Source organism: Archocentrus centrarchus, chromosome 13 (genome assembly GCF_007364275.1).
Source record: "Archocentrus centrarchus isolate MPI-CPG fArcCen1 chromosome 13, fArcCen1, whole genome shotgun sequence".
Taxonomy (NCBI): domain Eukaryota; kingdom Metazoa; phylum Chordata; class Actinopteri; order Cichliformes; family Cichlidae; genus Archocentrus; species Archocentrus centrarchus.
In genome coordinates, this window is record NC_044358.1 from 8,618,676 (window position 1) to 8,682,446 (window position 63,771).

Consider the following 63,771-nt stretch of genomic DNA (forward strand, 5'->3'; position numbering starts at 1 on the left):
GTTTTTCCTTTTTTGTTTTTTTTTTTTTTTAGGACCAGAAGTTTTCAGCAGTCAGCACTCACCCCTGCTGCATTAGGAAGAGTGTGGGTTTAAGGCACTTAATGAAAAGATTTTGGTGCATGTTTGAGACCGGGGTGTCCTACCTGTGGGTCTTCATATGGGTGCTGTAGTAATTATACCGAACTTAAAATCTCCTACATCAACTTTAAACCTAATCCACCAATTCATAAAAACAAAACACTTTTCAACAGTGGAACCTGAGATTACCAAAGTGAAGCATGAGCAAACATTTAAACATAAAACCATCAACATACGAAACTGTAACACCTCTAGTAACTGCTGCAGCTGCTGTGGCACCTATCCAAATATTAGTATTAGTATTAGTAACATATTAGTAAAACTTTTTTCAGTAGAGATGTGATATCTTACATTTTTTTATTAGGGGTGGAACTCGATTTAAAAAAAAAAAAAAAAAAAAAATCTTATTAATTAGGAGCTTTGTAATTAATTAATCAAAATTAATCGCATTTTAATCACATTTCAATATTTAACATGATAAATATTAATTTAAGTTTAGTTGATGAATGAATCAATATACATAAGCTTAAACTTCAAAATTTTGTTTTCCCACCAGTCTACTACACAGACCAACGAAGGGCAGAAGTGCTCCTGTGATAAGCAAACTCCTGAAATTAAAGTTAAGCTTCATAACTGGATAGTTTTATTCAACATTAATGTCTCACTTAATATAGTTGGAAATTAATCATTCTCTCAGCTGTATTCCTTGATGTTGAAATGTGTCATGCTTGTTTTAACAGCTTATTTTGAATTAAAGACTTAAAATTAAACCACAAAAAGGAGAAAAAGTTCGTTCTCCGTTTAACAGCTGCTTTTACACAGCTGTGCTTTGCACTCACAGTTGCTAGGCGACATGAGCTACAGGTGAGGACAGGTGATGCTGATATGAAGGCTAGCCGCTCACTTCCGGCCTTTGCGGTCTTCGTGGGCCGGGTCCTTCAAACGATGCGGCTCCTGAATTTTTGACATTGTGCGTCGATTTAATCTGTATGCCTGGAACTTCTGCACTGAGAAACGTTCCACGGTGCAAAGTGCGATTAAAATTTTTAATTCGTTATTTTCCCCGTAATTAATTAATCGGAATTAACGCGTTAAAGTCCCACCCCTAGTTTTTATACAGTGAATATAAATTTTCAGATGTAAATACACTGGAAAGTATATGAAAAGTTGGTTTGCAGGATGAAGTTACCTGCAGGCAAAATATCATACTGAGACTAAAGCAAAGGAATGTCAACACAAAGTGACTCCTTCCAGCTTTTTAGATAAAGACCATTTTTGTGTCATGGCTGCAACCCTGAGTCGGTATTTTCCACCTTAACAAATGCAGCACAGAGCACTTTTCCATCAGCACGCGCACACACACGGACTGAGTTAAACTAACAAATGGATCCTTATCTGTTTAGGTGAAGGTACCACCAAATAGCAGAACACTGATCAGTCCTTTCTTCAACTCTCTGCAGGTGAAGTTCATGAAGAGTAAGCCCGGGGCAGCCATGGTGGAGATGGGAGACTGTTACGCAGTGGATCGTGCAATCACTCACCTCAACAACAACTTCTTGTTTGGACAGAAACTGAATGTGTGGTGAGTTAAACCCGAACAGTTGAGACTATGAGCAACCTGATTCACGACATCCTCGTGCTGAGCTCCACAGACATGTCTGGGTCTGTACGACAAAGCGAATTCTGTGTACACATGATGTACAATTTCGGACTATAAGGAGCACTTAAAATCCTTAAATTTTCTCAAAAATCAGCAGTGCCCCTTATGTATGAAAATAGACCTGTTCATTGATAGTGCGCCTTATAATGCGGTGCGCCTTATGGTCCGCAAAATACGGTAGATAATGGATTAAAATGCACCAAAAGCACAAAAGCAGTGCGGAATGACTGGCTCCACCTGCCTGTGCTGGGACACCACAGTCTACCAAAGCAGCCTCATTCAATTATTCATGTGGAGTTACCAAAAAAATAAATAAAATCAGTTATGGAGAAAACTGTCCAAAGACATAAAGCAGGCTGTACAAGTACCTGTAAAGTGGAACTTTTAACATGGGATTGACTCCCTTTTGTATCTAGACATTAGAAGACCTGCAGTTGTTGCCACTTCTGCTTTGGTGTCCTGTTTAAGGGGTATATTCCTGTTTGCAGCCAACAGAGAAAAAATATCTATATTTAAAGTTACTCCTAAAACTACACATTCTCCTATAGTCTGTCCATTTTAATCCATGGGATCTTCCAGGACTGGTAATCAGTTTCCAGAAAATTACCTGAGAACTGATTGGTCAGTAGGCAGTGGGTACTGCATGTGTTGATCTCTTATAAATTCTGAGCTGCTCCAAAGTGGGTTGTATTTGTGAACCATCTCCATAACACTGAAAATGCAGGATTAAACCTGAAGCAACACCAAACTTCAAGTCCTCCTCTGTAGGTCTCACAGGTCTCCGATGTCTCACCTAACTTTAAAATGGTGACTTTTAAAATCTTTTCTTTGCTGCAGCGTGTCCAAGCAGCAGGCTATTGTCCCCGGTCAGTGCTATGAGCTAGAAGATGGCACGAGCAGCTTTAAGGAATTCCACGGCTCCAGGAACAACCGGTTCACCTCCCCAGAACAAGCAGCTAAAAACCGCATCCAGCACCCAAGCAATGTGTTGCACTTCTTCAATGCCCAGCCAGAAGCCTCACCGGAGATCTTCTCTCAGGTCTCTCTTGATTTAATCAGTCAATTTAATTTAATTCAATTTACTCATTTCAATCAAAAGTGTTGTGCGTGCAGTCTCTAATGAGTGTTCATCTCCACAGATTTGTGACGAGATTGGTGTCAAGCCCCCTGTTAATGTCAAAATGTTCACAGGAAAAAGTAAGCTGCTTTTAAATCTGCTTCCTCACGACATGTATTTGATTTATGCCAGTGAACATGAAGAAAATGGTGCTACATGGCTTGGATTGGCTTGGATGTTTAAACGGAAATAAAATCAACTTCTTTTTTTTAACATTAAACTACAGTATTATCAGCTTGTGATTTTAAAACTTGGAAAACTGAACATTTAAAACAATAACTAAACCCAAACTAATATCTCATCATATTTCTGCATCTCTTGACTGTTGTTTCTTGTGACCACCAGGTGGCGCTGCTCCCAGTGACCGTAGTGCTTCAGGTCTGTTAGAGTGGGAGTCCATTAATGATGCTATGGAAGCTCTGGCCATGATAAACCACTACCAAATGAAAAATCCAGGTAAGTGCTAGATGAAGCATCTCTGGGTCGCGCTCAGACCAAAATTTTGAACTGCATGGACTTTCCACACAGCAAGCAGCTGTGTATACACAAACCTGTCAGCAAACAGCGAAGGTTAGGTTCAGAGTTTGTTACTCTGGTAACTCAGAGTTTAAAGTGGACATAAAGCACTACATGTATAAAGGCTCATTTACACCGTTTTTAGAGCATGTGTAACGCCATTTTGTGCCCGTACAGAACTTAATGTCACTGTGTTGGTTGGTTGCCGTTAACAGCCTTGCATTAGTTTGTTAGCTAACTAGTGACAGAACCAATAACTCACTGGAAAACAAGGAAGCTAAAGTTAAAAAGCACTACTACATGTGTAAATTAGCCTTTACACGTGTCCACTTTTAGCTCACCCTCTTTATGCCGCAGAAACCCAGAGTTTCCTCAATAAACCAGCTTTCTGGAGCAGGTTCCTGGATTTTAGTTGTAACTAAAGAGATGAGAAGTTTGAATTCTGATTTAAAGTTGACAGTGTTCTTGCAGCATTTTTTTCCTTGTTCTCTGTTTTGGGTGAGCTAATGTGAGTTCTCTCTTCTCTCTGTAGCTGGTCCCTACCCTTACACCCTCAAATTGTGCTTCTCCACTGTTCAGCACGCCAACTGAGCATCCTTTTGTATCCAGGAAGCAGCAGAGTGGTCCTCCATTCCCATGTTCACGTGTGCTTAGACCATGACTGTTTGTGACACACTGAGGACGGGGGGGGGGGCAGATTTAAAAAAAAAAAAAAAAAAAATTCATGTATTGTAACCTCTCACAATGCAGTTGTGATTCCTTGTATTTGATATGTTAAACTTAACAAATGCTAACAAGCATTTAAGCTTTTGGTATACATCCCCCAGATATGGTGTGTCAACACGTTTTCACCCCAGCGCCTCTCCTCACTCCCCTGTCGTTGGGCACTTTGCTTCGGACATCTGTATATGTGCCCTGAGAGTGAGAACGGGTTGGCATTAGAGTATCAGTTCTTGTGTGTCTTCAGTCTTATGTTGTCTATTTTACTTTTTGTATTATACAGGAACCTGTCATAGAACATTTGAAAGATCCTGTTTTATGCGCAGGTGCTTCAGTGGCTGTGGACAACATGGTTTTGTAAAAGCTCTTTTTTGCCACTTTTATCACTTTTTTTTTTTTTTTTTTTTTAATTTTAATTTCTGCCTGTTCAATTCTGCGCGTTCATGTCTGGTGCGCAGAGAGAATTTTGTTCTTAGAAAATTAAAAAGAAAAAAACTTCAAACTTTATTGTTCCATTATTCTGACTTTACTGTTCACTCTCTTTTAATGTGCGTCATTGTATTTGCATTCATAATGCTGAACTAAACACTACCCTCAGGGTTTAAATAATACAGCCCACAGGGGTGTACTGTACTGTGAAGTAGGATTGGCTTTAAGCTTGCTATACTCTAACCCTCTTACAGGTTTTCAGTGTTAAGTGACTCTTTAACCAGTTTAGATCACCTTTATATGAATGTACCCTGGGCTCTGTACTACAAAAACTGTGATATTTTTATCAGGCTGAGTGGTTATCAACTTTAGGTTTATTAATCTAGCTAAGACACTTCACAAACCCGAAATATGAATTCAGTACTGGCAGCAGAGAGACTGATTTACCAAGAACAATTAGACTAAATGCATAATGCAGGCTGAAAGCAACACATCTGGCCCAGACTAATCAGCAGTACGAGTCAACAGGGAAAAAAAACTCACTTTTGTCATCACGACTGGAAACGTTTGGCCTACTTGAGGCCAGGAAAGAAAATGAGCTAAAATGCTGATTTTAGTAGATTGTCTCACAGCCCTAACCTTAAGATACAGGAGGATTAGATGGATAATTATTCCCATAAATTGTTTGTGAAAGACCGTTTCAGTTCTTTGTGCTGCAGCCCCCATGGTGTTTAAGGGTCTGATGATAAAGAATAAATGCACCATATTGCCAAAAGTATTCGCTTTTCTGCCTTCACACACACATGAAGTTGAGTGGCATCCCATTCTTAATCCATAAGGTTTAATATGATGTAAGCCCACCCTTTGCGTCTATAACAGCTTCAACTCTTCTGCTTTCCACAAGGTTCAGGAGTGTTTATGGGAATTTTTGACCGTTCTTCCAGAAGTGCATTTATGGGGTCAGACACTGATGTTGGAGAGAAGGCCTGGCTCAGTCTCTGCTCTAATTCATCCCAAAGTTGTTCTATCAGGTTGAGTTCAGGACTCGGGATGACCCAAAGCTGCTTTCCCACTGTCACTCTATAACAATGTTGTTTGTAGAGTACAAGTTACTCAGTGAGATCATCTCTAACTACCTAGCCTTGGTTGTACCTTTCACAGTATCAAACAACAACTTCCTAGTGAGAATATTGCACCATTTTGGCTTAAGGACAAATTTTCTGAAATTGATTGTTGTCAATTTTGTAATATTGTCTGGTAAGGTGTAGCTGTTTATGTTGTAGTGTCACTTGGGCACCGGGTGCACATGCTTTAGATTAGTTGTTTACCCTATTTAAGGAAGCTCTTAGGGGTACAGGTTAGAGCCAGGAGGAAGCCACAGTGTTCCAACCATGTGTAGTTGTTGTTCCCCCCCCCCCCCCTTTTTTTTTTTTTAAACTTCTTCCCCCACTGTCTTTTGGAGCTCATTTTTATCTCTTAATTGTGCACTCAGTTTTTGTAGATGTTTTTAGGTTTTAGATGATAAATAAAGAGTTAAAAAATATTGGCAGACCTCAGGTTTTTTTCACCACAACACATTGGAAACGGCTTCATATTCCCTGAAGTGGCCTTTTGGTGGTTGGATCACCACTACATAAGTTGGAAAACTATGTTTTAATGGATGGATATTGAGGCACTGCTGCTTGTTCCATACGTGAACATCAAGGTGAAATCAAAGACCAGCCAAACTTACAGTTAAAGCACTGGAAGCAAAAATAATATCCCATCAAAAGGAAAGAAACTTTACAAATTAAAAGAGGAAAGTCAGCAACTACTGAGTGCAGAAACAAGAATTGCACAAGTCATTGAAATGATTAATAGCAGAGGATGAAATGTTGAAACAAAATGAATGGTTTGAAACTCAAATGCACAGTAATAAAGAAATTATAGAGAAAATTGAAAAGTGGCTGTCAAAGACCAGTGTAAAGACAATGGTAATGATGACAATGATGTTGATAACAATGAATGTGGTGATAAAGATGATGCTGTGGTCAGTGATGTGGTCAGTGATGTGTTGGTATTGATGATATTGGACCAGATGACAGCATTTCCAATGTTGGTGGTGAAACAGCTTTGACAGCTGGTCACTGCAGTCATGGGTCTTTGAAATCGTCAACCTCATCAGCATGCCTCAAAGCAGAGACTGAAAGGGCTGCTCTTGTTACGATGGCAGCTGCTCTTAAGGAAAAACATGAACTGTAGGCTCAGGAGGAGCAAAAAAATCCAAAACCTTCTCCTGCCACTTGTGCTGTTAATCACAGGACCTGACTGGAGTCCATGTTTAAACAGACTCGATGTCAGCACACTGAACACACCCCTGAACTTCTTCCTCCTCCTGTAATTAAAGGGAAAGAAGCGAAACACAGACTTTAGCCTACACGCTGTAACAGCCAGTCTAATGAGTTACACTCGCACTCTGAGGACTCTGCTCTGGGTGTACATGTGTACATACTGGACAGGCTGCCAGTATCAAATATGTCATGAGCCCTTCTTCTGAAGCAGCACATACACTAAAAACTCAGTAAAGTTACTGTATTGATTTCTATTGATGTCTTACGTTCCCAAACCGTTTCAATATTCCTCACCGAGGATGATTCCTGTCCAGATGATACCTTAAATGAGAAAGTGGCAGACATATTCCAGACATCCCAGGAAAGCTGGACACACTGCTTCACAGTAATTTATGCTCTTCATTGGCTCACAGATATACGCACAAATGTTTTGAAGAGGACAGCGTCGTGTTTGTGGGACTGTCATTTTGCTGCCTTTAGAAAACACTTTTCTCATGTTTTAATTCAGTGAACGGCTCAGCTGAGACTTTTAGGTGGATTAAAGCTGAAAATACAAAAAAGCTGCTGGGATGGAAAACCAGATTTGTACTTAACCCCCAAAATAGCATAGACTTGGTACCTTTTATTTATTTGTAGGGATTTCATTATTATTGATCATTACTTCAGAAAGATATCAGACTTATTTAGTACACAGTAAACAAAGAAAGTTACACTTACAAGAATAAGTCAATCTCACCAACACACTTTCACTCAATGCAAATCATCATCATTTGTAAAAACGAAATAAAGACAGGAGATGTTCTTTGAGAGCAGGGATCCTCAAATCCAGGCCTCGAGGGCCGCTGTCCTGCAGGTTTTAGATGCGTCTCTGCTTCAACACACCTGAGTCAAATATAGAAGTCATTAGCAGGACTCTGGAGAACTTGACTGCATACTGAGGAGGTCATTCAGTCATTTGATTCAGGTGTGGTGGATCAGGGACACATCTAAAACCTGCAGGACACCGAACCTCGAGGCCTGGACTTGAGGATCCCTGCTCTAAATGATCCAGTTCTGTCAGCTTAATATTTGTCGCTGTGTGTCTGCTGAGTCAGCTACATGACAGCGTGAAGTTCTGTTTGCCCGACACTTTTTAATGAGGCTGAGTAAACTGAGAAGCTGAGCAGTCTGTTAACGTTTTACACTGGAACTGCCTCATTTTTTAACAACATAATTAATATAATGTTTGTTGTGGAGATTTTCTTTTATACACGTTTAGAGGGGGTGCACCGTTCCTGGAAATACTGCAATACCAGGTCGATGCGTGGAGTGGACGGAGCAAGCCCCTATTCCATCTCCCTGTTCCAAAAATCAATTTAATATATGGTCCCCGGGTAGGGGACGTATCAGATATTAAACTGATAAGAACAGATACTACACTTGATCTTAGCCAAAAGGCCGAGAAGCGATACCGACAAACTGTCGGACGAGACCGAGTCACTCCCCGCACAGCCTCTCTCACTCACGGTCCGGATCTAAACTGCTGTTTCTTTCAGGCCGTTGCATAAAGCAGCACTCATGAGAAAAGGAGCTTATGAATATCCGGCGTTATTGTCCCGCCAGGTTTTTAATTCTACGAGCGTTAGTAAATAGACCTTCTCCTGCCTTCCTTAAACACGTGGTATGCTTTAGTCCAATAGGAAGCAGAAAAGCATAAACAACAAATAAACTTAATTCGTAATTACATTCATGCTCAAACTTACACCCGTTACGTTAAATATGAGCTATTTTAACGTAACGAAGCGGTATAAGCTCGTGTGCTCGAGTAAATGAATGTTTTTACAGTTCTAGTTAAGAAAAACGGACCTTCACAGCGTTCTCTGGTGGCGCGGAGGGCTTGCTGCACTCTACACGCTCCAAATTAAACACCCACAGATAAACTCCGCCCCCTCATTTGAATATAAGAACATGAAATAAAAAGAGCTTCAAATGAAAAACGGGGTTAAAAAATAAAAGTCACTGAAATACGTAAAATAGCTTTACAAAATAAAAGTGTCACAAAATAAAACTCCATTATGAAATAAATAAATGAATAAATAAATAAATAGATAAATAAATAAATTTTGAAATAAATTAAAATAAAATAAGAAAAATATTTATTTTACAAATATTCTATTTCATGGGGATATTTATTTATTTCATGGAATATTTATTAATAATTTATGAATAGCAGTATTTATTTATTTATTTATTCATTTATTTATTTATTTCATTTTGAATGAAACGGGTCTCCATAGGACAGGGGTCTGATTACATATTAAAGCCAAATCCGGGTTAAGATTCCTGTTTAAACAGTTTATGAGAGCCACAGAGCTTCCATGTAAGTAACCACAGAGTTAACCGAAACATGTCTTACAGTTAAAGTAGCATTATAACAGTCCGTTGAAGAAACCTGTTTCCACTCTTAAACAGCTGAGTCACATTAGCTGAGCTAATATAACTCCTAAAAGGCGCCATGCACCACGTTAGTACAGTCACCTGTTAATGGGAAGTTCGGCTCTCTTCAGAGAGCCGGCTCTTTAGGCTCAGCTCCCAAAGAAGAGCCGGCTCTTTCAGCTCCCAAACGGCTACTCAGATTCTATTTTAAAAAATATATGTAAAATGAATTACTTTAATTACTAATGACTTTGCACAGTCTACACTTTGCCTATCACATTAAAATTTGTCCGAACTTTACTATATTTTCTGTCAATCATTTTCCTCACCGTTCCCACATGTAGCCTCTATGTAAAGCGCAACTTCCTCTTCTTCTTTCCAGTCTTTGCAAGAACCTCTCCCTCTGTATTTGATCTGTGTGGTGTGTGCACCCACCCTGTTGCTCTGTGCAGACACACAGATTCTGCCACACATTTTAACCAATTATGTGCAGCTTTCACATAAAAAAAAAAAAAGCTCATAATCAGGAGCCGGCTTTCATTCAGTTGGAGTCGGCTCTTCTGATTCACTACCAAGCACTGACTCTTAGAGCCGGCTCCTTTGCTAGTGACACATCACTACGGTCACCCACTCCAAACATTGAGGTGATATGAAGAAGTTGCTCTGAGAGTGGGGGGGCATTTATTATGTCTGTTTCACCTTTAGAGCTGTCTCAGGTGTAGGCACATATTAATTCACCAAAAATACCAAAGGTAAAAGTTGCATTAGAAACTCGGGAGGGCTCAGTTTAGGCTAGACAACTAATTTAGCTAACCCGATATTTGCGCTGCCTCACATTTTAGTCGCACACCTGAAATACGTGACAGAAATGTACTCCTCATTCATCACAACACCGTCGCACAGCCGAACTACACAAAACACATGTCCTGAGTCTGTAAAACCAGAAGCCACCTTCAGCAACCTCCTGACAAATGGCCTCGAGCACGTGATCCAATCACGCGCAGTGGTAATGAGTATGAACGTCAGCAACTTTTATTTATTTATTTTTTTAATCAATCACTAAATTTACCAATTTACCAAAGCTACCAAAAAAAAACCCTTAGAAAATTACATAAACAGAAAATACTAAGAATAAATAAAACAAAAGTAAAGGATCCATATCCATGGTCCATGTCACAGGAAGGGCAAAGGTCATGTCTCACATTTAAACTGAGGAAAGACACTGAAGCTCTTCCTCTCAACTGTAACTTTCAGCTTCAGACATCAGTTTACACATGGTTTAATTTCAGAACATCTCAATTTATGTAAAAAAAAAAAGATCTCATAATGATAAAGCATTAAAAAGAAAGTCCAGAGTTCGATTTTAAACACGTTCTAAATATTTTCAGTAGTAGTAGCTGGAATATTAATATTATTATTAACAAAATATCTCTTACCTCATCTTAACTCAAACCTTTTGTATTATAGTCAGTTCAAAATAATGTTCCAGACAGACTGCACTGATTCACAATGAAAAAACAAATGCTGCAGCCTATCCCAGCTGGTATAGGGCGAGAGGCACCTGGACAGGTGGCCAGTCTGTCACATCCAAGTCAAACTTAGTCAATTTCATTTTGGTTTTTGAAGTTCACCTCTTTCACCTTAGGAAGGAGAGGAAGTGAAATGAGTTTCTCTTCATACCTTAAACTCCTTAACCTAAACCTTAAATTGGATCTGGATATTTTTTTTTTTTTGATAACTCTGTACATTTATTATCACAAAATGGTAGCGCTTTCTCAGTCCAGGAAACATCAGAATACAATCCGTCAATCTACCAACGAGGTTCTGGCTTTTATTCTTCTTCTTAATGGTACATTTAAGTTGGAATTTCTCAGAGCACCTCATGCTGTGACAGAGGTCATCTGTTATAGGAGCTACAGGAGCTACCAAATGCCTTTGATCTCCATTCAACTTTGTACATTTTTCTTAACCTTATTTCTTTCTTATAAAACAAGAAAAGCTGCCAACACTCTTGAGTGTTTTTGTTTGTTTGTTTCTGTGATGTATCATGTTTTTTTGTTTGAACAGTCAAATGTACAAATATGCACAATTGTGGTATTTGTGTAAAATATTTGTATATGGCATACAGATGTTGGCACTCACAGCGCCCTGGGCAATGTTTATGCAAAGTTTGATCCACTCATCTAGGAGGAGATAGGGAACATACAAACATACATACATACATACGCTACAACCATTATAGTATGATTTTATTCTTAGGTTATTTTAATTCATTCTTAACTATGGAATGGCACTGTATTTTATTTTGATGTTGCAATTCAGTCCTGCATGGCCTATTTTAATTTGGTATACAATTCATTTCTATAAATCAAATATTTTGATTTTAATATATCCTTGAATTTTATTGTGTTGTTTGGTGAAGCACCATCTAACACTGGTCTTGATAAGTGCCATACAAATGAAAAACATGACAATTTAAAATTATTTTAAACTAAACTTTAAGAAACAGTCAACATCAAGACCCAGTCCATTAACAGTCCAGCCAGTCAGCTTTAACATGCCTCCTAAAGGGACGTCTCATTTCACTATAACTGTGTGTCTGTTTTTAGGTGCATACGTGTGAATACGTACTTCCTGTTTGACATGTTTTACCAGGTGTGTCGCTGCATGAATACAGGCTGATTCCACCTGTCCTGTTTTCATTTTGCGGCAGGGTGTCTGCAGATAGACAGGTAAGTGTTTGTTGAGCTGGGGTAGTGGGTAAATTAGACGATACTGCTTGGCGGCTTTCTGCCTTCAGGTGTGTGTGTGTGTGTGTGTGTGTGTGTGAGAGAGAGAGAGAAAGAGATCACATAAAGACTGCATATATTTGCTCAGTAATCTCTGGCTCAACCTGTCTGATAGGTGTGGGCTGGCTGGCAGTGACTTGCGCAGGTATGAAGTGAAATCCAACACAGTCTTGAGAGAAAGGAGAGAAGCTTCCGCACTGCTGTGACAGGTACTCTTATTTCTCATTAAAAAAAAACATTAAATAAAAGTAGAAGGACAATTCTCATAACCTCCAGGAAGACAGACAGAAGAAGAGTAAACTGGGAGGAAAAAGTGAAAGCTGAGGAGAATGGTTCAGTATGTAAAATAAACTGAGGAAGTTTCTTCTGCTGCAGTTCGACAGATGGGTCTGGGATCCTCATGTTGCATTTCAGGCTCTGGGATGCACAAGATGTTGCTGTTTTTCTCAGCATCATGTTATACATGTGCCACCTAGGTAAGCTCAACTCTTTCCTAATGCTGCTGCTTTATCTTTGTCTTACAACATACCTATGTTTGCTTAGCACTTGATGGGTTGGGTGAAGTTTCGGTCTTGTCAGTAGCATGTTAAATATAGGAGAAGGTACAAATGGCAATATTCCCTAATATTACCTAAGCTACATCTGATCTCTTTCTGTTGGAGAGGTCCCTAGAGGATTAAGCTTCTGCTCTATCACACGATGAGCCCATTCTCAAAGTCTTTCTCTAGCATCTGTTTATATCATGTTTATTTGTGTCTGCAGTCATGTGACAGTCAGAAAACTGAAGATCACAAAGTACCTTATCTGAACCATAAAAAAAAGCAGCCAGTAGAGGCCTCAGAACCTATAAAGATGCGTTGTACCAAGATAATAACCCTAAAAGTATTACCTGAGTGTCCAGAAGTGTTGTTTCTACAAAATCAGAATCCAAACCAAACCTTCCTGAACATAAAACAAAAGTGCCAAAATCAGAAGTGCGCCTAGCTGCACAGGACATTTACAAAAAAGAAACACTGGAACTAGATTAAAGAGTATTTATGTGATTCTGTAACAGAAAAACATGGTAAGAATCAAAGTTTTGTTAGGTGAAGAAAAGCTCCCACAGTGCCTTGCTTCTCAGTCAGCACTAGTATTTTCATTTGAAATTCTTTACCTGTGCTTCATTAAACAAACACACCACCAGTAGAACCAGATCCCTCGCTGCGAAAATATGTCGCAAGGTCTGATTTTCATGCCAAAGTTTGGACACATTCACCCAAATTTCTGACTGGTACTGTATGAATCAGCGTGCTGACTCATACGTTACTGAAATAAGAATCAGTCCCTGCGACTTGTGACTCATTTTGCCAGGTTGGCTTTTTATAGTGCTTTATTGTCACACACCAGCAAGTTTCTACTCTAACTACTATAATACCTGGGTCAGTCACTCCCACCTGACCCCTCAGAATCAACTGACTTTTCTTCACAATAACTTTAGTATATCTAATGAAGCCAGTCAAACTTGTATCCTCATATTTTGAATATTTTTGGAGTTTCAGTCTGTTGAACTACAAAGGTTGAAATGTCCCAATCTAAAGCCAAGATCTTGTTTTTGTTCAGCAGTTTCTGTCTATGTCTGTTAATCTGTGTTGTCTGTTGGTACCTGTTCCCCTGTTTCCGTCACCATGTGTAGTCTGAGTACTGTTGTATTTGTGTTTATTTAATGTTTTACTTTGATAGATGCTCTTGTCGCCTATTTTGCTTCAGTTCTTATTTACTGTCCATGCATTTCTAATCCCCAGTTATTCCCCAAAATAGTCGTGTCTCAGCCAAGTCAAGGCTCATTATTGTGAGAATCTTACTATATATATATATATATATATATATATATATATATATATATATATATATATATATATATATATATATATATATATATATACATATATATATATATACATATACATATATATATATATATATATATATATATATATATATATATATATATATATATATATATATATATATATAGTTGATTTTAGAATAATCCACTGCATAAAGAAAACGTATGAAAAGTGTTTTCCCACCTATGACCATCTATGTATTTAACTGTGTTTGTTTAGCTGGAACCATCTCCATCCACTCTCCTCAGCGGAGCCTGATCCGCTCAGTGCAGGATAATGTGTTCTTCTCAGTGAATTTCACTTGCAGTGGGATTCCGGACATACAATGGACTTTTATGTCAGGACTGGTAAGCCGGATGATAGGATCTTGGCAACCAGGGGTGTACACCAACATAACGGAGGATTACAGCAGCCGAGTGCAGGCCTATGACAATGGTTCTATGGGCCTGTTGGACCTGCGGCTGCAGGATGGTGGATTCTATGTGTTTACCATCACAGATTCAACTGGGAGCAGCAAGGATTTTAGTTTTGTCCTCAAAGTGAATGGTGAGAGTCTTTATATTTTTTTTGGGGGGGGGGGGGGTCTAATTTGGGAAAAATCTGACACACAATGAAGGAGAGGAAAAAGCAAGCAAGGAGTACAAAGAAAGTAGCAGCAAAAAAACAAAAAAACACTGGTCTTCATTTTGATATAGACTGACTCAGCTGTTGAGTTTTAAGGTCAACAGACACCCTGCCCAAATTCCCCAAACATGTCTGTGGTTAAGAGAAGAGAGCTCAGTAAAAGTGATAAAAGTGTGCAAGAGAACAGTTTTCTACAGAGCCAGTAAAAAGTGTAAAGGAGTTAAACCCCTCTGTGGAGTAACTGTAAAGCAAATAAACTCTGAAAATGTAAATGTTGTCTTTGAAGAATGACTTTCTATGAAGACACTGCACATTTGCAGAGATCTTGATATTTTTTTTAAAATCAATAAACATGATGAGAAATTATCTTTAATTTCTCATGTCAGCCTTATATGTGAGTTGATGTTAAAAATATGTGAAGTCCAGTTTGCAGTAAATATGATGTGGCTCCTGTGTTTCTGTCCTGCAGAAGTGCTGTATGAGGACCTTCAGTACCTGTCTGTCTCCTTTTTGGTCCTGGCCTGCTTGGCTGGCCTTTTCATGCTAATCATGTGGCTACTGAACAAGACCTACAAGAAGATAAAGGCATCCAAATGCATAAGAGAGATGCCAGGTAAAGCCATATATGAAAATGAAAATCTTTTAATGGTGTGAATCATTTTGCATTCGTGTACTGTCAGGAAAAACAAGTTTATAACTTCATATTTAAAACTTAAATTCCCATTCAAGCTGGAAAGTAGGAGAAAATTTTGGATTGCTGGCCTCATACTCAAACACACGGTGAAGGAAGGTGTAGAGGCTAAGCCAATGCTTTAAGCCACTGAGGTGCTACACACGGGCCAACCTAACTGACGCGCTGGTTACGGTGTCTGATGAATCAAAGTCTGAGTCATACTTGCCAGCTGAACACTTCGTCCATTTATTTTTATCCACAATCATCAGTGTCCATTAAACTTGCACAGGTTTCCAAAAACACTTGAAACATCAACACCTGTAAGTCTCAAAGGTCCTTGGAGCTTCAGCGATCAAAAACAGTTTTTCCTTCCGGGTGGAACACCTGACCAAACAAAGAAAGCCCCCATATATAGTCAGGCCCACCAATTACCCTGTGATACCCTGGATTTGCAACTCAGTTAACAAGATATTTACCATAAACAGCTGTCAGTGCAGTGTTCAACCTTTGAGTGACTCAGACAAATTTGATTTATGCGCCATTATGATATTTTTAATTGTATAAATGTTTCTCTTCCTGAACTTGTCAGTCTGCTTCTCCTATAAACATTCACAGACGTGGCAGTGATAATGGAAATACTACAAGTCACATTCATTCATTCATACACATGCATTCATAGAATGCTTTATTCTATGCACTTAAATTGTTTTCATTTATCACACACATGCACTCTGATGGCACTGTGTAATACAAGGTTAGAGTATTTTGCAGAAAGTCACTTGAACATTTAGACTCGAGGAACGAAGTCTGAACCAGCAACATTTAGTTCTAACTCCTGATCCAAGTCTGCCCTGGTAATGTTTTCCAGTGAACCACAGCTTTTAAACCTAGAACAACATTCAGAGATATTGTTAATGTGTTCAATTAACTGTGAAGGAAGACACCTGAAACACTTGAATTAAAAAAGTAAGACATTTAATATATTAAAGAATCAGGAGATTTCACACATGCATGTGGGGGACCCAGGGGAAGAGACAGGCCTGCGTGTTGCTCTCTAACATAACAATTTTATACTGCCACACACATAAACATGAGTCGGCCTCCGTCATTCGGTCTTGTCCAAGCGATAGAGCCATAAAGCACATCTTCTTCCTGATGTTTCAATTTGTCATAGAGCAATCTTGTCCAGATTAATAACAGAACATGGTGACATTGGTGATGTTTTAATGGTACGTACTGTGGCCAAGATAAGATGCACTGAGACAGAGAAGTTAGTCAGCACTTTCTATCTGTTGCTCTCTGTCTAATGTATAATTTGTTTATTATTTGGTTGATCCACTGTTTATTAATTAACTTACTGGAGTCTACTTTTAAACATTTGTCATTTTATTCATAGTAAAAAATAATCCCTAACAATATCCTGAATTACATTACATGCAGTTTAATAAACAAGCAAACAGGCTTGCTGCTTTCAGGAATATTTGCAGCCCGGTTGCCCAAAAACTCCCTGGTAGTGATTTCTGAATTTTTTTTTTTTTGCTGGAACTGTTGTGTCAGAACCAGAACTTATTTTTAAATTATACTGCAGGGTGAAGGGTGTGAATATGGTTTGATATTATCTATTATTATATCAAAGTAAGGGTGTGTTTGAGTACAAAGGTCTGTGTAGGTCTATTATAGCTTTGCTCTCTTAATGCTGTATTGACAGTTTAATCCTTTTTTCTTTTTTTTTTTTTTGCAGAAATTGATGAGACTGAGCTGTAGCCTTTTTGGTAGACATCTGATGGACATGAAGACTCACCTGAACTAGCCAATCAAAACTGTCAGTGATGCAACATGAGGACATATTTTTGAAGTTGGAGTGTTGTGTACATTAAATAATTATTTTGATAAATTCCAGTTACAGCCCAAAGCATGGCCAGGCAGTTATGAATACCTGCACTGTGTTCATATTTTGTACTAAACATATTTACAGTGTCACTGACACTGGAATGAATGTAAATATACCACCAAGGACAGCAGAATACAAATCATCCTGTATTTATTCTCTAAGCAAAGAAACTATTTAACTTTCTTTCTTCCAGGTGTTAAACTGGCATCATCTTTTATTTAATAAGTGATTAAATCAGACAGTTTAATTCATAATAACATGAAAACAGTTAAGTTTTTGTTTGCTGCAACCTGGTGTTACTTTCCCCCTTCAGGTGGCTACACAGGAACTTAGGGGTTCCCACCTGACTGATGATCCTGAGCCCAGACAGGAAGTTAGTTTATCTAAAATGTTTTCACATCAGACAAATGGACTGGTACTCAAACAACACTTTTCTGCTCTCAGCACTCAAAGCCACATTCACCCATTTTGCATTTTCTAACCATCCCACACACTGAGGTTCAGTATTTTGCCCACACAAGGACACTTCAACATACAGACTGCAGAAACCTGTAACTGAGCCTCTGACCTTCCTATAGGTGGATTACCCACTCTACCTCCTAAGCCACAGCCATCCCAAGCATAACAAGAAGGAATAAACTTGTTCCTCCCAGTAAAATGACCGATTCCAGAAAATAGGTTAAGTTCACTAAACCTGTGTTCTGATAATGAAATATGTTCATGTTGAAATAGCCCTTAAAGTATGCTGAGCAACATTTTAAAATACATAATAGATCTCTACAAATTTAAAGTTTGTACCACCAAGTCTCTAAACTCAGTTTTATATCACTGATTTATAAACTCTTTTTGATCTATATTTAATCTATAGCTTTATGCTCATGAAAAAGGACAAATACATACACAGAGATGCTGATTTTATTTTGTATCAAACTGTTTGAGGTATACACAGTCCTCACCTTAGATTATCAACAGACAGGGGACACTTGTGCGGAAAGAGTTTATGGCAGTCCATGAGTTGATTAAAAAAAACAAAAAAATGACAGTGTTGTCTCTTTCAAATGTGAAGTTGAGAATCTATAAAAGAAAATTGTCCTTTTCACGTAAATAAACCATGACTTTATGCCTGGGTGGAGTCTGCAGAGTCATCATCTAAGGACAGGGAGTCAACGCTGCCATGAGGAGCTCCATTTTGTAGACAAAGTTTCGGCCCTCCATCTTGCTCCAGTGGACCTCTTTGTACGGCCCTCTGAGGTGGCTCCACTTGGTGTCTTGGATGACGTCGCTTTTTGGAAGCTCTTTGATCTGGTTGCGAGGGAACTGCACCAAAACTTTGCACCCACTCTCTGGGCCATTACGTACTGAAGAGAAAAGAAACATTCATGAATGATGGTTATTTACTTATTCATATTCATATCTGCTGGATATTGCAAAAAGGCTGCTGAATGGACTTTTGTTTTAACAGTGACAATGAAATACTTATCTTACTAAATCAAAACATAATTCTTCAGTATCACTGTCACATGGCCTGAAGAAAATGGTTCATGAATTTGATTACATTCATTCTTTCTTTAAGCGGTTAAGTTTCTCAAAGATTCCTCGGCATGTATCAACCTGTCTGTGTAATCTTGAGTAATGTGCTATTAACTGACAGACCGGGTGTGGTCTTGATATATTCAAGTTCTTTCTATCATTCCAAAAAAAAAAAAAAAAAAAAATTATATATATATATATATATATATATATATATATATATATATATATATATATATAAGATAAGATAGTGTTTATTTGTCACATGCACAGTTATACACAGTACAATGCACAGTGAAATGTATTTTGTACCTGCAACCATATATACACACACATATAAATAAGAAGAATAAAAATTAAAAAAAAGTAATTCACACTATACACTATACTCTATATACTATACACTATACACACTTTTTAAATTATAATATTTACATTGTGCAATAATGGTCCAGTTAGGGCTCAGAGTTGAGCAGACGGATGGCTTGTGGGTAAAAACTCTTCTTCAACCTTTCAGTCTTAGCCCTCAGGCAGCGGTAACGCCGGCCTGATGGGAGCAGGGAGAAGAGAGAGTGTCCGGGGTGGCTGGGCTGTTTTAGGATCTTCATGGCCCTCAGCCTGCACTGCTTGGTGTAAATGTCCTGCAGGACATATATATATATATATATATATATGTGGCATTTTAGCCTCTATTCAAGAAGAAAGCAGGGACAGACTGGTGTGTATATATATAGATAGGGGGGGAACCCACACATGAGTAGTGCCTGAGCTGCTGTGACTACATTGAAGTGTAATGAGTATTTTAACCTGAGAACCATCAATCTCACCTGAGATAGCATACTCTCCGTTGGGAGAGGCAACAGTGACCGCCGAGGCATTTCCGATGCTCTCTACTGGGCCCAGACCTACATGGTTACTAAAGCTCAGGACGTGCCAGCCCATCACCTTGGCCAGCTGCTGAACTGCATGCACCTGATGCTGCGACATCTGCAAAAAGAAGGCGGGGATACACAGAACTTAACATTAAAGCACTTATACTGCATGTGCTGTTTTAGGGTCAATACAGAACCGTGTGTAGCCACACTTTCAGGAAATTTAGCCTCCTCTATAAATTGTGAGTTAATGATGATACCTGTGAGAGGAGAAAGTCCTGCAACTCCTGTTCCTGGTGTGACAGTGTGACGACACGTCCATCTCTGTGTACCACCCTGATCTGTTCCACACCGATGTTCAGCTGCAGCTGGATGGACCTAAATGCACCAAATAAACACAGTGAGCCTCATCTGAGAGGTCCAGTGTGATGGGAACAACCGGATGTGACGACTGAAAAGCCTCATTTTTCAATCTATGGATATAGTCCACAATGACAAAAATATAATGATAAATGTTAGTTAAAAACAAAAGTGTAAAAACCAAAACAAACAAAAAATTACTATAAAATCATAAATAGGAATCTGAAATAATAAAATATTTAAAATTTGAAAATATTATAAATTAAAAGCAAACCATAAAATACATGTCAAAAAAAATTCAATATTTTGAAAATACTCATCTTATCCATAATTGGAATTTACAGTTTTCCAGCCAACGCTCATTAAAAAGGCGACTCTCTGTCTTCGGGGGACGAGGGGGTCACAAACAGACTGACAGGCCACATGTAGACATGCAGGCCAGGCAGAGAAACTTTCTGACTCATTTTCTTTCTCATCTCATAAGAGAATGATTCAATCAGATAGTTTTTTTTTAATTAAAAAATTTTTTTTAAAAAGTTACAATTTTCGAGCAGTTTCAAGCACTATATCTAAAATTCAAGCACTTTTCAAACCTTGAAAACACAACATTAAAAGTCAAGCATTTTCAAAGGTTTCCAGCACCTGTATGAACCCTGCATATAATACATTTTAGGTAAACAAAAAAATTTTAAAAAGCCCAAAACATAAAATCATAAGTAACAAAATTTAAAATAATAGAACCAATTTAAGAAAAAACAAACAAACATATTAATAAAATAATAAAAGAGTTATCTAAATATATCTTAAAAATAATATTTAAAATAATAAACATCTGTAACTGCAGAAACTATTTCAAAATAAAAGAAAGAAAAGAAAATTATAAATATGAATATTTAAAATAATATCAGTAACTAACTAAATAAAAACCTAAGTGTAACTGAAATAATTAAAAACAGAAAGAAAACAAACAAAAAAACATTACAGAGAGTAAAAAAACTCCTCCACAGTCCTTCACTTACTTGCAGATCTGCTCGTAGCCCTGCGAGGTGATGAGCACCTTGACACTGGACTCGTACACATCATTGATGTTGGACCAATGAGCCTGGATCTGTGGGTCTTCAATTCGACTGGCCAGGCTGTCGATGGTCCGTGCTGTCCTATTGACCACAAACACCATGACACCCATTGACAAGGGTTGCTAAGCATTATACAGCCAACAAAAAGCAGCTAACAATGATTCTTCTCTTTAGAGATTAAATATCCTGAGATAAAACAGCAAAGACAAAGGACGTCTAAGCCACCTGCTGGCCAAATGTGGGACTGAAAAGAGCACTCTTAAAAAAAGGTGCCAGTTTGCTCGAATGTTTCTGGAATGTATTGAATTGCAGTACAATACTGCTGCTGGTAACGGTTTCTGTATTTATAAAATTATGGCTGGCTATTTTACCTGCTACGTAGGAAGATGTGTTTGGCCTGTTTGATGATCTTCTCCAGAAGCCCCTCACTCTGCTGCAAACTGGCAATTTCTGCCTTGTCATAGGCCAGTGGCCCTGCCAGGCGCAGACGTTTGTGGCCAAAGGGGGCGCTAGAAGGGCGTGGCATCACCACGGAGCTCAGCTGCTGCTTGTGAAACTATAAAAGAAACATAAGTCTTTCAATGAAAAGTGCACAGATATAAGGAAATTCGAATTGATAGTAGCTTTAAAAGCTTTATTCTCCAAACAATACAGGGTATTTGAGGATATATAGTTTTAGAACTTAAAAGTTATCCTGCAACCCTGTGTGCAGGACACTGAAAAACAAGGTTAAAACTCCCTGTTAAACAAACTAAAAATGTTTCAACTCACAATGTCGGCACTTCTACACATGAACATTTTGCGAGTGGTGATATCATCAAAAGATGATAACAATATAATGCATTTCAGTTCATATCTGCTAGGTTCTCCATGGGTGGTTCATGGGTTAGGCTCTATAGGACTCTCACTTCTCACCTCTCTCATCATCTGATGCAGATTGTGTTCTAGTACATAAAGATGGTCATCTGGTTTGGGTTTCTCTGGAGATGCCCGGTTGTTCTTCTTCTCTCCTGTAGAGTGGCACAGTGAGATTGACAGCTGCAGACCTGTGAAGAGAAAATCGCAGAGACAAACCAGGTGTGTCTGGATGGCAGAATGACGAAGGCAGGAGTGTTCATTAAAAGTGAAAGTGCTTGAGAGAATTACTGTAATTCTCTCAAGGTAGGGTTTGCGCTTCCTTGCACAGCCACAGGCATGCAAATACATGCACATATAAATGGGCAAAACACTGAGCCAGAACCCCATTTGTCTCATAAGCCGCATTTCCATAACTACTCAGCGCAGGTCGACTCGACTTGGCACGATCGTGTTGTGTTTCCATTGCAATTGAGGACCACCTCGGCGTGGGTGGAGTCAATATAGCAGCACTGGCAGTAGTCTTTTGACGTAATTTGTATGTGACTCAAAACACAACAATGGATGAGATAGAGGCAAGCTAACATAGCTAATGCCAGTTTAATATCATCATCATGCATAAGTCCCCGTACAATGTTTTAATGGATGATGGTTATCATTGTTAAGTATAACCCTATACCTCCGAACATGTCATAATCAGCTCAGTGTACTTCAAAAGTGCCGCTGTTCGCGGACTTCAATTACCGTAATAAAACTACAGTAATACCCTATGTTGGTTGTGAAGTGCAGTTTCTCAGCTGAATTTTTCCGATATGACAAGCGATCACATTATTACGGTAATTCAAAGTTCCTTTGATCAGCAGCTGTTCACAGCTAGTAGGGGCAGGTAACGGTGCTTCAGCGGCGATCATATAGGGTTATAAAATGTATGCTGTGTGTGTGTTTCAAATGGCTCTCACGTTACAAAACTACCACTGCAAACTGTCGGTCTGGGCATTCAACCTGTGCTTTGCGCCTCCATTTTCTTGCTGTCGAGTTTTAAAAATGGCACGCTTAATTCTGGTGAAGGAGTCGCTCTCATGACTCAACTAGTGACGATACTCCCCGCTGTTCTTCCAAGTTACATTTTCGGATCGCTTGGAACCCCAGCTGAGTACTAAAAAAGTACCCGGTACCAGGTACTAATGGAAACACCTTCAAACCGCGCCAAGTTGAGTTGAGCCGCACACTGAGTAGATACTAACAGAAACGCTGCTATATTCTCACCTGGGAATGGCTGTGAGATGATCTGGTTCTTCACAACAATGTGAGGTATCTGGGATTTAATCTGAACTGCCTCCCTGGACAGCTGGGCGAAGATCTCCTTACAGAGCAACACATTCTGAGCCGCCTCCAGCTTCACATGCCATGGCTGCATACCTGAGCAGAGACCAAAGAAAAGACCAAGAGTTTTCTTTCTGGGATATACTGTCTGGGATATACTGTCTGGGGTACAATTTAAAGCAGGCTCAATTGGCTTTTGCCAAAGCCTCCAGCCTAAATAGTGCTTTCTCACACAGAACATACACTTTTATTAGTTTCATGGTGTAGGGAGGAGAAAAAAAAAAAAAAAAATCAATCAGTGCCTCCCATCTGACGTCCCAGAATCAGCCAATATTTGCACATTAACTTTCACCTTCATACTATGAATACTTTCTGAGTTACAGGCCCTTGAATTCCATAGGGACAGGTTGAAATTTTGGCATTTTTTAATCTGCATTTTAAGCCCTCATAACTTTATAAGTACAGAATATAGAAACATGAACTGTTCAGGGTTAAAAATAACATTTAAGCCTGGTTAAAACCTGCTACCAAATCCATTTTATACCCACTCCACGTTGCTTTGTGCAGCAAAGATTTTATTCTATGACCAACTTTGAGCATCCATATCATAGGATATAATCATAGTTTCCATAGCAAAACTGCACCAGTTTAAGGTCTATGATGCAGAAGAACAGAAACAAGAATTGGTATCCTGGATGTTTGATCTGTTTTCCTATTAATTTCCTTGAGGAAACTTCAGAAAGTGCATTTTGGTTAAAGTTTAAAGAGTCATATCACTATGTGAGATAGGTGGCTGGTCAACACAAATACAGCATATGGTAGGTCTCCTTTTTACCTATATTTTGATACCAGGCTGATCTTCTTGTTGTGATTTCTTCTGTCTCAGAATGACTTTCTAATACAGTCATATTTTAACACTTGCTAATGTAGCTTTTTGCTGTGAAATAGAGAAACATCATCGTGTTCACATGTTCAGTATAACAGGTATGGACATATCACACTGTTTAAACTTTAGATCCTGAACACGTTTTTCAAAATCCTTGAGATTTGTGCCTAAATAACAGAGGGCCCCTTTTAAACAGAGCTTAAATGTGTTTTTTTTTTTCAGCCCCACAAATTTTTATTTTCTGTATGTAAGAAGTTATAAGGGCTCAAAAAATAATGAATACATAAAACTTTCAAATTCTAAATAAAATATCCATAGTAAGCAGGTAACCAAAACAAAGCAAACAAAAATAAATAAATCAGCTTATTCTGAGGGGGGTCAGGTGGGATCTTTTGTAAGATCTGATTGATTTTATATGGAATGGCACATCTTATTTTTATTTATTTTTCCTATCAGACTCTTAAAAAGCAGAGATTTAACTCATGTGCTCAAATGTTCTCACACTGGGTTATGGATTTTAAAATCAAAGAGAATCAAGAGATGAAAAAGGACTGAAAATATGCAATATGGAAGTGACGAATCTCTATTTACTAAATGAGTTTTAATGTGTTTGCATGCTGAACTGTACCAGCTTTGCTCTTCTGTCTTCTGAAGAGGCTGACAGTTCCCAGATCCCCGATGTCGGGAGCTTGTTTCTGAATGGACACCTGAAGATACAAACAGTCTTGGACTATTACACATATATGATAATTGTTTAACATAATGATCAAGGAATAAAAAAATGCATATAATTTAAAAAAAAGGATCTCTCCCAGCCAAAATAAAATAACTCCAAACACATTTTTTTAACCATGTTGTGCATGTTACTTCCCTCTGACCTTGATATAAGCAGACCCCTCCAGGTCACTGGGAATCTGGACGTCCAATGGGCAGTAGTCCTCTGGGATTTTTTTGTCCAGATCAATGTCAGTGTTTTTGATCACTTCAAATGTGCCATGGTGGGGGAACAGGGAGCCTGCATGAGCAAATACATTAACTTCAAGTTAGAAAACAAGTTCTGTTAATCTGTGGGGCACAGCAGCGCTGACTTCATGATGGGTTTTCTTATCACCTGCACTGCGGTAGCTGAGGTCTCCCAGGATCTTGTCTCCAACTTTGCGTAGTTTCCACTGTGAGCGCAGTCGCAGCAGCTCAGAGTTGAAGTCCCTCTGCCTCCTGTTCTCCTGGTTCTCTGCGACTGACTTACTGAGCTTCTCTGCTCCCTTCTGAAGGATCTGTGCTGCTGTGGCCAATGATTTTTTTTTACTGATCAGCTGGAAAACCTGAGGTGTCTGCAGAAAGACAAGAAGGTGTAAAAGATCTTTTTGATGATAAACTCAACAGCATGTTGTGCTCACATTTAAAGATTAATTGTATAAAATTTATGCTGCCCCACTTGAAGAGTCAGTAAAAGTGACATTGCTTAGTTTACCTTTCCAGCTGTTGGATCCTGAGACACTGGGTCTAAGGCCATGTACTTCTTCTCCTTCACCACACTGAGCACATCATAGAGTACACACATCTCTGTGAGGGCACTGCGGAGGTTGTTACGCACCGAATCCCAGGGCCAAAGAGATGGCTGAAACTTCACTGTGCCTGTGCAAGAAAACAGATAATCAGACTTGATTTCAACAGGCTCTGCAAAAGAAGAAAAAACAAAAAAACAAAACAAAAAAACTATAATTATCTCCTAAAAATTAATTTCTCTAATTTTAAGTAAAGTCCAGAAATGTACTGACCTGTTTAACCGTTGATGAAGTGAATTTAGCTCTAGGTTTCATGTTGGTCTAAGCTGTACGCAGCTGATTACTGGAATGAATGAGTGATGGATCACGTAGCTCTGACTCCTTGAGTTCAAATAAGCACAACTTACCTTCTTCTTCCTCTGCGTCCTGCTTGCCCCACTCTCGGTCTTTGGGTTCCCCCTCGACATCCTCCTCCGAGTCAGAACCCTGGCTGAAGTCAATTCTTTGTGCCAACTTTGCCAAGTTCTGGGACATGGACAGAGGAGGGACATAAGTCTCGGTCCCATCCAGGGCCACTTCCTGCACCTGCTTCTCACAGGAAGACTCGATGCTGATCCTCACCGCTGGACCACCAGACATGATGATAGAGCTGGCTGAGAGGTGGAGGAGGCCAGGCAGAAACGCTTCATCAGCAAACACAGATACACGGGAGACCAGAATATCTCTGAAATCCTTCTGCAGCTAACATTCGTTACACAAAATAGTTCACTTCAAAAGCGTTAAAATGAAAAAAGAAACCAGGAAACGTTCCCTCATCTACTTTGGATGATAGCAATCCAGCCATTTTGGCCAATTTATTACATTTTGCCTAAATAACTGATGGCTGTACTCCCTGCATTTGATTGTTTATCGTTGTGTCTGGTTAGCAGCGCTAGCTAGCCTTAGCTCTGTGCTTATTTCACGCAGGGTAAAAGGAGACTGAAGCTCGAGAGAACAACTTAAAACCCAAAATACTCTGTTGCTCGTGTAAATCTTACCTCTGGTGTTCACTAGTGTTACAAATATAGAAGTTTATTCGTGGGAATTGTACTAAATGCTGCAGCAGAAGAGAATGGCTCATCAACACAAGTGTAACTCCTGTAACGATCCCCCCCTCCCACGGCGCGATTCTGACGGACAGCTGCGCGCTGTTTCAATGCTTCTATAGCTTTAGCATTATTTACTTATTTAATGTGTGTGTGTTTGTATCTATAATTATATATTTCTTAGTTTATTATGCTTGGTTTACGTACCAAATGCTTTTATATGCAAATATAGTGAGTAGGAACTAAAGTTTCATGTGGACGGGACGGATACGGCGGGCAGTTTAAACCGCCGGATGTGACGTTCAGGACAAAGACCGTCCGTTTTTTGGGGTTGGCATGGATTTCGCATGATAAACCGAACTTCGTGCGCCCTGTTTGAACTTTTCTTGTATAATAACCCTTTATCCTAAGTGTAAGTCGTCCCACTGAGCCGTTATGGCGGTGAACATAATCAAGCTTGCAAATATTAGCCGTGGCTGCTAAACGAGCTTCTACGTACTGCTCGTCTTTTGGGGAAATGTCCGCCAGGAAAGGGGAAGAAAATGAAGAGAAAAGTGTCCAGATTAAGACCCAGTCCGAACGAAGAGGCTCGGATAATCCGAGAGGAGCAAGAAAGGAGAAGAAAGCTGCGGATACAGCAGGTACTAAGGACGTGTCACGGTTTCTGCTTCGCTTCAGGTCCCTGATTTCAGCACCTGTGGAGATGTTTTGTTTAAAAAAAAATGCCAGCACTAAATCAGCTTTTTGTCTGATAAAGACTTAAAAAGACTCATACGTTAAATTTTATTTACACTTGCAAAACTGTGCTCTGTCTTTTTGAATACGTAGTGCAATGATTTTGGAAGTTTAATAATAAAATAAATAATCAAAATGGCAGCATCAGCTATTGGCCAAATGAACTGGTGTTGTTTCAGCATCAAAATGAAGTGGACCATCATTGCAACTGATCAGTCACTTTGCCAGGTTGCTTTAAATCTTGTCTGTATATGAAGACTGACTGCATGTTTTGTGTTGACACCCAGGTGCGGGAGCAGCAGCGGTACATTGCATTGCAGATCCGCCGAGAGGTTGAGCAGAGGAGGCAGTACGAGCTGCAACGACTGGAGCAGGAACTGAGGAAGGAGTGGGAGGATGAGCAGAGGGAGAAGCTCCATAAGCTGCAGAGGTTATACCAAGAGAGCCTCCAGCTACTTGGCCAGGGGCACAGGAGTGCAAAAGAAAATGTAAGATGAAACTGGTGTGCAGTGAAAAAGAGAGCGGCTTAATCGCTCACAGAATAGACACATCTGTGTATGAAACTGTCACAGTCTTTAGATGTTAGTCACTGATGTAGTAATTTCTCAGTACACAATACAGTTAAAATTAGAGACACTAAAACTGGGATTATGAAAGGATAAGAATAATTTTTAACACTGAGTGGATCATCGCTGACACATTTTTCCACACCTCCACCGCTCTCTGCCGTGTTTGTGTGTTGTGCTGGCTGTGCTGAGAATTTTAGCTGTTACTTTTTTCTCTACTTCAGCTCCCAGAACGCATCGCTATAACCATAGACATATTGCTAGCGAGCGCCGCTATTAGCACTAGCGATCGTTCAGTACCGGAAGGACCCCTTCCCAGTCAAAATATTTTTTATACTTTAATCCCAGGTTAGTGTCTAAAAATAGACCTGCAGTAGAAACGTATTTAGGAGAATACTTGTGAATACAAAGCATTAAAACCAGTGGCGGATCTAGGATTTTTCTGAGTAAGGGGCCATCAAGGGGCCACAGTGTTCATAGAGGGGCCAAGTATTTTTGGTAGATGTGATATATGGACCAATAAAAATTAAAGCCATTACATTAAAGTTATGGTAAATCTTATCACCATGAGGTGTAAGAATTCTGTGAACTTATGTGCCATTTCACTAACTAACAATATCAGACATTTCATACATTACAGCATTAACTGTTGTTGCTCTCCCTAAATGATTTCTGATCTGATGAAAAGGGACTGGAGGTGCCCTGCTCCTGACCAGCCTCTGGTCTACTGTGTTCTGCTGCTCTCTCCCTCCTCTCACCCTGCTCATTTTCAGCTGGCAGACCCACTCTTTTGCTCAAAAACTGCTGAATTCCCACCTGAGACTGACCCTTTCTTTTCATATTCTTCTCTATCACTGCCAAACATTATAGTTATTGTTAACCCACAAATGCAAATTACAAAGAAGTACATGAATTACTGAAATGCTAACATTCATGTCCAAACACAAGTAGGACCTCAGTTAACATTACTCTTAACTAACTTTGCTTCTTTATTTAATGTTTATCAGACTTACGCTATGTGACAACTGTGAGTAAAAAGGGATTTATGACTTATTATTACCAACAAACTCCTCAAAATGTAGACTGGCATCAGTTGTTGGTTAAAAAAACTTTCTCCGCAAGATTGTTCAAATCTTCTTTTTCTTCTGTAAGCTTTATTCACGCTGGACATTCCTATTTTGCTCATTAGCGCTACTGGTGTTTCGGCATGGAATTGCGTCCACCTATAATTTGATCCTCGCTCTCGGACAAAGGACAGATGAGTGACAGGACCGGGGCACTTCAGGGGGCCAATCAGATTTCAGATGGGGCCAATGCCCCTTTGGCCCTGCCCCTAGAACCGCCCCTGATTAAAACATTACGCTCTTGCAGCCCCCAGTTTTTCAACAAAAACACTGATAACACAACAACAGCAGTCAGCTGTTTTACGTGCAGTCTTTCCGCGCAAGTGCAAAGAGGCGGAGCCGTTATAGAGATGGTGAGCTCAGGTGGAGCGAAAGGAAATGTTTTCTGACATCCAAAAGAAGCCTTTTTTCCCCTGTAACCACCATTAAACCTTTACTGGGAAACAGCTGAAGGTCCTTCATCAACCACATGATTAGCAAGTGAAGAAAAGAGAACTTTGTAGCTGCTCCACACAGGGAAAAACTGCTGTACGGAAGTTAAACTATGCAAATTTACTGTTAATATGAAAAAAGTATTTCTTATCCGATTACTTGAGTAATCGATGGAATAATCGATAGAATATACAATTACTAAAATAATCGATAGTTGCAACCCTAGTGTGTGCATGTATGTATGTATCTGTGTGTCTGTGTGTGTGTATATATACATACACACACATATGATTATATTCATGTAAATAATTTTTTAAAAAGCTGTTGTTTCATTTAACTTTTTGTTCTTTATAATTTGAACTCATTCATGCTCTTTTTATATACAGTAATCCCTCACTTATCGCGGGTGTTATGTTCCAGGACCACCTGCGATCAGTGAAAATCCGCGAAGTAGGGATGCTATATTTATTTTAATACTTATACATTATTTTAGTATACACTATTTATACACTATATACACTATTACACTATTTTAAGTTTTAATAAACCTTCCCCACACACTTATACACCAAATATATACATTACTGTACAACATGTACTACGCATGTGAAGAACAAGTACCGCAAAAAACCCGCGAAACAGCGAAAATACCGCAATAAATATTTTACATTGATATTGATTGAAAACCCGCGAAACAGCGAGTCCGCGAAAAGCGAACCGCGAAGTAGCGAGGGATTACTGTACAGGTAAAAGCAGTTAAGGGCAACAGCAAACTAACAAGATACATTAAAGTAGGTTATAAAAAAAAGGTCTAGGTTATAAATTTTTTTAAAAACGCACAATATCTCAATATGTTCCAAAATACTGACACAAACTAGGACAGTAAATACTGAAATCCACAGATCAAAGTGATATCTTTAAATTATTTTTTGTTTGACCACCAGTCCAAAGTCATGTTGCAAAAAACCCCAACATAGTAGTAGCAACATAGTAGTAACATAAAGTGAAATAGATGTCTACTGTTAGCTGCATCATTTGTGAATGTTGAGGGCAAGGTCTGGGCATGACACAACTGGTAACCTTTTTAAAATTCATAATAAAGTCCAGGCTGGAAACTTGGAGTGAGTGATGTCATCCTACTGTGGACGCAAAGTGAAGGAGAAAACTCCTAATTTTCATAAAAGTCAAATTCCAGCTGTGAGAATAAGAAAAAAAAATGTTTTCCAAGCACTGATTGTTATGAAAAGTCCAACACTTTGTGGCCACTTTAAACTCTGATTTTCGTGCAATAAAGTATGTCTGAGAACCTTTCTAATTTTAATGTTTGCTGTAACTTAAATGAGGGATCTCTCAAAACTGGGAAACAAGTTGTGCTCAGAAAAGCTTGTGGAAGAAGGAGAAGCAGCCTGAGGAATAGTATATAGCACACTTCAGTATTTCGCACTGGCACATTTCAATAGTATTTGAAAATTGTTCAGAAAAGGCAGAATACACGGCATCATGGTGACACCATTTATTTTTTTTTTTTTTTTGAGAGGTGCAGGAACCCTTGGCCATATGAATTAATTTGTGCCTGAATTTCTTGTTCAAGGAACCTGACCTGGCAGCCATAGCTCAGAGGGAGGAGGAGAATCACACCAAAGCAGAGGAACGTTATCGAGAAGCCCTGAAGGAGCTCAAATCACAGAGAATTAAAGACCAAGAGAAGCAAAACCAGTGAGAATCATCACAAACATTTTCAGATGTTTGTGTGTTTGAATTTCATCAGAATTAATTGATCATTAAGTCTGTGGCTTCACTGTTCTGTAGATTCATCAATACCAGGAAGAAGGCACTACAGGCAGAAAAGGAAAGATCAGCAAAAGTGGCCAGTCTCCCTTTGCCTCCTCCAAATCCCATTCAGGTGATTTGCCCAAACAGTGATATTAATTTCCTGAACTTTCTTCAAGTTTCAAAATCCTGAAAACCAAATCAGATTATCCTCCAGTGGTGTGATTATGGTGTGAGCCTTTGTCTTTTCTTTTTTTGAACTGATGCTTAAGGAAGGAAGATAAACAGGGCTGCACTTTAGAGGATTGTAGTTAGCCATATTGATCCCTGTTTACACAGGTTTTTACTGCTCCATGAAGCCAAGGTTACATTGTCCTCTCTTGTTCAAGCAGAACGTCAGTCCCAAAAAGCCACATATTGTAAGGAGATCTGATGTGAGCGCCTTTGCTACCACACATTACCACATGTACAAGAGCACAGTGGACAGAGAGGTGGACATAAACCAGGTAACAACACCCATTCTTGTTTGTACTTAACAGTATGGTTTGTCAGTCTGTCTTCTGTTAGAATTCCCTAATTTATCTGTCTAATCAGCCTAATGCCCATGAGGAAGCTGAGCTACATGTAAGAAGACAGCAGGACTTGGAGAAGGAGGAAAGGAGGAAGAGAGAAGAGCAGCTGGAGAAGGCTCGTCTCAGAGGGAGGCAGGCTCTGAGGAAGGAACAGCTCATGCAGGTACAACTTACTTTGTTACCTGGTGACTAATTTACTGTTCAATTAAATGGCAGGAAAAAAAATCTAGAAAGAAACCACGTGTTGGCTCTGTTGCTTTGCAGCATGAGTGTTAAAGCCTCCACTTCTCTGTGAAGGTTGTATGTTTCTTTTACATGTTTAAAAGATGTATTACCTAAATATGTTTGGTAGTCTTGTGTCAGAAAATTAACATGATATTTTTTACAAAGAGACAGGAAATGTTTAATTTTTGGTCATATTAAGTGCTTGGTCTGTGTGTAATGGTGTCCTCTAGGATCGTGAGCGTTTGTTGGTTGAACTGGAGCACATGCAGCAGTCAGACCTGCTGAGGAGAAGACAACAGGTGTCACAAATGCCTCCTCAGATCTTCCAGCCTCTGTACAAGAGACAGGAGATGCGGGAGGACTTCCAGAGGGAGATGGAGTTTGCCTTTGAGGACATGTACACTGGAGAGAGGAGTAAGGACTGTTCATTTTGTATTTTATAGAAGATATAGGTTTTCAGTACTTATAAATTTGCTTATAACCAGTCAAAATATTTTAAGGTAGCCAGAAGACAAAACTCTACCAATATAACTTCTTAGATACAATTACATGGTACAACTTTTGTAGTTGTACTGAAGCCTCTTTAAACTTTGACTGTGACTGATTCCAGGGGTTAAAGGTGACCTGGTGGTCCAGCTGGCACCCGAGCCTCTTCCAGCCCACTCCACAAGCAGCCAGGACCAAGAGCTGGATGTCACACTGGATGAAATCGCCACACCTGAAACAAAAAACACACAATATGACAGAGAGCAAGAACCTGGAGGCACTGAGCAGGAAACAGCTGCTGAAGGTGAAGACAAGCACCTGACTTTAAAAAAAAAAAAAAAAATTCTTACAGTTTATTGAAAATATATCAAATCAAGGGGGGTGGTGGTGGTGGTTAGCACTGTTGCCTCATAGCAAGAAGGTCCTGGGTTCAAATCCACCTTTGTTTGCATGTTCTCCCTGGTTTGCATGGGTTTTCTTCTGGTACTCTGGTTTCCTCCCACAGTCCAAAGGCATGCACTTAGTGCCTCTGTCTTTATAAACTGGATAAGTGGATGGATGATATAAAATAAATAATTCAGATATTAGTTTACTGAACTGTGCTTTTGTGTATTATATAAGGTCCAGAGTATAGTGTGAATGTTGAATGTTAAAATCTTGACATCATTTGAGTTTTTCTCTGGTTGCAGTGGAACCCCCGAAACTTGCTCCTAGACGAGCATTAAAGAAACTCCTGGATCGTATCAGGATCCAAAGGAACCAGTGGACTGACCACAGCAGTTGCAGCTCTGCTGCTGATTCACCAGCCCTGATCAGAGATCAGATCCCAGAGCGTGACACAACTATTGAAACAGGTTCTCTGATCAGTGGGGAAAGAGACAAATGGACTCCAATCGCGCTCCGGGAGGCTGCCTGCTCTCCACCAGGTAACTCTCTGACTGTCATCAGCTGTAAGAGTAATCTACATAAATCTGTTCTTTACATTTAGATTTTCTTTACCCCAGTTTGTTAAATCATCTGTCTTTTATTAATAGTAACATAACTATTAATATTTTAGTTTTTAAAACATGTACTGCATCTTAAAAGTTATAATAGTGAGTGTTACTACTGCTCACCTGTTTTTATAAGAGCTTCTCTTGTTTTCCCACGTTCATAGTAAAAAAAACTTTATTAGAGAATAATAATCTTGTGTTTTTGTTTTGTTTTTTTTTAACTTGAGCAACATCGGAGAAAATGCTAGTGCCATCGTCAGCTTCAGATACTCAGCTTCCGGATGTTCTGGCCAAGAGAATCCAAGAGTTTGAAGAAGAACAAAAGAAACGGGTACAAGAAAATGCCTGCATGCAATTCATATCCTGTGATAGTTGTGATTTCAAATTGTAACATTCCCTCCACACCATGCATGAATTAACTCCCTGCATCCAGAATGTTATCTGGATATGCATTACAGGGGCCAGCGGTTGATCGGCCAGCGCTGCACCACGCCGAGGCCGTTTTCACTGGTTTGCTCTTCACTATCACTGCAATTAGAAAGTGGGCGCGCACACTCCACCCCGTCACTGATGCCAGACTGATTTGTTTTCTCTCACTAGATTGCTGCACTACAGTATTATTTCACTGCAACTTGCAATCTACCACCAGGGACAGCCAGTTTTGTTCACAATGTGCGTGCATGATCTCGCGACAGCCCTATTCACGTTTGATTTCGCATGGCTACAGAAAGCAAAATGGCGACCAGCATTAAAGTGAGGGGGAAGAACTGTTAAAGGGGAGCACAAATGACAATTTCCTATTAAACATGAATTCCCAGGAGCTCAGTGTTGCCAACTTAGATTTAGTGACTTTTGTTTCTCAAGAAGCAAAATATTTAGCGACTTTATCCAGTGAATTTTGGCAACTTTTGGAGATAGCCCAGAAGGCTTAAATCCTCCACCTCTGTGTATACACAGTGCTCCAACCGCATCCCTTCATATGTTTCAGCTAAAAATGTAGCTTCTAAACTAAAAGAAGACTGAGTTTGCAGCTTGGTAGCTGTTACTGTTTTTAAACCTTTTTTTTCTGTCCAGGAAGAGGAGCTTGAGATGGAGAAACAGCAGCAGATGTCTCTGCTGCAAGACCTGGAAGAGCAGAAGGCCAAGTTGGAGCAGATGTTGCTTGAAGCTCAGCAGGAGAGAGAATGTCTGAAGGCTGCTGTGACCCAAGAAGAACCAATTATCCAACCAGAAGTCCCTGTTCATGTCCATGATGTCATCTCTGACACCCCTAATTTAGCCACTGACGTAAGTGTGTTTTTCGTGTTTAGTAGATAAGCCTTGACTGATTCTTGGTGCAGTCCCTGATGTCATCTTCTGACTGAAACAGCTTCTCTTTAGCTTCTCTCTTCCCTTTAAGCAAACTTTCTTCTGATTGGCTGCCTCACAAAAACAAATTTTTTTTCAGCATGTGGGTGGCGTTTCTCTGCTCTAAGCCTGAGAGTAAATGGTCTGGTTCTGATATAGCGCTTTTCTACTCTACTTTGAGCACTCAAAGTGCTTTATACAACATGCTTAGAGGGGATGTTTAGCTAAGAAGAGAAACTGAAGCTGAGAAAGAGAATCGACAGACTTAACACACGCCTGGGAGGGCCTTGGCAAAAACTACTATTATGAGCTGAACTAATTCCAGGTTTTGTCTTCTGCCATCGTCTTGTGTGAGGGGTTTTCAAAGTTATATGAATAATTGCTCCTTTTGTGTTTGAATTTCACAGGTAGTGCATCCTGCAGGTAAAGATGACCACAGCCGAAGGATCAGAGAATACCAGCAGCGATTGATAGAACAAAACAGGTGTGATAAAGAAATCAGACAAACTTTTGGTTACTGTTTGTCGCAGTTTGTCCCTTTTTAGGTAAATTTGTGATACCGTATTAAAAAAATACAACTGAATTTACATAACTTCTTGGACCACGTTTTATTTATTTATTTTAGAATGCACCAAAGAGTAGAAGTGGCTCGCCAGTGCCTGGAGGAATACCAGCGAGCTCTACAAATTCGTTACAACATGACCGCCACTTCGTTGCTGCCTGCTGTCGTGCCTCCAGGCCTCAATCACCCACCCCTGCACAACACACAGTGTCTTCATCTTCCAGGTCATGTACAGGTTCCGCCAGCTCCTGCAGGGCCTGTGAACAATCATGTTATACCGCAAATGTCTGTGGAAGTTTCCACAGGAGAGTCTGACACATTAACTTCACTTCCCATCCTACCTGATTTCAGTCTGGCTTCCAAGCCGCTGCCAGATGAAGATGAATCTGTCTCAGATGGTCTGAGATACCAGAGACTAAATGTCACTTCCTGGCTGACTGACAGCATAATGGAGAAAGTAACAGAGCACCTTCCAGAGAGAGTGAGACCCCTGTCAGTCACCAAAGAGCCGCTACCTTACAAACTATATACAAAACCTCACTCAAGTGAAGGCCCACTGCAGCCATCTTGTGAACCCATCCAAGCCATGAGATCAAATGTCAAAGAGGTTACACCTCTGGTTCCAGGCCATGAGCTGGCTGAGCCACTTGCTTCTCTGTACACTGAGTCTCTAAGCATTAGAGAGGATGACATGCAGAGGCAGAGACGAGAGCTGCAGGAAGCCCAGAGACGAGTACTGGAGCAGAGGGAGGCAATGATGCTGCAACAGAGGCAACAGGAAGAGGCAAGGTGGAGACAGGAAGTGGAGATGGCACAGATGAGGAGACAAAAGGAGACATTGCAGGCTCTGATTAATGCTGATGCAAAAGTAAGTGAGACGACTGTTAAAGGTATTAATTTGCAATAAACAATTAATGGTTTGTGTAAAAACGAGCATTAAACAGCAGAGTGCCAAAAGACACACTCGGCTCAAATGTTTCAGCCTGATTGGTTAACCCCTTCGGTCATCACGTATACAGTTGTGTACATCATTTTTTATAGTTAGATATTGTAATAGCAATATCCATTCTGACATCTACTACCTAACAAGATTGTGTAGAAGATTGCAGAAGATGAATTTTTTTCAACCAAATTCTTGTATCGTGACCGAAGGGGTCAAAGAGGACGTGAGGTATTAAACATCCAAATGACTTTTTCTCACCCACAGCCAGTTTCTCAGCCTGATGGTGAAACGGTGGTTTCAGAGAACACTAATCAGAAACGCCTCCAGTTACTTGCATCCCTGCTGAAGGCCATAGAGGAGTCTAATGGAGGAACGTTATCACACCTAGAAGACTCTAAGGAGAAAGACACTTTCTCTGAACAGCAGCTGTCTAACAGCAGTCAAACAGGTAGCTGATGTGTTGAGCGAGCAGATATTTTTTAAATCTTTTCTGCACAATTTTCAATTAATTTCAGGATGAAAAAATTTCCAAAACAATGTATGGTTTGAAAAGACACTATACCTTAATTTTTAAAGTCAGGTTTTATGTTTTAAAATGTTTTTATAGTTCTTTTCTCCTGATTGCCACATGTGTATAAAATCAAGCACCTAATCATCCAGTCTGCCTTTACAAACATTTGTAAAAGAATAGGTCTTCCAGAGCTTACTGAATTTGAGTTTAGTATTGTAATAGGATACCACTATTGCAATTTGTGAAATTTCCTCCCTCTTAGACATTTAACAATCAACTATAAGTTGTATTATTGCAAAGAGGAAGTGTTTAGGAACAACAACAACTCAGTCATAAGGTGGGAGACTATGTGAAGTTACAGAGTGGGGTTGCTGAGTGTTGTGGCACACAGTGTGTCACCAGTGTCCTACTGACTTAATAACTGCAGAGTTTCAAACCTTCTCTGGCATTGACGTCAGCACAGACACTGTGTTGGTCTGGGTTTCCTTGGCAGAGCAGTTCTTATAGGTGTAATGTGTTGGTCGTCAAGTGTGTATTTTGTTTTCATGCCCTTGTTGCATTTAAATAAACTATACAGTAATGCACTTATATTAAAAAAAAAGGTACACATTAATTTTTTTTAATCCTGACTGACTGACTGTTTAATTGTCCTTTAAAGTTCAGAGTGATGTTGCTGCTGGACCTACCCTGCCATCAGTCCTCCACTCAGGAATCCTCCACCCTCCACGAGCAGCAAAGCCCCCCGTGACACGTGTCAGGCTGGGTTTCTTGGAGATGATGACTGAACAGCATGAGCTCAGTGCTATTCAGGAGGTGGAGACTTCAGTTGACACCAGCCAACACACAGGTCTGCTGAGCTGCAGTAACATGTGAATAACGTGATCTCGTTCAAATGTAACACTGACTGGTTTACTTGTTTTAACTCTAGGCCCAGATGATGGTGCGACAGTTCCTTCTCACGCTGCACACTCGGATCAGCAGGAGGAGTTGGAATCATCTGTGGTTTCTGACAGGACTCTGCAGACACCCTCAGCATCCAGCAGTGGACAGAAGACATCTGAAAGATCAGCCAGCTTGGGCACAAGCTCAGGGAGATCCAGCCTCTGGAGAGAGAGACTGCTGCTGTCAGGGGCGGCGGCGTCTCCAGAATCCTCCATCTCTGGTGAGTAGAGAAGAACACATATAGGAAATAAATGATAGTATTATATTTAGGGGAAACAAAAGGGGGCAATAAAAGATTTCCTCTTGGTGGGAACACTGTTTTCCAGATTTGGTCCCAAGAAGAAAGTCCCCAATTTCCTCTGACTCTGGGAGAGGAGCAGACTTCTTTGGTCCTCCAGTAACGAGCTACAGATCCCCCACAGAGGTAATCAGTCCAATGATGATGACCACACTGTATCACTGCTATTTCCTTCCCCTGGAACACTTCATCTATCCCTTAAGCAGGTTGGAAAGCTACAAGGGAAGGAACAGTTTTAATATGTAGTGAAAGGCATCATGTTGGAACTTGGCAGCTTCAAGAACTGTATCCTCCTGTGCAGTTGTAAACTACAGACACAAGTGATAATGTTATATTTTAAAACAGAAAAGAAGTGAATTTCACTGCATAATAGCATAGTGTTCTCTATATTTCAAGACCCTCTGAGGTCCACACGACGTTGTGGATCAGTGATGAAAAATAGCCAAATCTGAGTGCTTAGGCAGAATCTGCCTCAGCCTGTGATTATGTTTGAGAAGCTTGTGTGTGTGTGTGTGTGTGTGTGTGTGTGTGTGTGTGTGTGTGTGTGTGTGTGTGTGTGTGTGTGTGTGTGTGTGTGTGTGTGTGTGTGTGTGTGCATTCGTTCGTTCGTGCTCTCTTTCTTTTTGTTCACTGAGCAATGATGTAAACCTGCTGAACCAGAAGTGTATTAAATTAAAATACATTTCATGATGGTTTCTACACTTGAGCTGAGCTCGGTGAGTCTGTGGGCACTTACACGTTATAATACTACGTTATAATACTAACACGTCAGTGTTAGTATTTTGGCTGGGTTTCCTGTTGATGTAAGACACAAGGTTTATGTACGTGAAGCTTCAGGGCTTTGGCTTTTCAGTTAGTTTGAGTACTTTGCTACTGGTCAGGATTCATACATACCAAGCCATGAAATCTTTTAAACCTAAGCGTGAGTGTGTGTGTGTCTGTGTCGTCATATATCCAGAATACCTCTGTGTGCTTAACTGTGTGTATGTGTATCTTGAGTGTGTTTATCTCCATACGATAACATAACTCAATATATTTTGTGTTAGTCTCCAAACAGGCCTCGAGGGTCTGACAGCCTCTCCTCTACCAGCATCTCCACCGGCAGCTACATCACCACTGACTCAGAGCAGAACGTAAACACCGGTGAGAGACAGCCTGCACTGTGTTGGTGACACTTTCAAATCTTTATTTGGTGATAGAAACATCAAAAACATATTTAGTATTTAGCTTTAAGTCAGAAAATCTACCAGAAATTAGATCCTAGGTTAATTCTTCATGATTAAACAATAAATCAGAATATGTAGTTGAACATTCTAAGAATCATAGCTATAAATTAAAATATAGAATGCCTTTACTGTCATTATACAGAATGTACAATGAGATTGGACCACTCCTATTCAGTGGTTCAGTGCCATGCAGAAGGAAGTCACACTTCCTAAAATATAAAATATAACTTCTAAAAATATACATAAAATAAAACAATGTATAAAAATATATACACTGTAAAAATAAAACTAAAACATATAATAAAGAAGATGGTGAGTATTGCACTTGGTGAATGAATATTGGATATTACACAATATAGGAGTGATAGATATTGTTCAGTATGAATGATATAATATTGCACAGAGATGTGGGTGTTGCACAGTTACAGTGGGTGAGTGTGTGAGTTCAGGGTGGTGATTGCTCTGGTGAAGAAACTGTTCTTGAGTCTGTCTGTTCTGGCTTTGATGCACCTGTAGTGCCTGCCAGAGGGCAGCAGGTCAAACAGGTCAAAGCCAGGGTGCGAGCTGTCCTTGATGATGTCTGTGTCTCTGCTGATGCAGCGGGAGTTGTAGATGTCCATCAGGGAGGGGAGAGGGCAGCCAACGATTCTTTGTGCTGTCTTTGTGCTCTCAATGGACGAGCGGTAGAAGGTCAGCAGCAGGTTTGAGTCCAAGTTGTTCTTCCTGAGGACCCTCAGGAAGTGAAGTCACTGCTGAGTCTTCTTGATAACAGCTGTGATGCTATCTGACCAAGAGAGATCAGCAGAGATGAGGACACCGAGAAACCTGAAGGTGTGGACCCTCTCCACACGCTCGCCGTTGATGTAGAGGGGGGCTGGGTCAGTCCTGTGTTTCCTGAAGTCAATGATGATCTCTTTGGTTTTCATGGTGTTCAGTGCAGGTTGTTCTCTGAACACCAGGCTGTCAACTTCAGGACCTCCTCTCTGCAGGCTGCCTCATCTTCCCTCGAGATGAGTCCGACCACTGGGGTGTCGTCAGCAAATTTGACGATGAGGTCGTTATTGTGGGCTGGACTGCAGTCATGGGTGTAGAGGCAGTACAGGAGGGGGCTCAGCACACAGCCCTGTGGGGAGCCAGTGCTCAGTGTGCGGGTGGAGGAGAGGTGGGGAGCCAAGTCTCACAGTCTGGGGCCGGGTTAGTTAAGAAGTCCTTGATCCAGGAACATGTGAGGGAGGGGAGGCCCAGGGTGTGCAGTTTAGTGGTTAACCTGTCAAACCTGTTCTGGTCATTTCCAGCTCCATACTTGAATTTTTTAACTTCAGAGTAGCTTTGTATGGTTCACAGTTCATCAAATACTGGGCCTTGGTGCAGCTGCTCAGTTCATCTGCTCTCTGAAACAAGCTGTTTTAAACTCCTCCCTCTTTAAAAGTACCATGCCTCATAAGACAACTTCCTTATGATTGATCGACAGTCTCACAGCAGTTAATACTATAGTTGCAGCTTTTAATCTACCAATTCATGTTCATGTACACAAATTAGTATTTTCCACATTTAAGGGGTGGAAAAGCCTAGAGAGCTTGGGAATGAATTGAATCATTTCATTTTTGCTGCTTACATCAGCAACTGAAACTACGCCTTGAGTGGTAGTTCTTTTGCATTATTTTGGGGGCATTTTTGGCCTTTATTGATAGGAAAGTAGAGCGTAGACAGGGAGAGAGCAAGGGGTATTGACATGCAGGAAATGGTCATTTTAATTTGCATTATCAATCATGAGGTCGGCTGTATGCAATTAGACTACTTGGTTAGGATTAGTAATTTAATAAGTACTTGGTTAGGTTTACTTTGCATTGTGTTTCTGACTTTGTTGTACCCGAAATGTCCTGACCTTTTTTTTTTTTTTTTTTCCTTCTGTCTCATTTTCCTCCTCTAGATAAATCTCTTCCCCATAAACACACTGAAGGACAAGAAAGTGGAGATTTACGAGGCATCTCTTCTCTGTCTGGTCAGAGCTTATGTTTGAAGGAAAGCTCACCAGCTGGCCCTCCTGGTCTGTCGGTAGACTCTGTGTTCAATGACAGCAGTATTCAGTGCATTATAGACAAATATACAAGGGAACTTGACCTTTCCCTCAACATGGCTGGAAAAACAGGTACATAATACACACATTTATTAGAAGAAAATGCTTTCTTCAACTTGATAATTTAGGTAGGAGGGTCTAGGCTTGATGTGATAAGATGAGCTCTTGTAGTAAATGTCCAGAGATGCTCAGATGTCACAAAGGCTGATAGCCTTGTCTTATTCCTTTGTTGACCTTCAGACAGTGAAGGCTCACGTTTGGCGGAAACCAGTGCTTTGGTCTCTCAGCAGTCTTTGGTTCGAGTCTTGGAGAGGAGAGGGGAGGACAAAAGCTCCAGACGACATCAATCTCTTCTCTCAGGCGCAGCAGGAACACAGAGGAGGGCCCTGGTCAGTGATCCGGTTTTTAGTTATAATACTGAAGTTCTTCAAAGCCTCTTTGGAAAAATATTTTAACTTGCAAACACGCCTAAACTTCAGTTGAAGGTGGAATCCTGTGAGCAAGCTTTTAACAATTAACCAGAACACAGTCCTGGTTTGTTATTCAACCAGTACATATTATAGAGTGATTCAGAATCATATTATAGATATTATAGAGTGTATAATATATTATATTATACATATTATAGAGTGAGTCAGAATCTCTGACCATTTGCAAATTTACCTTTCAGTGAATTAAAAAAAAAAAAACAAAACTCAAATTCTGAACATATGTTAGTCTTAAGTCTCCAGGTCTTGTGGAATATAAATCCTCCATTCCTCAGAGCAGACATGCTGTACTTACTGTCAGCTAGCAGTGAAATGGGGAGATTTTAAGAAAACTGGCTGTTTAACTGAGTACAGCATCTGAGCCGCAGAGTGTTAAATTTGATTGCTGTTTGATTTGAACCTTTAACAAACCAAAAAACTTTTAACCCTGAGGAACTGATGCAGCCTTTATTGATACATCTGGTCACTTCTTGATCTATTAAATCACATTTTAAACTCAAGGCCCACCGAACCTTATAGCACTTTCAAAATTTTCAGGTGCATCATTCTGAGTCTTGGCTAAATTTCTTTAAAGCGATGTGAACATAAATTTCGTCACGGCAAAGGAAATCCCAATCAGAGGTCATTTAGACAGTAAATTTTATTTACAATTTTTATATTTTTATGTCAGACTATATGGCACGTGTAAATTTTCAATTTTTTAATGTAAAATTTCCCACACTGACATTTAGTTGTCTTGTTTAGGCCTGTAAAATGAGCAGTGTAAGACTTTGTAAAACTCTTTGCTGCAAAATATCCAGAATTTGATTAAAGCTTTTGTTTTATTTAGTTTTTCTGTTGTTGTTGCAGGAAGTGCACAATAGAGTCAATCCCAATGTGGAGGAGTTCTCTGGTGAGGTCTTATCACCAGCTGAGGACCACAAGCAGGCTTCTTTCCGGCCTCTGATTGGCCAGTTAGCAGACCAGTCATCCTGCCTTGCTGCTGACCGGCCTCTGATTGACCAGTTAGCAGACCAGTCATCCTGCCTTGCTGCTGACCAGCCTCTGATTGGCCAGTTAGCAGACCAGTCATCCTGCCTTGCTGCTGACCAGAGAAACACGGCCCTGGAGCAGCTGGTTGGTCATCCATCGGCTCACTCATCAATGATTGGTCACTCTCCGGGTCAGTTGTTCTCCCTGAGCATGGGTCAAGGTGGATGGGATTCTACTCTGAGTCGGATGATTGGTCGGTTCTCCCATCAGTCCAGCTCTCACTGGCTGAGCAGTGTGCAAGACTTTTATGCAGGTCACCTGATAGGTCAGATGGTGTCACATCAGTTGACCTCATGGTTGGATGAAGCTCCGGACGAGAGCCAGATGAGACCCTTGGTAGGAGAGCTGGATGAGTCCGCCGGCCAGTACAGTGGAAGCTCAGGTAAAATGATAATTTGTCCCAGTTGAATAATTAATGGGGAAATATCAGGGAATTTTGTTTGAAAGTGATTGAACCCTGATATCACACTGCTCTTAACTACAGTCAGTAGCTGGAATCAAGTTACAATTATTTATTGTCAGAACTTTCCAGGAAGTCCTTTTCCTCTCTATATAACAGCAAAGTTGAACCATACTGCTCCAGCTGTCCTCAGTAAGGCTATGTTCACACTGCAGCCTGAAGTGACCCAATTCCAATTTTTTTGCCCTCATGCGACCTGTATCCGATCATTTCATGACAGTGTGAACAACACAGATCTGATTTTTTTCAAATGCGACCCAGGCCACTTGGATATGTAGTCCTAAATCCGATACGTATCCCATCTTTTCAAATGCGACCTTTATCTGTACAGCCAGGTCGCATTTATCAGACCTGCATGTCATTGATACTTGGACTATTCTGCGTCCCATTACACGGACACGGGAAGGAAAACAAACTTACTTCCATAAACACTGAGCACACTCAGTACAGGTGACGTTATCGCGTCCTCTACTGCGCATGCGGGACACTTGTAGGTTCGTCTGCAGTTCACACACAGATCACATCCAAGTTGCATATATTTGGAAATGTGAACGACCACGCAAAAAAGAAAAAAAGGATTTCACAAAAAATTGAAATTGCATCACTTCAAGCTGCAGTGTGAACGTAGCCTAAGAGTCCTTATACGTTCCTGATAGTCGGTGGCATCAGTTGGTTTTCACAATGTGGAGTAAAGCAAATTTTTGTGCCCAAGCTAAATATATTGTGATGTGGACTGGTGTCGTTCCTTGTGCATGTCAATTTGCCTAATTTCTTAGACTTTGTATGTAATTGCACCACGTGAAAACTTCTCGTTTGGTACAGCAAACCTGCATGCTTTCTAATGTCGACAGTGGGATGGCTCATCTATTTGTGAAAAGAAGCCTGACTCTATAAAAGTGGAAAAAATTAGCCTAATGGACCCTTGATCTGGTGGGAAGCAGAAAAGCAGATGAAAATTATTAAGTGAAACTAAGTTAAATAAGTTTTAAACATATATATGATTTTCATTAATTTTTCTTAGGAAAAATGACCAAAAAAGTTTTCTGATGCTGTTGCTTTGACAACTTTGGATTGGATTCTTCAAATTATGAGGTGTGGAGCATGATTTATTTATTTTGTATCTCAAACAGTTTGAGAAAGTTTACTGAGCTTTTGTCTCAGTCGCTAGTTTCAACTCCTGTCAAATACAGCACGATCATTTATGATCTCCCATTAAAGTCAAACAGAATGGGACGATCGCTACCATATGAGCGTGCGGTGTCCCTTGTTAATTTCAACTCCACCCCTCACTTGTCACATCCAGTGTCAGAACATTGAGATAGTGATGCAGAAAAAAGCTCAACTTGAGGCTCCAAAAATAGGACTTCATTAATATTATGGTGGCTACAGCCATCCTTTTAAAGAATCTGACTGATATCAACTTGCTGTTGCTGCAAGCATTTCCTGTATGTTGATGTTTGATGTGTCATTTGCAGGTGAAAGAAGTCGTGTAGCTATTTGTGTCTCAGATGAGGTCAGTGTGCCATCGCACCCAACGCTGCCTCCTGAAGTCTCGTCACACAGTGCCTCTGTTCCGGCTGTGAGCTCACAGACGCAGGATTCGACACAGCAGAGCCCAACCAGTTTAACAGACCTCGACTCAGGCAGGGCTGAAGGTGTGGTGCAAAATATTAATGTAAGCCTTTAGTGGGGTAAATCATCTTTGGTAAAACTTTCTAATAATCACTGTTAATAAATGGATTATCTTGATGGCAATTGTAATGCTGAAGATTATGTTAAAAATTGCATAAGCAGGCGGGGTGGCAAAAATCACAAGACCATAAACCTGGAAAGCAGCTGCAGCTACTTGCTTAGGTTAGGATAAAGTCATGGTCTGTTTAACAAAAAAATAAATTATGCTTAAGGGTACCCAGTGTGCTAACTTATGACTCCAACGGGGTCCGGAACAAGCATCCATATGTTAACGTGAAACCTGATGAGATGAAGTGCTACTCCTAATGCTGCATTATGTTTTTCACCATTTGTAGAGTTTGTAGGTTCAGATTCGTTCCACCCGCTTTTGGCAGAGGTCACACACAATGAAACAGCAGACCTCTCCATGACCTTTCACCAGCCCAGACGCAGCGTGTACAGTTCTCCTGACGGACATCCAGCCAGCAGGGACTGCAGTGTTACCACACCTGTAGAGTTTGATTCACATTCTGATCCTTCGTCTGTGGAGTCTGAACCATCGCCTGAGTGCCTTCGAGCGGAGGAGCCAAACCGCTGCACAGCGGCTTCATCCACCTTACACGAATCCTTCTTTCAGTTTATTACCACCCAGTGCCATCCCCAGGAGTCTGTCCTTATAGTGTCTCCCACCATGGGGACAGATGTTGAGCAAACAGCTGTGATTCTGTCAAATTTATCCATGTGTGATGATACGCCTGCTCTGGTTGTGTCGCACCCAGAGGAAAGGCTTGAAGGCTTTGTTCCATTCGGTGCTGAAGAATGTCAGTCTGATCAGGGTCCAAACCTGAGGAATGCTTCTTCTATCTCAGATAAGATACTGGTATGAATCTGTGTTATTGTTACTTTGGACAAAAAGCATCATCATTTTAGTAAAAACTGACAACTAAAGTACCCCAATTAATTTTTTTTTTTTTTTTTTAATTTACTCTGATGTACTTTTATAACTCTGGTGTTGCTTTCTTGTTTAGGAAGCAGCCAAAGAGAAGGGGATCCTGGAGCAGTCCGAGATCACTCTGGTGAGCCTGACGGACACCACGCTGCAGGACCAGGAGACCACCATCACAGAGGAAGAGGAAGAGGCAGTTTGGGTAATCAAGAAACCAGATGGAAAAACTAAGGAAGGGCAGAAAGGCCAAAAGATGGAGGTAACTGTTCAGAAGTTATGTGACTCAGTTCTGATTCAGGTTACTTTATCTCTAAATACAAACAATGGCTTGTAGGGGGCCGAATCTACATTGATACCCGAGGAGACTCCAACGAATGACAGCCAAACACATTCAGGTAATTTAAGTGGAATATATCTGACTGAAATATAACTGAGTGGAACAGTTTAATTGTGGTAAAACCAGACATCACCATAGGGTTCCCACTAGCCTGTGAAATCTAACTTGCTTTTAATTTCAATTTCTTAAATTTTTACTTTAAAAAAAAAAAAAAAGGAGGAAAAAACTTTTTTTGAAGTCCGTTTAAGTGGCTATACTTTAGAAATGACTTGAAGAAAATTATTTTTATTGCGTGATAAAGTCAAGAAAAGTTAGAAGTTTTAATATTAATATACTCAATGTCCAGTTTTACTAACCAAATAATTCAAACTACACATACATTCATACAGTCATTGCTTCCCTTCTCACATGCACTCACTCGGCAGCATATGACCAATCAGAAATATCGCAGCGATCATCACTCATAGCTAAAAAAGAAACTGTGTTGATTTATGGAGTTTGTGTGACCACTTAACTTAATTTATGATGTGATATTGTGATATAGAAGTGATATTCTGGGTATGCTGAATTTGTTTCGTATTACAGGTGTAAAAGGTCGTATGTGTTTATTTATTTAGTTTTTAAAGCCAGAACTTTCTAAACCTGACATTATTTCCCTCCCTCTGTTCAGTGACAGTCCTAGAGTTTCACTGGGGTCTGGGCCAAAGCCACCAGGAGGTCAACCATCACAAACTCGCAGCTCTGCTCCAGAGATCCAACTGCAGGGTAGAGGAAATCAAGGCCAAAGTTGCTCTTGCCAAAACTCAACGTGAGCTCCAAGCTTCATCTGAATCCATTGAGCAGCCTAAAACTAAAACATCTCAACCAGTCATCCGTAAGGCAAAAACTAAAGCAGAGCCTCGGCACAAGGCCAGTATGAAGTCAAAGGGAGGACAGGCCCCACAACAAATGGGGAAATCTGGTTTCATCAAGGAGAAAAAACCCCAGCTTCTTCCACCAGGTACCACTAGAATGAGAATGAGAAACACTTCATCCCATATTAGGAAAGTAATTTTGTAACAACAGTTGAAATGATGATGAAATATGTGGCAGATGCCTCTCTGCCTGGCATTGTGCTATCGAGGGTGATGGTATTATGGTGCGAAAGACTTTCAGGACCTTCTGGCAGTGGAGCTGAATCATGCTGTTATAGGTGCTACACTGCCTGTCTAGTAACTGGTGCAGAGGGTGGTCAAGATAATCCATGACGGACAACAGTTTGTTCAGTCACCTCTCCACCGCAGCTTCAAAAGTGTCATTTTTAGCAAATCGCAGAGCCAGCCTTTCTAATTAGTTTATTCAGTCTGTTGGTGTCACCAGTTCTGATGCTGCTCCCTGCACAACAAAGTACACGGTGCTTGCCACAGCTGAGTGAGAGAGGCGAGAGACGGGGTACACCCTGAACAGGTCGCCAGCCTGGCTAACAGGGCTAACACAGAGAGACAAAAACCCATCTTTTTAATGTTGCATTTGTTTAAAGTTTTTTTCTTTGTACTGTGTTTTACTGTTGTGAATCACTTCGTGGCAGCTGCCTTGAGAGAAGTTTTACTTACTTTGTTAAAAAGTCCTTGATCCAGGCGTAGATGGTTGGGACAAATCCCAAGTGCAGAAGTTTACTGACCAAAAGTCTGGGACGATGACGATAAAGTCAGAGCTGAAGTCCATGAAGAGTATTCTCACATAGCTCTGTCGGTGTCCCAGGTACCTCAGAGTAGTGTGACTTGCTATGGCAAGTCACTACACAAGCTGATGGGGATCAATGGATGGGGAGAGTGTGGGTTTAATGTGGTGCGGTACCAGTTTTTCAAAACACTTTCAGGATGATAGGAGGAAGAGAAATGGTCCTGTAGCTAATAATGACCACCAGGGACGCCTACTGTGGTTGCAAAAAAAAAAAAAAAAAAAAAGGCTTCAAGTTCTAAAGAAGTCTACAGGAAAATGCTCCTCTGCTCCCTCACATTGTCACCTCAGTGAACACTATTAGGTTTACTAATCAGTAGTTGTGATTTGTGTTGAATAAAACATTAAGACTTCAACATGTAAATTATGGGTAAGTCAGGGAAGGTAGGCTTTAACAATTTACGTCACAGGTGAATTTGTGACTGGCCAGATTTGGCAAATTAACTTGCCATATATATATATATATATATATATATATATATATATATATATATATATATATATATATATATATATATATATATATATATATATATATATATATATATAAAAAATCTCTTTTTTGTAACTGATTCAAGTGCTTAAATCAAAACTGATTATTTTGTGATAGTTTGTATAATGATTGCATTTTCCTGTTTTCCCTCAGTGAATGTTTGTGGACCACAAAAGTTGGATGAAGTGAAGATCTGCTCGTTGGAGCAATGGAAACACAATCTTTCTGAGATGCACCAAAGAACTCAAAGGTACTCTGTGATTTAGTAAATTAGTTTACCTTAATTATTTTTTATTTTATTCTCAAGGTTTTGTTTTTTTTTTTGCAGACTGTATGAACAGCTGGAGGAGGTGAAGCATCAAAAAGCCATCAAGAGCCGACAGGAAGATTATGCAAAAAACAGACTGAAAGCTAAGGAGTTCCATAAGGTGAAACTCCTTGTCATAAATATGCTTCTTGGACCTGTAGGAACTTCCTGAATTTGAGTAACTTTAAAGAATATTTTTCATCTCTTCACAGAAAACCTTACAGAAGCTTCGTGCCAAGCAGACCCAACAGGGATCGACTTTGAATGTGTCATAGTTTATTTTGCAGATGTTATAGTTGTATCAATAAAGCATTTTAAGTTATTTGCAATGAAACTGAATCAGATCATTTACTGTGTTTTGTCAGGCTAATGGATGCAAGCTGGTGAAAATATTTTTAGCAAATAACAGGACTGAATATTTGAAATCACTTTCTGATGAGTCTCTTGAATAAGAAAACATTCAGGTCATCTACAGATGAACAAAATGTTTCTCAGTTCATAGATAAAAATGTACGATCAGTTTAGATTTATTTAATTCTGATGTTAGAGCAGGAGAAATATTAACGTGAATGAGTTATTAAACACACATGACATTAAAATATTGTCTCATCTGGATGTAAATTTCTAGCTCATTCAAATGCAGTGTAAAAGGCCACAGTGGAGGAGTAATGAGGCAGATTTTCTGTATGTGAGCTTTGCCTCAATGATTAGAGTTTGGAATAAGTCATAGTTTTGGGACTCTTCTTCTCCAGGGATGCCTGAGCTGATTTCATCAGATCTTCTGTCTGAACCATGCTCATGTTCCACGTGGCCTGGGGAAGGATAAAGAAAGGTGGTGGTTAAATTCAGTATGTTAATATGCATTTAACTGAGCACGTCACCTTCTGTTTATGGTAATAAAACACATGCACTGACCTCATTAAATCCTTTGGTCTTAATATTTGCATCCATTTTAAAAGAACATAATGACAAGGGAAAGTATAGGTCCACTTTAAAAGAGAAATCTCAGTGATGACTGATAGCTAGGATGGCCATTGATATTGAAGCTAGATGACCCTGAAGATTGACCTGAATTCTCTAATCAGGTTCCTCATTGTGAAGCTGCTAAAAATATGCACAGAAGACTTTGCCATATTTTAGTCATCCTTACAACGTAGTCCAGTCCTTCTGTTACGCTGTGGTTTCTGGCATAGATGAGGTTTATTTTGGTGCCCTGCACAGCAACTGGGCTGCGACCAGCAATCTCTCCAGCAATCTCCAGAGCTCCAGCCATCATCGCCTCCTTATCTGCAAACACTCGGCTGGAGAGGAAAAGAAGGGTTTCAAACTGAGAATAAAGAAGTTTTTTTTTTTTTTTTTTTCTGCTGACAAACTGACCTCTTGAAAGGTAAATACAGTCTACAAACTTCATCTAAGACTTTGACTATGAGGAAGAGGTGTTTTACCAGTGGGAGTATGCTTCTTTTGTCAGAAGTATTTAAGTGAATCTGAACTTTCGAAAGCACAAATCACTACAAATAGCCATGGGACCTTCTTAACCACAGGCAGATAGTGACTGATGAGGGGACGTGTTTACCTGACCAGTCCGCTGCTCTTGGCTTCATCAGCGTACATTTTCCTTGCCGTCAGAGCCAGTTCATTAACTAGACTGTTGAAAATGAGAAATATTACCAGTTTTGCCAACCTACAATCATACAGTAATTTAAAACTGTCGCTGTATATTGCTTGTCTCCTTATCCCAGTTATAAATACTTTTTAAAAATAAATAAAAACGTCTGGTTACTGACTGATCAAATGTTCATAAAGTAAACTGTGTGTATCCCACACACTGTTCTCCTAATCCTGCTGCTTTACCTTTGGCTGCCGATGGCCTTCGGAAGTCTCTGGAGTGTTCCAACATCTGCTGCAATTCCAATATCAACCTCCTGTGGACCCAAAACAGAGACTGTAGAAACATCACTACATACACTGCTCAAAAAAAAATAAAGGGAACACTTAAACAACACAATATAACTCCAAGTAAATCAAACTTCTGTGAAATCAAACTGTCCACTTAGGAAGCAACACTGATTGACAATCAATTTCACATGCTGTTGTGCAAATGGAATAGACAACAGGTGGAAATTATTGGCAATTAGCAAGACACACTCAATAAAGGAGTGGTTCTGCAGGTGGGGACCACAGACCACTTCTCAGTACCTATACTTTCTGGCTGACTTTTGAATGTTGGTGGTACTTTCACACTCGTGGTAGCATGAGACGGACTCTACAACCCACACAAGTGGCTCAGGTAGTGCAGCTCATCCAGGATGGCACATTAATGTGAGCTGTGGCAAGAAAGGTTTGCTGTGTCTGTCAGCGTAGTGTCCAGAGGCTGGAGGCCCTACCAGGAGACAGGCCAGTACACCAGGAGACGTGGAGGAGGCCGTAGGAGGGCAACAACCCAGCAGCAGCACCGCTACCTCCGCCTTTGTGCAAGGAGGAACAGGAGGAGCACTGCCAGAGCCCTGCAAAATGACCTCCAGCAGATGTGCATGTGTCTGCACAAATGGTTAGAAACCGACTCCATGAGGATGGTATGAGGGCCTGACGTCCACAGATGGGGGTTGTGCTCACAGCCCAACACTGTGCAGGACGCTTGGCATTTGCCAGAGAACACCAGGATTGGCAAATTCGCCACTGGCGCCCTGTGCTCTTCACAGATGAAAGCAGGTTCACACTGAGCACATGTGACAGATGTGACAGTCTGGAGACGCCGTGGAGAGCGATCTGCTGCCTGCAACATCCTTCAGCATGACCGGTTTGGCAGTGGGTCAGTAATGGTGTGGGGTGGCATTTCTTTGGAGGGCCACACAGCCCTCCGTGTGCTCGCCAGAGGTAGCATGACTGCTATTAGGTACCGAGATGAGATCCTCAGACCCCTTGTGAGACCATATGCTGGTGCGGTTGGCCCTGGGTTCCTCCTAATGCAGGACAATGCTAGACCTCATGTGGCTGGAGTGTGTCAGCAGTTCCTGCAAGATGAAGGCATTGAAGCTATGGACTGTTCCCCAGACCTGAATCCGATTGAGAACATCTGGGACATCATGTCTCGCTCCATCCACCAACGTCACGTTGCACCACAGACTATCCAGGAGTTGGCGGATGCTTTAGTCCAGGTCTGGGAGGAGATCCCTCAGGAGACCATCCGCCACCTCATCAGGAGCATGCCCAGGCATTGTAGGGAGGTCATACAGGCACGTGGAGGCCACACACAATACTGAGCCTCATTTTGACTTGTTTTAAGGACATTACATCAAAGTTGGATCAGCCTGTAGTGTGTTTTTCAACTTTAATTTTGTGTGTGACTCCAAATCCAGGCCTCCATTGGTTAATAAATTTGATTTCCATTGATAATTTTTGTGTGATTTTGTTGTCAGCACATTCAACTTTGTACAGAACAAAGTATTCAATGAGAATATTTCATTCATTCACATCTAGGATGTTATTTGAGTGTTCCCTTTATTTTTTGAGCAGTGTATATCAAACAGATGTCATTACAACAATAAGGAAGAGAAATGTTGATTTCACAAATAAAATGAAAACTTGTACTTTAGGTTAATGAAAGATTGTTACTATGACTCAACTTGAATTCATTAAACAGAATGTTGGTCTTTTAGGTGCTTTACTGAATTGGAAATATTTCTTCCCTTGGTCAAAAAAAATAAAAAGCTGTATCATTTGCATACTGCCTTTTGCAAATCAATCGTCATTCCTTGATCCAATCTGCACTAGTCACAATCATCCACATTGGTGCCATATGTAGTTTAGAATTCATTTAGGTGCATTTCACTCACTTCAGTTCTGTAAAAATTGCTTCCTAAGGTACCAAAAAAAACAAACAAAACATGCTGCATTTTCAAAAATTTGATAGTGATTGTTAGTGCAATATACCTTAACTTGGAACCAGGCATCCTGGGTGCACAGGCGAATGTCGCAGGCTGTAATCATGTCAACACCTGCCAGAGAACAAAACCCCTACAGTCAACTCAACTCACTGAAGTGCCTCTCTCCACCAAAATACATGTATATAAGACCTCCATAATCAAGAGGCCTTTATCCCAAAGTGAGTTTGACTGGCTCCTGCTAGGAGCATGTCCATGCAGTAGACATTCAACAGGTATATGCCAAAACTATAATACATAAAAGTAGGTGCTAACTCCAAATATTAAATTCAAATCCAAGATTTCCACACCTCGAAATGAGGATTTTTGCCATAGCAATCTTGGTGTTTTGAAACTGGATGTGATGAGCGATGGATGGCTCTGACTATGAAACCACACCCTCCTTTGCTAACAAGTTGCCAATCACAGACTGTTAGCCAACGGGAACACCTGGGATCATCCTCCTGTCTCCTTACCCAAATTTACATGTCAGAAAGCACAAAGACTTCTATAGGAAGTCTTTTTACAACTACAAATTGTTGTCTTCTGAGACAGAGTTGATTAAGGCAGTGGGGGAGAGGGGCATAACTACAGTTTCAGCCACTGCTTCCAGAACACTCCAAAATTCACTCATCTTTGTGATAAAGGCACCTGATCTGATTAACTTTACAATGTCCTACCTGCTCCTACACAGGCTCCATGGACAGCCACCACAACAGGTTTAGGACACTGCAAGAGCACAATTTAAGAGGAGAAACACTTCAGTAATCATACAAATACAGTTGCAGTTGAATAGTGCAATAAATCAGTGCAAAAAGAACTTAGGAAGAGGGAAGCTTGGTGTAGAGGATCCAACCATTCTTAGATCAGAGACTTAAAATGACAATGTCTGTATTGAAACTACAATGTCCAATAGATGGACTACAAAATGCACATCTTACTTAACTCCAATGACTTCTTACTGCGTTGTTTCATGCAGGCCACACAAATAAGCAACACCAATGGAAAAAAATACCATTTCACTACAAATGCTGGAATTTTAAAGACGAAAGAACTATAAACCTTATTTACTTATTTTTTGTAACTCATTCTTAATCTTTGCTAAGGCTTTCTGCAACCGGAGTAAAATTCCCTCCATCCTTTACTTAAGTCAATTCAGGGTCAAAGTGGGGGTGGGGGCTAAAGCCTACCCCAGCTTACCCAAAGTAAAAAATTAATGACTTAGCAATACAACAATGGACATAAATGCAAACTGAACTTCAGCGAACCTTAATATAGTTAGTATAACTTATCTTGATATAGAGAAGCAACACCTGAACAAGAAGAACATTTAGTTAGGAACCTCCCTAAACAAATCAGACTATTTCAACCAAACCCTGTCCATGACTAGACCAGTCTTTTCCCTCTTTAGAGTAATAATCAGCTCTGACCTTCTCTATGACAGAGAAGGTCTCTTGGAATTTCCTGATCTTTCTTCTGATGCCCCAGGAGATTCTGGCTGTGTCGTCGCCTTCTGGCTGAAATACATTGGTCATCATGTCCATGAGGTCGATACCTGGGCATTAACACAGCTAAGATTAAACACAGATCCACAGAGAGTGAACAGTACCTTTAATATTATGCAATACCCACCAGCTGTGAAGAGCTTCCCTGCTCCAGAAACAACCACCACTCTGCACTCAGGGTCATCAGAGATCTCATTAAAGCAGGTCACCATCTCACTGGCAATGAAACATACAAATTCACATCACTGTCAGGCCAAATTATTATTTTGTTTTGAAATTATGTGGTTTATTTCCTAACCTTAGATAAAACAGTTTTTTTAAAATAATTTTTATAATTCTCATTTGTCTCCTGACAAAATTCCAGGAGATTTATTGAAAATCTGTGACACCAGAGCTCTTTCTTGAACATCTGTTTATGCCTTGGGGCTACAAGGACAGAAACAGGGAAGCTTTCCTATTTAATACTAAAATAACTGTATTTATTTTTTAGGTTTTTACTGACTAAGCTTCTTATTGTATTTAGATTTTGATTTGAAAGTTTTTTCTTTTTTATTTGAGATCCTTTTGTGCAGTTTGTGATTTCTTTTTTCCACTGGGTTGTTGGTCATGTTTTGGCTGTAAATTACTGTGTTACATCAAACTTTCAGATAAATTAATATATCACCAGTCAAAGGTTTGGACCAGGGTTATAATAGTTTTGGATTTTAGATTATAGTTTTAGTTTGTTTTTATTTTTTCTCTCTAATTCAGTTTGAGTATTAGTTTTCATTTTTTCATACTTTGTCAGGAGCAAGACTCAAGGTGCAAGAGTGACTATTGTGTATCATTGTATCATTTTATATATGTGTGTGTGTGTGTATATATATATAAAAATAAATTTTATGCCTGTTTAATGGACAATGTCAAAAAGTGTCTAAACAAAGAATTTGAAACCATTCATCGCGTTCTTCTATGATGAATCACACTTTAAATGCTTTATATATATATATATATTTAATAGGGGTGGGACGCAATTAAAAAAATTAATCAAATTAATTAGAAGCTTTGTAATTAATTAATTTAAATTAATTTTAATCACATTTCAATATTTAATATGATAAATATTAATTTAAGTTTGGTTGATGAATGAATCAATATAGATAAGCTTAAACTTCAAAATTTTGTTCATTTTCCCACCAGTCTACTACACAGACCAACGAAGGGCAGAAGTGCTCCTGTGATAAGCAAAGTCCTGAAATTAAAGTTAAGCATCATAACTGGATAGTTTTATTCAACATTAATGTCTCACTTGTTATAGTTGGAAATTAATCATTAGCTCAGCTGTATTCCTTGATGTTGAAATGTGTTGTGCTTGTTTTAACAGCTTATTTTGAATGAAAGAATTAAAATTAAACCACAAAAAGGAGAAAAAGTTCATTCTCCGTTTAAAGAGCTGCTTTTACACAGCTGTGCTTCACACTTTCAGCTGAGAAAAAATATAACAGCTGAAATTCTCAGCACAGCGAGCACAGCACACAAACACAGCACAGAGCGGTGGAGGCGTGGAAAAACATGTCAGCGATGATCGCTCAGTGTCAAAGGGAATCCGTCGCAGCGACGGAGAACTTTATAGAATCTGAGGGTTTTTTTCTAACTCCTGATCTCCTACTCCACAGTAGGTGGCGGTAATGCAGCTCTAAGCTGGTTTGGTCAACCACAGACCCACAAGAAGAAGACGAGGACAGAAAACTGCAATACAGCTAATGTGGGTTGGATCGGATCGGATTGCATTTTTTATTTCTGTCCGATATCTGATCCAGTAATTTAGGCCAGGATCGGATAGATACTGAATATTGTTTATCGACACCGATACTGAATATTGGATCGGTGCATCCTTTTATATATACACACACACACACACACACACACACACACACACACACACACACACACACACACACACACACACACACACACACACACACACACACATATATATATATATATATATATACACACACACACTTATGCATTGTTTAATACTACTGTAATACTCCTCTCACATACACATAGATGGCTGCATAAATAAGAGGAGCAACATGAGGTATGGTGAGCTTGATTTTTACCAAGATAAACTGAACATATGAACTTTCTAATTGAAGGTAAACTTGAAAACTGATTCCAGTATCCAACTACAACATAGCATCTACACATTAGGACATTCCTCACTGTGTAAAACATGTATTAATTCTGATTCCTGCCTCCAGAAAGCACTGTTCATGGCATTGCGTTTCTCAGGTCGGTGAAGCTCTACATGTGTGATGGACTCTGCAGGGTGACTGATGGCCAGGGTCGTGTATGGAGAGGTGGGGCCACCCGAAGACGACATGGCTCTGACTACAGCTTGACTGGGCAGCCACAACCCGCTATCTGAGAAGAGAAAACAAGTCGTTAGCAGCAACATGAGACTGAATTCCTCTGTGGCCAAGATCTGAGAGCAAAGGCTACAATGGACCATCATGGGGCTTTTCTCATCTTTACCATTTTATATCTTGTTTTCTTACAAGGGCTGAACTGACTTGTACACCTCAGAATTAGTTCAGTCTGCTGGAAACTGGCACGCATATCTGAGCTGCTGCAGCCTTGAATGTCAGTGTGAGCACCATTGCTGATCTGATTGATCTGAAATTGCCAGAACAGCACCCTGTGACTTCTTCAACAGGACACTGCCTGTCCCCACACTGCCAGAGTGGCGCACACCTTTCTGGATCAAGAGCATATCCAGACACTACCTTGGCTACCACTCAGTTCCAATTCATCTACTAGTGAACATGCTGGGGACTAGATAGGTTGATATATTTAACAGAAGCAGCCACAATGACCACTGCACATCTGTAGGCTACACTCAACCATGAACGAAGAGCAACAACACATCAGCGTAAGAGTTGATTTTTATAGAATTACTGAAACAAAAAGCATTTTATGAGCAGTAACATGAGGATTGTCTAAGTATTGTTATTTTGATTGTACAATTTGCATAAAAATTACTGAAAATATAAAATTTCAAAAATTACTGAAAACCATAAATAATGACAAAGAATTTTAGAATATCTGTTATACACGTACTGGTCACTTCATTAGGTACACCTGTTCAACTGCTTGTTATATCTAATCAGTCAAATCACATGGAAGCATTTCAGTGCTTTTAAGAATGTGGACATGGTCAAAACAACCTGCTAAAGTTCAAAGTGAGCATCAGAATGGGGAAGAAAGGTGATTCAAGTAGCTCTGAATGTGGCATGGTTGCTGGTGACAGATGGGCTGGTTTGTTGATTTGCTGGGATTTTCCCCAAACAACCATATCTAAGGTTTACAGAGAATGGGCTAAAAAAAGAGAAAATATCCAGGGAGCAGCAGTTCTGAGTGAAAATCCCTTGTTAATGTCTGAGAACTGCCAGCCTACCTTGCTGATAGGAAGTCAACAGTAACTCAACCACTCGTTACAGCCAATGTATTGTAACAGTCCTAATTGTGGTGTCTCTTTACGACAGTCTAAGCTTTTCGTTAATGATGTCACCAGTGTGCGCCCACCGCTCCTCGGTAGAGAGCGCGGGAGAAACATTTGCAGACGGACATTTGGCTTGAGGCGGACCCCTAATTTTCTTTCCTTACTCTTTGTTTTTATGTATGGTAATGCAGCAGCCGTTCAACCGGGCTTTACAAGGTTGTGAAGAATACGTCTATTAAAGGATAACACTGTGGAATTCCCAGTACCAGTGTGGTTGTGCGTTTTTGGCTGCCTGATAAGTACGCCTGCCACCTCCTCTTCACCACCGAACACAACCCAGACGTTACAGTATGCAGAAAAGCAAAAAAAGCAAAACCAACAAACCACTCCTTTCAGCTAAGAACAGGAAAGAGAGACTATAATTCACACAGGCATCAACATTAGACAACAAGATTGGAAAAATGTTGCCTGGTTTGATGAATCTCTTTTTTTGTCTGTAACACTCAGATGGTAGGTTTGGCATAAACAACATGAAAGCATGGATCCATTGTGGCTCGTGTCAATAGTTCAGGTTGCTGAAGGTGGCGTAATGGTGTGGGGATATTGTCTTGGCACACTTTGGCCCCCTCAGTACCAAGTGAGCATCATTTAAACGAGTATTGTTGCTGACCATGTCCATCCCTTTTTGACTCCAGCGTACCCATCTTCTGACGGCTGTTTCCAGCAGACTATGTCTCACACACACACACACACACACACACACACTGTCACAAAGCTCAAATCATCTCAAACTGGTTTCTTGAACATGGCACAATGAGTGCACTGTACTCAAATGGCCTCCACATCAGGAATGAAGAATGTTTCCAGCACCTTGTTAAATTTATGCCATGAAGAAATAATAAATTCTTAAGGCAAAATGGGGTTTCAACCCATTATAACCAAGGCACACCCAATGAAGGTGAGTAAATAAAGGGAAAAAAGTAAAAGGTATGATAAGCACAATTAGAGCCATTTAAACAAATGTCTAACGTGGTCATAAATTATCCTACTGTCATTTACTAAAATATCTTTGTTGTTTGAGGGTTAGTTAAGCCTTTAAGTTCAGTACTTTTACTTGTAAGAGGTATTTTTACAATATGGTAGTAGTATTTTTGCTTAAACAAGCAATCGTACTTCTTCCACCAGTTTAACTAGTTTTTTCCACACAGTCAAAAGTTTTTCTCACGTCCAACTCCTCAAATGCAGCTTTTGTTTGAAAGCGAGAAGCATTTTAACACTATCAAACAATATATAGAAAGTCGGTATTTTAATAATGACAAATTAAAATCACTAGTATAACCTATATAAACTACACATATTGGGCCCCGTGAATACCTTACAAAACACTGGAACTGCATTGGCGACCTTTCACCTACACAAGTAGGTGAAAGGTTAAAGGTTTGCTTCGAGTTAAAACTGTGACAAACACAACATTCCATTCACACATTTCGATTCGTTTTCCTACTAAATAACACCACAGTAAACAAACAAGCAAACACACAAAACACTAACACTCACATTTGGTGACAGCTGACCTGACGATCACTGACAGCATGGTCTCTTGTTTGCAGCCTCACTGCGGACTCTGCAGGTCGCTCACTTCACCTGCTTCGTCTGCACGCTAGCTTTGCTAAAGCTAAGTAGTTATAAGCAGCTATCTTACCAGAATTCTTCAGTGGTTCGCCGGTTATGCTTCAGCAAACAGCAGACATACAGTGTGGCGTTATTTAGCAAATGTTAACGCACAGGTCTTTAAATGTATGGCATATTACTACGTAAACGTCAAATAACTTTTATCTAGCTTAGCACTGCGTTATACGGTAGCTGATGAGGCTCAAAGTCAAAGGGGCATTGGCATATGGAGGACCAAAACTGACATAATTAAAATAAAAGCAGAAATATATAATATTGTTATATTGTTTTTCCTTTTCCTTATACATACGTTTTCATCAAGAAATGTATATATTTTCTTTTTCATTAGGGGTGGGACTAATATATATATTAGTCCCACCCCTGAGCAGTGGAGCCCAGACCTCCCTCTCCCCCAGCCACCTCCTCCAGCTTACTGATTACAGCTGCTACGACGTAACTGTAAGTGGCCAATGTTGTTGCCGGCGTTTATACCTGTGAAGGTGCATTATGTGTGTTAATTACCTTTCTGTCGTTTCCCGGTGTTTTACATGTTTATATATATATATATATATATATATATATATATATATATATATTAGGGGTGGGACTCGATTAAAAAATTAATCAAATTAATTAGAAGCTTTGTAATTAATTAATTTAAATTAATTGCATTTTAATCACATTTCAATATTTAATATGATAAATATTAATTTGTTTGGTTGATGAATGAATCAATATACATAAGCTTAAACTTCAAAATTTTGTTTATTTTCCCACCAGTCTACTACACAGACCAACGAAGGGCAGAAGTGCTCCTGTGATAAGCAAACTCCTGAAATTAAAGTTAAGCATCATAACTGGATAGTTTTATTCAACATTAATGTCTCACTTAATATAGTTGGAAATTAATCATTAGCTCAGCTGTATTCCTTGATGTTGAAATGTGTTACGCTTGTTTTAACAGCTTATTTTCAATAAAAGACTTAAAATTAAACCACAAAAAGGAGCAAAAGTTTGTTCTCTGTTTAACCAGCTGCTTTTACACAGCTGTGCTTCGCACTCACGGTTGCTAGGCGACATGAGCTACGCAGAGGTGACGGCAGCTGATATGAAGGCTAGCCGCTCACTTCCGGCCTTTGTGGTGTTCGTGGGCTGCGAAAGACGTGGGCCGGGTCCTTCGCAGGATGCGGCCCCTAATTTGGACATTGTGCGTCGATATAATCTGTATGCCGGGAACTCGCGCACTGAGAAACGTTCCACGGTGCAAAGGGCGATTAAAATGCGTTAAAATTTTTAACGCGTTAATTTCCCCATAATTAATTAATCGAAATTAACGCGTTAAAGTCCCACCCCTAATATATATATATATATATATATATATATATATATATATATATATATATATATATTAGGGGTGGGTCTCGATTAAAAAAATTAATCGAATTAATTACAAGCTTTGTAATTAATTAATCGAAATTAATCGCATTTTAATCGCATTTCAATATTTGACATGAGAAATATTAATTTAAGTTTAGTTGATGAATGAATCAATATACATAAGCTTAAACATCAAAATTTTGTTCATTTTCCCACCAGTCTACTACACAGACCAATGAAGGGTGGAAGTGCTCCTGTGATAAGCAAACTCCTGAAATTAAAGTTAAGCATCATAACTGGATAGTTTTATTCAACATTAATGTCTCACTTGTTATAGTTGGAAATTAATCATTCTCTCAGCTGTATTCCTTGATGTTGAAATGTGTTACTCTTGTTTTAACAGCTTATTTTGAATTAAAGACTTAAAATTAAACCACAAAAAGGAGCAAAAGTTCGTTCTCCGTTTAACCAGCTGCTTTTACACAGCTGTGCTTCACACTCACGGTTGCTAGGCGACATGAGCTACACAGAGGTGATGGCAGCTGATATGAAGGCTAGCCGCTCACTTCCGGCCTTTGTGGTGTTCGTGGGCTGCGAAAGACGTGGGCCGGGTCCTTCGCAGGATGCGGCCCCTAATTTGGACATTGTGCGTCGATATAATCTGTATGCCGGGAACTCGCGCACTGAGAAACGTTCCACGGTGCAAAGGGCGATTAAAATGCGTTACAATTTTTAACGCGTTAATTTCCCCATAATTAATTAATCGAAATTAACGCGTTAAAGTCCCACCCCTAATATATATATATATATATATATATATATATATATATATATATATATATATATATATATATATATATATGTCGTTATTGCCATCTTTGCATAGTACCCTCATCTGCCCCTTTGGTCCCCTCAATTCTTGCTCCCTCAGTCCCTTTAGTTCCTCTGATCCCTTTAGGTCCCTCAGCTTCACTCTCTTTTGTCCCCTTAGCTCCAGTCCCTTTAGCCTCTCCAGCTTCCCCTGCTGTTTCAGTCCCCTTAGCTCCTCATGTTCCCTCGGTCCCCTAGGTTCCCTCCTCTGGTCCCTCAGTTCCCTCAGCTTCTTTAGTTTTGGTTCCCCCTGCAGCTCGGTGGCCTCAGTCCCTTTAGCCTCTCGGCCCCCCTCAGCCTCAGTTCCTTTAGTTCCACTCCCTTCAGTCCCCTCGGTTCCCTCCGCGGTTTTGGTTCCCTCCTCAGTTTCGGTCCCCTCTGCCTCAGTCCCCTCACCCACCTCAGGGTCACCCCTGCCTGAACCTGCCTTTGAGCTGCCCACACAGCAGCCCCAGTTGTTGGAGGAGACGGCTGTGTGCCCTGCTCAGCAGCAAAAACTTTTCTAGTTCCCTGGCTCTTTCGAGTTCAATGAGCCTTTTAAGTACCCTGAGCCTGCCCACCTTCGTCGCCGCCACCGCTGGGAACACGGTCGGCCTCCTGCTTGCCTTCGTCCTCGTCGCTGCTGCTGGGAGCGCGGTTGGCCTCCAGAACTGTGTGGTTTTTTGTTTTACTTTGTTCCTGGTGTTTTTGTTTTGACCTTTTTTCCGGCCTTGTGCTGCTGCCTTTTGTTTCTTTCTTGGTTTGTTTGTGCAGCCCTCCAAAGAAATGCCACCCCACACCATTACTGACCCACTGCCAAACCAGTCATGCTGAAGGATGTTGCAAGCAGCAGATCGTTCTCCACGGCGTCTTCAGACTCCGTCACGTCTGTCACATGTGCTCAGTGTGAACCTGCTTTCATCTGTGAAGAGCACAGGGTGCCAGTGGCGAATTTGCCAATCCTGGTGTTCTCTGGCAAATGCCAAGCATCCTGCACGGTGTTGGGCTGTGAGCACAACCCCCATCTGTGGACGTCGGGCCCTCATACCATCCTCATGGAGTCGGTTTCTAACCGTTTGTGCAGACACATGCACATTTGTGGCCTGCTGGAGGTCATTTTGCAGGGCTCTGGCAGTGCTCCTCCTGTTCCTCCTTGCACAAAGGTGGAGGTAGCGGTCCTGCTGCTGGGTTGCTGCCCTCCTACAGCCTCCTCCACATCTCCTGTCTCCTGGTAGCACCTCCAGCCTCTGGACACTACACTGACAGACACAGCAAACCTTCTTGCCACAGCTCACATTAATGTGCCATCCTGGATGAGCTGCACTACCTGAGCCACTTGTGTGGGTTGTAGAGTCTGTCTCATGCTACCACGAGTGTGAAAGCACCACCAACATTCAAAAGTCAGCCAGAAAGTATAGGTACTGAGAAGTGGTCTGTGGTCCCCACCTGCAGAACCACTCCTTTATTGAGTGTGTCTTGCTAATTGCCAATAATTTCCACCTGTTGTCTATTCCATTTGCACAACAGCATGTGAAATTGATTGTCTATATATATATATATATATATATATATATATATATATATATACAGTGATGTGAAAAAGTGTTTGCCCCCTGCCTCATTTCCTGTTTTTGTGCATGTTTGTCACACTTAAGTGTTTCGGAACATCAAACCAATTTAAACAATAGTCAAGGACAACACAAGTAAACACAAAATGCAAGTTGTAAATGAAGGTGTTTATTAGTAAAGGTGAAAAAAAATCCAAACCATCATGGCCCTGTGTGAAAAAGTGATTGCCCCCTAAACCTAATAACTGGTTGGGCCACCCTTAGCAGCAACAACTGCAACCAAGCGTCTGCGATAACTTGCAATGAGGCTTTTACAGTATTCTGGAGGAATTTTGGCCCACTCATCTTTGCAGAATTGTCCTAATTCAGTTACATTAGAGGGTTTTCGAGCATGAACGGCCTTTTTAAGGTCATACCACAACATCTCAATAGGATTCAGGTCAGGACTTTGGCTAGGCCACTCCAAAGTCTTCATTTTGTTTTTCTTCAGCCATTCAGTGGTGGACTTGC

The 63,771-nt window shown here is 40.2% G+C and overlaps 5 protein-coding genes and 1 non-coding gene across 10 annotated transcripts in view; 3 read left to right on the top strand and 3 right to left on the bottom strand.

Annotated features, from left to right (window-relative positions):
- The window catches only part of LOC115790083 (heterogeneous nuclear ribonucleoprotein L-like), a 4,574-nt gene extending 482 nt beyond the window's left edge, over window positions 1-4,092 (top strand). Inside the window, exons 2-6 of the mRNA XM_030743751.1 lie at window positions 1,539-1,660; window positions 2,576-2,777; window positions 2,878-2,935; window positions 3,201-3,311; window positions 3,904-4,092. Coding sequence (XP_030599611.1) covers window positions 1,539-1,660; window positions 2,576-2,777; window positions 2,878-2,935; window positions 3,201-3,311; window positions 3,904-3,962 — 552 coding nt within the window. The 3' untranslated portion in view covers window positions 3,963-4,092. The remainder of the gene's footprint in view (window positions 1-1,538; window positions 1,661-2,575; window positions 2,778-2,877; window positions 2,936-3,200; window positions 3,312-3,903) is intronic.
- A 4,016-nt stretch (window positions 4,093-8,108) lies between these two features.
- On the bottom strand, window positions 8,109-8,299 carry LOC115791376 (U2 spliceosomal RNA). The gene has a single exon (XR_004020918.1). It is a non-coding gene; the product is annotated as a U2 spliceosomal RNA (small nuclear RNA).
- Window positions 8,300-11,891: 3,592 nt separating this feature from the next.
- vstm5 (V-set and transmembrane domain containing 5) lies at window positions 11,892-17,908 on the top strand. Of its 2 annotated transcripts, XM_030745429.1 has the most exons (6): window positions 11,892-11,997; window positions 12,170-12,263; window positions 12,430-12,530; window positions 14,160-14,486; window positions 15,034-15,177; window positions 16,979-17,908. In XM_030745429.1, the coding sequence occupies exons 3-6, from the start codon at window positions 12,455-12,457 to the stop codon at window positions 16,999-17,001; spliced, it is 570 nt and encodes a 189-aa protein (XP_030601289.1). In that variant the 5' UTR covers window positions 11,892-11,997; window positions 12,170-12,263; window positions 12,430-12,454; the 3' UTR covers window positions 17,002-17,908. The 2 variants fall into 2 exon arrangements, with proteins under 2 accessions (XP_030601289.1, XP_030601290.1); XM_030745430.1 differs by lacking the exons at window positions 11,892-11,997; window positions 12,170-12,263 and having other exon boundaries at window positions 12,275-12,530.
- A 117-nt stretch (window positions 17,909-18,025) lies between these two features.
- med17 (mediator complex subunit 17) lies at window positions 18,026-26,690 on the bottom strand. Of its 2 annotated transcripts, none has more exons than XM_030745427.1 (13): window positions 26,573-26,690; window positions 25,943-26,188; window positions 25,502-25,665; window positions 25,142-25,361; window positions 24,909-25,045; window positions 24,659-24,737; window positions 23,088-23,240; window positions 21,882-22,012; window positions 21,338-21,522; window positions 20,910-21,047; window positions 19,791-19,908; window positions 19,486-19,645; window positions 18,026-18,486 (listed from the first exon to the last, which is right to left on the bottom strand). In XM_030745427.1, the coding sequence occupies exons 2-13, from the start codon at window positions 26,172-26,174 to the stop codon at window positions 18,278-18,280; spliced, it is 1,926 nt and encodes a 641-aa protein (XP_030601287.1). In that variant the 5' UTR covers window positions 26,175-26,188; window positions 26,573-26,690; the 3' UTR covers window positions 18,026-18,277. The 2 variants fall into 2 exon arrangements, with proteins under 2 accessions (XP_030601287.1, XP_030601288.1); XM_030745428.1 differs by having other exon boundaries at window positions 25,943-26,060; window positions 26,573-26,591.
- Window positions 26,691-26,905: 215 nt separating this feature from the next.
- cep295 (centrosomal protein 295) lies at window positions 26,906-49,231 on the top strand. 2 transcript variants are annotated; one of them, XM_030743449.1, is made up of 29 exons: window positions 26,906-27,261; window positions 27,643-27,843; window positions 31,069-31,193; window positions 31,287-31,380; window positions 31,637-31,753; window positions 31,842-31,982; window positions 32,275-32,458; window positions 32,655-32,834; window positions 33,220-33,456; window positions 33,750-33,853; window positions 34,597-34,809; window positions 35,277-35,353; window positions 35,495-36,299; window positions 36,639-36,822; window positions 37,544-37,732; window positions 37,814-38,047; window positions 38,154-38,251; window positions 39,172-39,268; window positions 41,282-41,500; window positions 41,669-41,817; window positions 42,766-43,330; window positions 44,884-45,063; window positions 45,436-45,959; window positions 46,108-46,284; window positions 46,360-46,420; window positions 47,033-47,362; window positions 48,728-48,824; window positions 48,903-49,002; window positions 49,094-49,231. In XM_030743449.1, the coding sequence occupies exons 1-29, from the start codon at window positions 27,163-27,165 to the stop codon at window positions 49,154-49,156; spliced, it is 5,844 nt and encodes a 1,947-aa protein (XP_030599309.1). In that variant the 5' UTR covers window positions 26,906-27,162; the 3' UTR covers window positions 49,157-49,231. The 2 variants fall into 2 exon arrangements, with proteins under 2 accessions (XP_030599309.1, XP_030599310.1); XM_030743450.1 differs by having other exon boundaries at window positions 31,640-31,753.
- ech1 (enoyl CoA hydratase 1, peroxisomal) lies at window positions 49,141-59,700 on the bottom strand. 2 transcript variants are annotated; one of them, XM_030743451.1, is made up of 10 exons: window positions 59,354-59,699; window positions 56,550-56,718; window positions 54,437-54,525; window positions 54,235-54,359; window positions 53,485-53,533; window positions 52,815-52,879; window positions 50,736-50,806; window positions 50,458-50,529; window positions 50,032-50,182; window positions 49,141-49,693 (listed from the first exon to the last, which is right to left on the bottom strand). In XM_030743451.1, the coding sequence occupies exons 1-10, from the start codon at window positions 59,388-59,390 to the stop codon at window positions 49,589-49,591; spliced, it is 933 nt and encodes a 310-aa protein (XP_030599311.1). In that variant the 5' UTR covers window positions 59,391-59,699; the 3' UTR covers window positions 49,141-49,588. The 2 variants fall into 2 exon arrangements, with proteins under 2 accessions (XP_030599311.1, XP_030599312.1); XM_030743452.1 differs by having other exon boundaries at window positions 49,551-49,693; window positions 56,550-56,714; window positions 59,354-59,700.
- Window positions 59,701-63,771: the final 4,071 nt, after the last annotated feature.

Bases quoted from the DNA above. Each gene is read 5' to 3' on its own strand.
- ech1 (XM_030743451.1), bottom strand. From the start codon at position 59,390: ATGCTGTCAGTGATCGTCAGGTCAGCTGTCACCAAAT. The intron at 54,526-56,549 runs GCAGGAATCAGA...TTTCATTGCCAG, and splicing joins ATGAACAGTGCTTTCTGGAG to TGAGATGGTGACCTGCTTTA. The intron at 49,694-50,031 runs GTAAGGATGACT...ATCCTTCCCCAG, and splicing joins CAGAAGGACTGGACTACGTT to GCCACGTGGAACATGAGCAT.
- cep295 (XM_030743449.1), top strand. From the start codon at position 27,163: ATGAAGAGAAAAGTGTCCAGATTAAGACCCAGTCCGAACGAAGAGGCT. The intron at 32,835-33,219 runs GTGAAGACAAGC...CTCTGGTTGCAG, and splicing joins GCAGGAAACAGCTGCTGAAG to TGGAACCCCCGAAACTTGCT. The intron at 46,421-47,032 runs GTAATTTAAGTG...CCCTCTGTTCAG, and splicing joins TGACAGCCAAACACATTCAG to TGACAGTCCTAGAGTTTCAC.
- med17 (XM_030745427.1), bottom strand. From the start codon at position 26,174: ATGTCTGGTGGTCCAGCGGTGAGGATCAGCATCGAGTCTTCCTGTGAG. The intron at 19,646-19,790 runs GTATCATCATTA...TTCTTTTTGCAG, and splicing joins AGGACTTTCTCCTCTCACAG to ATGTCGCAGCATCAGGTGCA. The intron at 18,487-19,485 runs GTGAGATTGATG...TTTTCTCTTCAG, and splicing joins CGGAGAGTATGCTATCTCAG to TACGTAATGGCCCAGAGAGT.
- vstm5 (XM_030745429.1), top strand. From the start codon at position 12,455: ATGTTGCATTTCAGGCTCTGGGATGCACAAGATGTTGCTGTTTTTCTC. The intron at 12,531-14,159 runs GTAAGCTCAACT...GTGTTTGTTTAG, and splicing joins GTTATACATGTGCCACCTAG to CTGGAACCATCTCCATCCAC. The intron at 15,178-16,978 runs GTAAAGCCATAT...TTTTTTTTGCAG, and splicing joins ATGCATAAGAGAGATGCCAG to AAATTGATGAGACTGAGCTG.